Consider the following 72089-nt stretch of genomic DNA (forward strand, 5'->3'; position numbering starts at 1 on the left):
TCACTTGTTTACATAAATTAATTTATTGTTTTACTTTGCTTCTTATAACTTTCAGAAAGACAATTTTATAGAAAAAAAATACAACCTTAAAAATGATTTCAGGATTTTTAAACACATATACCTTTTTACCTTTTAAATTCCTTCCTCTTTTTTCCTGACAATTTAAATCAATGTTCAAGTATTCTTTTTTTTATTGCAAAGGCTAATGAATACATTTTAATTTATTTCTTCATTTTAGCTTCTGTTTTTTCGACAAAGAATATTTGTGAAATATTTCTTCAAACTTATGATTAAAATTAAAAAATATATATTCTGGCAAATCTATAAAAATATGTAGAATGAAATTTAAATCTTATTTCAAAGTCTTTTGAATTTCTTTAAAAAATTTTGTTCTGGAAAATCTAGAAGAAATAATGATTTGTCTTTGTTAGAAATATAGCTTGGTCCAATTTGTTACATATTCTAACAAAGTGCAGATTGGATTTTAACCTATTAAAAACATGTCATCAAAATTCTAAAATTAATCTTAATCAGGAAAAAATACTAATGATGTTCCATAAATTATTATTTTTTATTTTTTCAATAAGATTCGAATTAGCTAGTTTTCTCTACATTTTTTTCGGTTGAATTTTGAATTTTAAAGAGTGGAAATTGAAGATAAACTATTTTTCAAAATTTAATTTTCATTTTTTTCGTGTTTTCTCCTCTTTTAAACCGTTCAATTAAGTGTTTTTTTTCATAATTTATTCTCTACAAAAACCTTCCTTAAAAGGAAAACAAATGTACGACGGACTGACAGACAGAAATACCCATTTTTATATATGTATAGATTTATTTATTAAAGGTAAATTGAGCAAATTGTCTGGCAATTTATTTAAGTGTGTATCAAACTGGTAGCCCTTTGCATTAATCAGTACCCAAGAAGTAGCTCTTGGTTTCAAAAAGGTTGTTGACCCCTGTTATACATTCATTTATGTCAGCATTATATTTTCCGACAGTTTAGAAGTTTGCCTTCAAGTCCCCGCCTCCGAAACCAGAAGCCCCTCCCCTCTCGCAAGATGGCGCCGGGCCGCCACAGACGTCGGTCTGTTGTTTACTTCCGGTCGCCCAGCGGCAACGTCGTGCCGTGATCGCGCGTGCACGGGGGCAGTGCGCGTCCACGGCGGCCCACCTGTAGCGACGAAGGTAGACTTCCCTCCTCTTTTTCCCGTGGACATGAAGCTTCCGGATTTCCTGTGCGCGCGCATGTGGCGCCCAGTCCGCGGCCGGAACGCGGCGACGCGAGACGACTGAAGAGTTTTTTTTTGTTTTTTCCCTCCACTGGGAGAAACGCGGAGGATGGATGGAGAACATTTCGCGGTGGCGAGGGAGAGAGAGAAGCTCCCGCTGATCTCCCACAGCTCTTCTCCGACCGTAAGAACTTCTCTGTGTGTGTGCGCGTGCGCGTGCGCGTAAACGTCTCCAATCTATACAACTTTTTTTCTCTACCTAACTAAACATTATTGACCATTCAATGTGACGTCATCAACCCCTCGCACACAGATTCAGTGACGGCCACGAGCTTTTATTGTGAAAAGCATCTTCCTGCCGCTTTGATTGACACCTGCTGTTCAAGGCAGCAGTGTTTGACAGTCAGGGGGCGTGGCCAGCTGCTGGTTTGGGGTGGGGGGGCAACAACTCTTACATAACACAGGCCTGCCATGATGTCATCGGCGTGCACGCGCCACAGGCCTGCTGAATGATGTCATCATGGCGTGCCACTGCTTGGGAATGTGCGTGGAAGACACTTTGTGTGTGTGTTTGTGTGTGTGTGTGTGTGTGTTCTGGCAATACTGACTTAATGGGGACATCGCTCTGTTTACACCAGGGGTGTCCAAACTTTTTCCACCGAGGGCCGCACACTGAAAAATCAGAGCAAGCGGGGGCCGTTTTCATATTTTTTTTATTGTAAAAACCAATACAATATATGTATAAAAAATGCACATTTAGGCCTCCACTCAGTTATGACCCCGGGGACTCCAAAGGGTTTTGGTCCTAAAAAATGTGTCATTATTCAGTATTATAATTTTTATTATTATGCAAGTTTTAAATCTCTAGATCAACAATAGAAAAAAGAAATGGAAAAAACACAAAATATGCAATATTTTCACCTAATAACTTTTTTAGGTGGAATATTTGAGATTATATAATAATTGTAGCCTTAATTTTGGATTTTGATTCATTATTATTTTTTGAGCAATGACACTTAAAAACAAATCACACTAAAATAATTGGGGATCCAAAAGTGTCCTACTTATTAAAGTGTTAAAAAATAAATTATACATTTTTTTTTACAGTTTACTTTTAGCACAATAATCTCAAGATCATCATCCGTCAACTTTAAGTGTTATTGTTATTCATGTTTTGTTAGTCTGTTTGTTTTAGGCCCTTCTTTAAAAAAAAAAAACAGCTCAGTTTTTTATATGGCAAAACACAAAATATGCAACATTTCCCCCCCAAAATATCTCAAAGTGGAATATTTAATGTGACGTAATCCAAGCCTTGAATAGGTCAATAATTTAAAATGACATTGATTTTGATTCCTTATTATTTTTAAAAAAGAGAAACAGCCTGCACGGCAGCTTTGTGTTATAAGAGTAAGCATTGCAACAATTTCTTGTTACATTTCACCTGTTCGCTCTGTTATACCACTTTTTATGTTTTTAATTTTTTTCAATTGTATTCCTAAAATGTGCTGTGGGGCCGTTAAAAAATGACCCGCGAGCCGCAAATGGTCCCCCGGGCCGCACTATTACACAGTCAGACCATTTGACCATCTGAATCGCTCCCACTGCCCTGTCTTTATTTTTTTTTTTCTAGTCCTTCACTCTCCCGAATCTTTCATTCTCGCTCAAATTAATGGGGAAACCGTCGCTTTCTCGGTCCGAATCGCTCTCGCTGCTGGTGGCCTTGATTGTAAACAATGTGAGGATGTGAGGAGCTCCACAACCCGTGACGTTACACGCACACCGTCTGCTACTACCGGTACAGGCAAGGCTTTTTTATTAGCGACCAAAAGTTGTGAACTTTATCGTCGATGTTCTCTACTAAATCCTTTCAGTAAAAGTATGGCAATATCGCGAAATGATCAAGTATGATACATAGAATGGACCTGCTATCCCCGTTTAAATAAAAAAACCTAATTTCAGTAGGCCTTTAAATTTGGTCCCCAAGAACCATATTAACTCTTTTTCCTCAGGGTCCCCAGTAAGTACGAACAGCACATTACTTCATCAATCCAGAGATTTACTGGGCAGTGGCCATTTTACCTCATTTTTTATGCCTCCACAACCTGTAGAAAAGGTGGTCCCCACAAGTACTGAACAAAAACTTGGTCCCCATTCCATATGATAACCAGCATGTGTGTGTGTGTGTGTCTGGAAATGTCATAAAGTCTACACACCCACTCTTTGTGCAAGAATTTTCCAGAAGTTGTCTTTGTTTTCCTTAGGCTCATGTTTTCCCCAATGTGTCACATAGGGGATGGAGCCTGATCAGACTTGTCATTATGGCGTCTTGTTGTGCTCACGTCAAGTTATGTCAACGTCCTCTCATTTCCTGTCCCCGTCTATGACTCCAGGGACCGACCCGCGGAGCCAAACATCCGTTGCCGTCACTCGGGACCCTCATCGCCACGCTCAACCACAGGAGGGACGTGACGGGGCGAGTGGCGCCCGGCGGCGGCGCGGCGGGCTTCAGGCACGGTCAGTTGTCCTCCGTCTTGGCTCGAGTCTCTGGGAACACCTCACTTCCTGTTTGTTCTGGCTGCTGGCGAAGGGGAAAGGGTGCGTGTTGCCGAGTCAGCACGGCCAGATGCTAATTAGAGGGGAGGGGGAAGGGTGCTGTCGTCATGGCGACAAGCCTTGTCGCCATCAGCTGACGCTCGTCCTGGAGAGGAGGTGAAGACTCCAGAAGGTTCTGATGTTTGTCCTTCCGTTCCTTTTATCTTTCGCCCCGGCGCCCACAATGCACCTGAGCCGTTACCGCGGCAACACACACAACAGCAGGCTAATTATACGCAAGTGTGACCGGGATCAAACACTCTTTTGACAGGTGTGTGTGTGTGTGTCACAGTGCGTGATCTCCCGCCAATATGCGGAAACGTGCGCCATAAGCAGCGAGCGTCCATCGACACGCTGCCCCCGGAGGCCAAGGCTCCCTTCCCCACCGACCCCGTCATCCCACTCCGCACCAAGACCGCCAAGGACTTCCTGTGAGGGACGCACCTTGTCAGGTGAGCGACGCCCACGTCAGAGCGCGCTGACGCGGCGTGCATGTGTGCGTGTGTTGTCAGGGAGGACACGGAGCGCGCCGTGCTGTCAGGTGACTGGCGGGAGGTCCGGGAGTTTTACCTGACCACCTTCGACTCCTTCATCGAGCTCAACGCCGCCTTCAAGGTAACACACCTCCGACCTCCATTGGTTCTTCAACCTGGGTCGTAAACGGAAGAGTTAAAGGCCAACTGAAATAAGATTTTCTTATTTAAACGGGGATAGCAGGTCCATTCTATGTGTCATACTTAATCATTTCGTGATATTGCCATATTTTTGCTGAAAGGATTTAGTAGAGAACATCGACGATAAAGTTCGCAACTTTTGGTCGCTAATAAAAAAGCCTTGCCTGTACCGGAATCAGCAGACAATGTGCGCGGGACGTCACGGGTTGTAGCGCCCCTTACATCCTCACATTGTTTATAATCATAGCCACCAGCAGCAAGAGCGATTCGGACCAAGAAAGCGACGATTTCCCCATTAATTTGAGCGAGGATGAAAGATTCGTGGATGAGGAAAGTTAGAGTGAAGCACTAAAAAAAAAAAAAAAAAGAAGGCGATGGCAGGGGGAGCGATTCAGATGTTATTAGATACATTTACTAGGATAATTCTGGAAAATCCCTTATCTGCTTATTGTGTTAATAGTGTTTTAGTGAGATTATAAAGTCATACCTGAAAGTCAGAGGGCTGCAGTGACCGCCAGTGTCTCTGAGAGAAGCCAATGGAGGAGCCAAGATCACAGCGGCCTTTTTGACAGCTGCAGGAGGAGGTCCAGTAATCCACTCAAGTCTCCGGTAAGAGCGGACTTAATACCACAATGTTCCCATCCAAAAACTTTCTGGTTGACGTAGAGAAACATGTTCGCCTGACCGCTCTGTGTTTAAGCTTCACAACAAACAAAGAAACACCGGCTGTGTTTCGGTTGCTAAAGGCAGCTGCAATCCGCCGCTTTCCACCAACAGCATTCTTCTTTGACGTCTCCATTATTAATTGAACAAATTGCAAAAGATTCAGCAACACAGATGTCCAAAATACTGTGTAATTATGGAATAAAAACAGACTACTTTTAGCCGTGAGTGGTGCTGGGAGAACATGTCTGCTCCAACCAATAACGTCACAAGCACGCGTCAACATAAGTGTCATCATTCCGCGACATTTTCAACAGGATATCTCGCGGGAAATTTAAAATTGCAATTTAGTAAACTAAACCGGCCGTATTGGCATGTGTTGCAATGTTAATATTTCATCATTGATATATAAACTATCAGACTGCGTGGTCGGTAGTAGTGGGTTTCAGTAGGCCTTTAAGAAACAATGTAAAAATGAATAATTGTCTCCGGCCTCCATAAACAAATGCAGACCTAAAAGACTCTAAACTGGTTTTGATTGAGGGCCACATTGCAGTTGTGGCTGCCCTCAGAGGGCCACGTGCAAATATATAATCACCTCAAAAATAATCAGTTTACGCATGTGATTAATCACAAAAAATGATGGCATGAATCATTTCTAAGATACGCTGACTTAAGATGAGTATTAAATATGTGTCACTCAATCATGTTAGGAGGCTCCAACTGTGCCATAACACTCAGATGGGGCTTGAAATACAAGTTTTGAGCAAATAATTGACATTATACAAGCCTGTGATTAATTGTGATGAATCCAAATTCAAAATTGTGATTAACTATGATTAATCCAAATTCAATGTTATTAACCAGGATGGATCCAAATTCAAAATTGTGATTAATGATTTATTCAAATTCAAAATTGTGATTAACCAAGATTAATCCACATTCAAAATTGTGATTAATAATGAATAATCCAAATTCAAAATTGTGATTAACTATGATTAATCCAAAATCAAAGTTATTGACCAGGATTAATCCAAATTTAAAATATCGATTAACCAAGAGTAATCCAAATTAAAAATTGTGATTAACCAATATTAATCCAAATTTGAAATTGTGATTAATGATGATAAATCCAAATTCAAAGTTATTGACCAGGATTTATCCAAATTTAAAATTGTGATTAACCAAGAGTAATCCAAATGAAAAACTGTGATTAACCAAGATTAATCCGAATATAAAGATGTGATTAACATTGATTAATCCAAATATAAAATGGTGATTAACCAAGATTAATCCAAATTCAAAATTGTGATTAAAAATGATTAATCTAAATTAAAAAAAACAATCGATGATTAATCCAAATTAAAAATTGGGCTTAACTATGATAAATCCAAATTCTACGTTATTAACCAAGATTAATCCGACTTTAAAATTGTGATTAACCAAGAGTAATCCAAATTAAAAATTGTGATTAACCGAGATTAATCCAAATTTAAAATTATGATTAACAATGATTGATCAAAATGGAAAATTGTGATTAACTATGATTAATCCAAATTAAAAGTTATTGACCAGGATTAATCCAAATTTAAAATTGTGATAACCAAGATTTATCCAAATTCAGAATTGTTATTATCCATGATTAATCCAAATTCAAAATTGTGATTAACAATGATTAATCCAAATTCAAAATTGTGATTAACAATGATTAATCCAAATACAAAATTGGTATTAACAATGACTAATCCAAATACAAAGTTGTGATTAACAATGATTAATCTAAATTCAAAATTGTGATTAACAATTCGAAGTTATTAACCAAATTCAGAATTGTTATCATCCATGATTAATCCAAGTTGATTAATCCAAATTCAAAATTGTGATTAACTATTATAAATCCTAATTCAAAGTTATTAACCAAGATTAATCCAACTCTAAAATTGTGATTAACCAAGATTAATCCAAATTCAAAATTGTGAATAATAATGATTAATCCAAATTTAAAATTGTGATTAACTAGGATTAATCCAAATTCAAAGTAATTAAACAGGATTAATCCAAATTCAAAATTGTGATTAACCAAGATTCATCTAAATTCCAATTGGTGATAAACGATGATTACTCCAAATTAAAAACTGTGATTAACTAGGATTTATTCAAATTCAAAATTGTGATTAATCGAGATTAATCAAAATTCCAAATTGTGACTAACCATGATTAATCTAAATTCCAAATTGGGATTTATCAAAAACCACGATGCTAGAATGCTAACGTTGATGTTCTAACAATTAGCATGTCTCATGAACAAGGTAATGAGTTTGAGGCGTTTGTCCGCAAAATTGGCTAAAAAAGTCAGCAAGCTAATGTTAGCACGCTACCAGTTAGCAAGTACCAAGTTAAATGACTTGCCTGCAAAATTGGCTGAAAAAGTTACCATGCTAATGTTAGCGTGCTAACAGTTAGCATGTGTCAAGCACGTGGCTCCCGCACACAAAGGCATATTTGGCCCCATCGAAAAGTTGTAAATCGAACGGTCCGCAAATACCGTATTTCCTTGAATTGCCGCAGGGCATGTAGTATGCGCCTGCCTTGAATTACTGTCGGGTCGAACTAGCTTCCCAAAATAATCAGCGCATGCTTAGTATTACTGCCTGGTCAAACTTGTGATACTTCACCTGTCATCATTTTCAAAATGGAAGAGGCTGATTTCAATACCGGTAATTTGAAATCGCATAAAGGGAAGAAGATTAAGAGCTACTCAGTAGTATTTAAGCTCCAATCTTACATCACACTCAAATTTTTACTGCATGCCTTTGGTAAGTGCCGGAGTGAGAAGAGGTTTTAAAATAATTAGCGCATGCTTACTTTTACCGCATGCCTTTGGTAAGTGCAGGAGGGAGAAGAGGTTTTAAATTAATTAGCTCCCCGGCGGCAATTCAAGGTAATACGGGAGACGTGTTCGTAAACCGAGGTTACGTTCTACTTCCTGTTTAATCCCCCCCTACCCCCCCAGCGTGAACCCAACGGGTGCTTCAACACCATCGACGACTCTGGGATCAACGCCAAGTTTGTCAACGTGGTCTTCGACTCTCTGCTTAGCGCCGTAAGTGAGGCGTAGTCCACCTCGCGCTTCCTCTGGCAGGTCACGTGATCACGGCGCTGTAACGTGCGTGTGTGTGTGTGTGTGTGTGTGTGTGTGTGTGTGTGTGTGTGTGTGTGTGTGTGTGTGTGTGTGTGTGTGTGTGTGTGCACGCGTGTGTGTGCATGTGTGTGTGTACACAGCCTCAGGACATCCAGAAGTCGGTGCTGAAGGGCATCATCAACAGTCTGCTGCGGGAGTGGAAGGGGTGATCTCCTTTCATTCCATTAGTCATGTCTAATTGGCCTAAAACAAGCCGTTTCCATGACAACACCATTATTTACTACGCGGTGTACCACACGCTGACGACGCGCATGTGTGTGTTTTTTTTTAGTCCTCGCACCAAAGATGACCTGCGTGCTTACTTCATTCTGGTTCAGGTGAGACTTTGCGACCTCACGGCGACGCCACAAGCCATTGGCTGCACCTGTTCTTGTGGGGGAGGGGCTTGTGTCTATCATGTGACCTGCCGATCTGTCCAATGACGACGTGCTCTGTGTGTGTCTAGAACCCTCAGTACTCCAGCACCAGCACCTACGTCATCTACGCCCACCTGTTGAGGCAGATGGCGGCGCTGTCCGAGGCCGACCATCACTTCCTGGTCCACTGGCTGAAAAAGTACGATCGCTAAGCATGCTAACATTTAACATGTGTCACATACAAAGTTATATGACTCTAAGGCGTGTAAAATTAGCTGGAAAAGTTAGCCTGCTAACGGATAGCATGGGTCATATACCAAGTTATAAGACTCTAAGGTGTATGGCTGCGGAATTAGAGCAAGAAGTGTAAAAACAGCTGAAAAAGTTAGCATTCTAATGTTAGCATGCTAACAGATAGCATGTGTCACATACAAAGTTATATGACTAAGGTGTATAGCTGTGAAATTAAAGAAACGTGTAAAATTAGCTGAAAAAAATAGAATGCTAACCTTAGCATGCTAACAGATAGCATGTGTCACATACCAAGTTATACGACTCTAAGGTGTATGGCTGCGGAATTAGAGCAAGAAGTGTAAAAACAGCTGAAAAAGTTAGCATGCTAATGTTAGCATGCTAACAGATAGCATGTGTCACATACAAAGTTATATGACTAAGGTGCATAGCTGTGGAATTAAAGAAACAAGTGTAAAATTAGCTGAAAAAAATAGCATGCCAACCATAGCATGCTAACAGATAGCATGTGTCACATACAAAGTTATACGACTAAGGTGTATGGCTGCGGAATTAGAGAGATTAAGTGTAAAATTAGCTGTAAAAACAGCATGTGTCATATACAAAGTTATAAGACTAAAGTGTTTGGCTGTGGAATTAGAGCAACAAGTGTAAAACTAGCTGGGAAATTTAGCATGCTAACAGATAGCATGTGTTATATACCAAGTTATACAAGTCTAAGGTGTCTCTAAGAATTAGATAACATTTATTGTCTAAAATTAACTGAAAAAGTTAACATGCTAATGTTAATTCAAAATTCAACCGAGAAAAATTAAGAGAAAAACTAGCTAATTCGAATCTTTTTGAAAAAAATAAAAAAAATAATTTAAGGAACATCATTAGTAATTTTTCCTGATTAAGATTAATTTTAGAATTTTGATGACATGTTTTAAATAGGTTAAAATCCAATCTGCATTTTCTTAGAATATATAACAAATTGGACCAACCTTAGCATGCTAACAGATAGCATGTGTCACATACAAAGTTATATGACAAAGGTGTATGGCTGCAGAATTAGAGAGGTTAAGTGTAAAATTAGCTGATAAAATAGCATGCTAAAAATAGCATGTGTCATATAAAAAGTTATAAGACTAAAGTGTTTGGCTGTGGAATTAGAGCAACAAGTGTAAAATTAGCTGGGAAATTTAGCATGCTAACCGATAGCATGTGTTATATACCAAGTTATACGAGTCTAAGGTGTCTTTAAGAATTAGATAACATTTATCGTCTAAAATTAACTGAAAAAGTTAACATGCTAATGTTAATTCAAAACTCAACCGAAAAAAATAAAGAGAAAAACTGGCTAATTCGAATCTTTTTGAAAAAATTATAAAAATAATTTCTGGAACATCATTAGTAATTTTTCCTGATTAAGATTAATTTGAGAATTTTGATGACATGTTTTAAATAGGTTAAAATCCAATCTGCATTTTCTTAGAATATATAACAAATTGGACCAACCTTAGCATGCTAACAGATAGCATGTGTCACATACAAAGTTATACAACTAAGGTGTATGGCTGCACAATTAGAGGGATTAAGTGTAAAATGAACTGATAAAATAGCATGCTAAAAATAGCATGTGTCCTATACAAAGTTATAAGACTAAAGTGTTTGGCTGCGGAATTAGAGCAACAAGTGTAAAATTAGCTGGGAAATTTAGCATGCTAACAGATAGCATATGTTATATACCAAGTTATACGAGTCTAAGGTGTCTCTAAGAATTAGATAACATTTATTGTCTAAAACTAAATGGAAAAAGTTAACATGCTAATGTTAATTCAAAATTCAACCGAAAAAAATGAAGAGAAAAACTAGCTATTTTGAATCTTTTTGAAAAAAATTACAAAAATAATTTATGGAATATCATTAGTAATTTTTCCTGATTAAGATTAATTTTATAATTTTGATGACATTTTTAAATAGGTTAAAATCCAATCTGCATTTTCTTAGAATATATAACAAATTGGACCAACCTTAGCATACTAACAGATAGCATGTGTCACATACAAAGTTATATGACTAAAGTGTATGGCTGCGGAATTAGAGGGATTAAGTGTAAAATTAGCTGAAAAAATAGCATGCTAAAAATAGCATGTGTCATATACAAAGTTATAAGACTAAAGTGTTTGGCTGCGGAATTGGAGCAACAAGTGTAAAATTAGCTGGGAAATTTAGCATGCTAACAGCTAGCATGTGTTATATAACAAGTTATACGAGTCTAAGGTGTCTCTAAGAATTAGATAACATTTGTTGTCTAAAATTAACTGAAAAAGTTAACATGCTAATGTTAATTAAAAATTCAACCAAAAAAAATGAAGAGAGAAACTAGCTAATTCGAATCTTTTGAAAAAATTTAAAAAAATAATTTATGGAACATCATTAGTCATTTTTCCTCATTAAGATTAATTTAGAATTTTGATGACATGTTTTAAATAGGCTAAAATCCAATCTGCACTTCGTTAGAATATATAACAAATTGGACCAAGCTATATTTCTAACAAAGACAAATAATTATTGTAGATTTTCCAGGACAAACATTTTAAAAGAAATTCAAAAGACTTTGAAATAAAATTTGAATTTGATTCTACAGATTTTTCTAGATTTGCCAGAATATTTTTTTTAAATTTTAATCATAATACGTTTGAAGAAATATTTCACAAATATTCTTCATCGAAAAAACAGAAGCTAAATTGAAAAATTAGATAAAATTTATTTACCGGTTTTATTCTTTACAATAAAAAAAATAAACTTACCTGAACATTGATTTGAATTGTCAGTAAAGAGAGGAAGGTATATGTGTTTAAAAATCCCAAAATCATTTTAAAAGTTGTATTTCTTCTCTAAAATTGTCTTTCTGAAAGTTATAAGAAGCAAAGTAAAAAAAATAAATGAATTTATTTGAACGAGTGAAGACCAAGTGTTTAAAATATTTTCTTGGATTTTCAAATTCTATTTGAGTTTGGTCTCTCTTAGAATTAAAAATGTCGAGCAAAGCGAGACCAGCTTGCTAGTAAATAAATAAAATTTGAAAAATATAGGCAGCTCACTGGTAAGTGCTGCTATTTGAGATATTTTTAGAACAGGCCAGCGGGCGACTCATCTGGTCCTTACGGGCTACCTGGTGCCTGAGTTGGTGACCCCTGCTAAAAAGTTATATCCAACAATTGCGACAACGACTTTTTACTGTCAATTAAGTTTCGTTTTTTTACTGATTTCTGCTGATGGTGTGCCTCCGCATTTTTTCAACGCAAAAAATATGCCTTGGCTCAAAAAAGGTTGAAAAACACTGTGCTAACATAATTGAGTCGTCCCTCTGCTGGCATCCGAAAGGAAGGTTTTTCCATCAGTAGTGTTTGTTTCCCGTTAGGTTGTCGGCGCGGCGTTTCCGTCAGCTGGTAGAGCGCCTCCTGCAGTTCATCTCCACCCGGCTGTTTCCTGCCGAGCCCGACGAGCTCCCGCCGGCGTCCAAGTGCTCGTGGTGGATCCCGTCGGCCACCAAAGTGCTGGCCCTCTTCAGTGAGTGCAACCTGCAACCTCGGCGCCGTGCCACCGGGGGGCGCAGTGTCACCCCGTTATTAAAGGCCTACTGAAACCCACTACTACCGATCATGCAGTCTGATAGTTTATATATCAATGATGAAATATTAACATTGCAACACATGCCAATACGGCCTTTTAGTTTACTAAAATACAATTTTAAATTTCCCGCGAAGTGTCATGTTGAAAACGTCGGTATGAGACGTGCGTGCGTTCGACGTCTCGGGTTGTAGCGGACATTATTTTCCTCCCCAATCCAAGCTATAAGTAGTCCTCTTTGATTGCATAGTTACACAGTATTCTGGACATCTGTGTTGCTGAATCTTTTGCAATTTGTTCAATTAATAATGGAGAAGTCAAAGTAGAAAGGTGGAGGTGGGAATATTTTAGCCTTTAGCCACACAAACACAGCCGGTGTTTCCTTGTTTAAAATTCCCGAATGTGAAGCTTTACTATGGATCAGAGCGGTCAAGCGAACATGGATCCCAACACATGTCGATTGGCAGTTTTTGGTGAGAAAATTGTGGTCTTTGTCCTGCTGCAGCGCGTGACTTAAGTCTCTCAGAGACTCTGGCGTCTACACACCCTTGGCCACACCCTTCCGACTTAGGTACTGTATAATCTCACTAAAACAATAAGCAGATAAGGGATTTCCAGAATTATCCTAGGAATGTGTCTAATAACATCTGAATCGCTTTCACTGCAATCGCCTTTTTTTTTTTTTTTTCTAGTCCTTCACTCTAAATTTCCTCAACCACGAATCTTTCATCCTCGCTCAAATTAATGAAGAAATTTTCACTTTCTCGGTCCGAATAGCTCTTGCTGCTGGAGGTTCACATTATAAACAATGTTAGGATGTACGGAGCCCTCCAACCTATGACGTCACGCGCACATCGTCTGCTACTTCAGTACAGGCAAGGCTTTTTTATTAGCGACCAAAAGTTGCGAACTTTATCGTGGATGTTCTCTACTAAATCCTTTCAGCAAAAATATGGCAATATCGCGAAATGATCAATTATGACACATAGAACGGACCTGCTATCCCCGTTTAAATAAGAAAATCTCATTTCAGTAGGCCTTTAAACTGGGAAGGGGGTTAACCGGCCCGGCCGCCGTTTCTCTGTGTCCGTTTAGACGCGGCCAACAGCGTGGCGTCTCCTCCCATCATGCCGTTCACCGACTTCTACAACATCACCCTGGAGCACATCGACTTCATGAGGAGTATCGGACCTGGCAGAGCTACGGAAACTCCAACAGGTCAGGACAACAGCGGGTGCCAAGTCATGTGACTACGAAGCGAATGAATGTAGAATTAGGTCAAAAGGTTAGCGCGCTAATGTTAGCATGCTAACGGTTAGCATGTATCAGGTATCAAGTTATATGAGTGTGAGGCATTTGTCTGGAAGATTGGCTTAAAAGGATAGCATGCTAATGTTGGTATGATAAAATCAATCAATCAATCAATCATGTTTACTTATATAGCCCTAAATCACTAGTGTCTCCAAAGGGCTGCACAGACCACCACGACATCCTCGGTAGGCCCACATAAGGGCAAGGAAAGGAAAACTCACACCCAGTGGGACATCGGTGACAATAATGACCAGTGGGACGTCTGTGACAATGATGACTATGAGAACCTTAGAGAGGAGGAAAGCAATGGATGTCGAGCGGGTCTAACATGATACTGTGAAAGTTCAATCCATAATGGAACCAACACAGTCGCAAGAGTCCAGTCCAAAGCGGATCCAACACAGCAGCGAGAGTCCCGTTCACAGCGGAGCCAGCAGGAAACCATCCCAAGCGGAGGCGGATCAGCAGCGCAGAGATGTCCCCAGCCGATACACAGGCGAGCAGTACATGGCCACCGGATCGGACCGGACCCCCTCCACAAAGGAGAGTGGGACATAGAAGAAAAAGAAAAGAAACGGCAGATCAACTGGTCTAAAAAGGGAGTCTATTTAAAGGCTAGAGTATACAAATGAGTTTTAAGGTGAGACTTAAATGCTTCTACTGAGGTGGCATCGCGAACTGTTACCGGGAGGGTATTCCAGAGTACTGGAGCCCGAACGGAAAACGCTCTATAGCCCGCAGACTTTTTTTGGGCTTTGGGAATCACTAACAAGCCGGAGTCCTTTGAACGCAAATTCTTGCCGGGACATATGGTACAATACAATCGGCAAGATAGGATGGAGCTAGACCGTGTAGTATTTTATACGTAAGTAGTAAAACCTTAAAGTCACATCTTAAGTGCACAGGAAGCCAGTGCAGGTGAGTCAGTACAGGCGTAATGTGATCAAACGTTCTTGTTCTTGTCAAAAGTCTAGCAGCCGCATTTTGTACCAACTGTAATCTTTTAATGCTAGACATGGGGAGACCCGAAAATAATACGTTACAGTAGTCGAGGCGAGACGTAACAAACGCATGGATAATGATCTCAGCGTCTTTAGTGGACAGAATGGAGCGAATTTTAGCGATATTACGGAGATGAAAGAAGGCCGTTTTAGTAACGCTTTTAATGTGTGCCTCAAAGGAGAGAGTTGGGTGGAAGATAATACCCAGATTCTTTACCGTGTCGCCTTGTTTAATTGTTTGGTTGTCAAATGTTAGAGTTGTATTATTAAATAGAGTTCGGTGTCTAGCAGGACCGATAATCAGCATTTCCGTTTTTTTTGCGTTGAGTTGCAAAAAGTTAGCGGACATCCATTGTTTAATTTCATTAAAACACGCCTCCAGCTGACTACAATCCGGCGTGTTGGTCAGCTTTAGAGGCATGTAGAGTTGGGTGTCATCAGCATAACAGTGAAAGCTAATACCGTATTTGCGTATGATGTCACCTAGCGCAGCATGTAGATGCTGAAGAGTGCAGGGCCAAGGACCGAACCCTGGGGAACTCCACACGTTACCTTAACGTAGTCCGAGGTCAGATTGTTATGGGAGACACACTGCATCCTATCAGTAAGATAAGAGTTAAACCAAGACAGGGCTAAGTCTGACATACCAATTTGTGTTTTGATACGTTCTAATGCTAACATTAGCCTGCTAACAGTTAGCATGTGTCAAGTACAAAGTTGTATGAGTGTGAGGCCTTTGGCTGCAAAATTGGCTTATTAAGTTAGCATGCTAATGTTGATATTTTAGAATGTTAACATTAGCTTGCTAACAGTTAGCACGCTGACAACACATGTCAAGTACCAAGTTATGAGTCTGGGGTGTTTGGCGGCAAAGTTGGCTCAAAAAAGTTAGCATATTAACATTGACATGGTGGCATGCTAACAGTTAGAACTTATCAAGTACAAAGTTAAATGTGTATGAGGCCTTCGGCTGCAAAATTGGCTTAATAAGATAGCATGCTAATGATATGTTAGAATGTTAATGTCAGCATGCTAACAGTTAGCATGTGTCAAGTACAAAGTTATGAGTGTGAGGCCTTTGGCTGCAAAATTGGCTTATTAAATTAGCATGCTAATGTTGATATTTTAGAATGTTAATGTTAGCATGCTAACAGTTAGCACGCTGACAGCACGTGTCAAGTACCAAGCTATGAGTGTGGGGTGTTTGGCTGCAAAATATTTTTGCTAAAAAAAGTTAGCGTATTAATGTTGACATAGTAGCATGCTAACAGTTAGAATGTATCAAGTACAAAGTTAAATGTGTATAAGGCCTTTGGCTGCAAAATTTGCTTAATAAGTTAGCATGATAATGTTGATATTTTAAAATGTTAACGTTGGCATGCTAACAGTTAGCACGCTGACAGTACATGTCATGTACCAAGTTATGAGTCTAGGGTGTTACTGCAAAAAAATTTGCTCAAAAAAGTTAGCATATTAATGTTGACATGGTACCATTTTAACAGTTAGAATGTATCGAGTACAAAGTGAATTATGTATGAGGCCTTCGGCTGCAAAATTGGCTTAATAAGTTAGCATGCTAATGATATGTTAGAATGTTAACGTTAGCATGGTAACAGTTAGCATGTGTCAAGTACAAAGTTATATGAGTGTGAGGCCTTTGGCTGCAAAATTGGCTTATTAAGTAAGCATGCTATTGTTGATATTTTAGAATGTTAACATTAGCATGCTAACAGTTAGCATGTGTCAAGTACAAAGTTATATGAGTGTGAGGCCTTTGGCTGCAAAATTGGCTATTTAAGTTAGCATGCTAACAGTTAACACGCTGACAGTACGTGTCAAGTACCAAGTTATGAGTCTGGGGTGTTACTGCAAAAAAATTTGCTCAAAAAAGTTAGCATATTAATGTTGACATGGTACCATTTTAACAGTTAGAATGTATCAAGTACAAAGTGAATTATGTATGAGGCCTTCGGCTGCAAAATTGGCTTAATAAGTTAGCATGCTAATGATATGTTAGAATGTTAACTGTTAGCATGTGTCGAGTACAAAGTTATATGAGTGTGAGGCCTTTGGCTGCAAAATTGGCTTATTAAGTTAGCATGCTAATGTTGATATTTTAGAATGTTAACGTTAGCATGCAAACAGTTAGCACGCTGACAGCACATGTCAAGTACCAAGTTATGAGTCTGGGGTGTTATTGCAAAAATGTTTGCTCAAAAAAGCTAGCATATTAATGTTGACATGGTACCATTTTAATAGTTAGAATGTATTAAGTACAAAGTTAATTATGTATGAGGCCTTCGGCTGAAAAATTGGCTTAATAAGTTAGCATGCTAATGATATGTTAGAATGTTAATATTAGCATGCTGACAGTTAGCATGTGTCAAGTACAAAGTTATATGAGTGTGAGGCCTTTGGCTGCAAAATTGGCTATTTAAGTTAGCATGCTAACAGTTAGCACGCTGACAGTACGTGTCAAGTACCAAGATATGAGCCCGGGGTGTTACTGCTAAGATTTTTGCTCAAAAAAGTTAGCATATTAATGTTGACATCGTAGCATGCTAACAGTTAGATTGTATCAAGTACAAAGTTAAATGTGTATGAGGCCTTCAGCTGCAAAATTGGCTTAATAAGTTAGCATGCTAATGATATGTTAGAATGTTAATATTAGCATACTGACAGTTAGCATGTGTCAAGTACAAAGTTATATGAGTGTGAGGCCTTTGGCTGCAAAATTGGCTTATTAAGTAAGCATGCTAATGTTGATATTTTAGAATGTTAATGTTAGCATGTGTCAAGTACAAAGTTATATGAGTGTGAGGCAGAGGTGTGGACTCGAGTCACATGACTTGGACTCGAGTCAGACTCGAGTCATGAATTTGATGACTTTAGACTCGACTTGACAAAATGTAAAAAGACTTGCCACTCGACTTAGACTTTAACATCAATGACTTGTGACTTGACTTGGACTTGAGCCTTTTGACTTGACATGACTTGCTACTTTCCCCAAAACCCTACGATTAAAAAGTTATTCAGGAGCGCTCCGTATCTTCCATTGTGTACGCGTGTTTGTCAGCGGGTGTGCGATGACAGCCTGTGCGCTACCTGTCAGTACAACAGCCAATCAAATTACAGCCAATCAAATTACATCCACGTTGTTTTCGTCACGCAGCATTCACCCAATCAAATTGCAGGAAAACCAACGAAGAAGAGCTTTAAAACAACAGAAGAATAAGTGAAGAAAATTATGCCTTGAAGTGTTTCGTTCGGGTATTAAAACTACGACTTGGTCAACAAAACAGGAATTGCCGTATGCAAAACATGCGGTTGTGCAATAAAAAGACAAACATAGTCAAATAAAGGTCAGTTAAAATGTATACTATATTAAGAATATGTGTACATATTCCATAGAGCCCTGACATCTAACAAGTACAGCACTGTTCATTGTTATGTTCATGTATTTGTTGTTTTTCATGTGTTCGCACACATAAACACATACAGTATGAGATGAGATCAATGAGATAAGGTAACAGCATGACATAAACTGCTGATGAACTAGTTACAATGCAATATTCCATGGAAATACAATGTTAACACTTTTGTGCAAGTAAGTACAGTTGCACTTGTTTTTTCAAATGTGTTTATACTGTAAAGGAACGAGTTAAATATTTAGAATAACTTGTTAATAGTGCTATTATGAAGTGCAATGTCAGCACTGTTTTTTTAAATAATAAATACATACAGCGTTTTAAAAGCATATACAATCTGTGTACATACATTAGTCTGTGGTTGAAAAGACTTGAAATGACTCGAAACCCAAAATGCAGGACTTGGGACTTGACTTGAGACTTTCCAGTATTGACTTTGGACTTGACTCGGACTTGCCTGTCTTGACTCGGGACTTGACTCGAGACTTGAGGGCAAAGACTCGCGACTTACTTGTGACTTGCAAAACAATGACTTGGTCCCACCTCTGGTGTGAGGCCTTTGGTTGCAAAATTTACTTATTAAGTTAGCATGCTAATGTTGATATTTTAGAATGTTAACATTAGCATGCTAACAGTTAGCACGCTGACAGCATGTGTCAAGTACCAAGTTATGAGTCTGTGGTGTTTGGCGGCAAAATTTGCTCAAAAAAGTTAGCACATTGACATGGTAGCATGCTAACAGTTAGAATGTATCAAGTACAAAGTTAAATGTGTATGAGGCCTTCAGCTGCAAAATTGGCTTAATAAGTTAGCATGCTAATGTTGATATGTTAGAATGTTAACTTTATCATGCTAACAGTAATCATCTGTTAAGTACAAAGTTATGAGTGAGGCCTTTGGCTGCAAAATTGGCTATTTAAGTTAGCATGTTAACAGTTAGCACGCTGACAGTACTTGTCAAGTTCCAAGTTATGAGCCCGGGGTGTTACTGCTAAAATTTTTGCTCCAAAAAGTTAGCATATTAATGTTGACATGGTAGCATGCTAACAGTTAGAATGTATCAAGTACAAAGTTATCAAGTACAAAGTTAAATGTGTATGAGGCCTTCAGCAGCAAAATTGGCTTGATAAGTTAGCATGCTAATGTTGATATGTTAGAATGTTAACTTTAGCATGCTAACAGTAAGCATCTGTTAAGTACAAAGTTATGAGTGTGAGGCCTTTGGCTGCAAAATTGGCTATTTATGTTGGCATGCTAACAGTTAGCACGCTGACAGTACGTGTCAAGTACCAAGTTATGAGCCCGGGGTGTTACTGCTAAAATTTTTGCTCCAAAAAGTTAGCATATTAATGTTGACATGGTAGCATGCTAACAGTTAGAATGTATCAATTACAAAGTTATCAAGTACAAAGTTACAAACCTAATGATATGTAGAATGTTAACGTTAGCATGCTCACACTTAGCACGTGTCAAGTATCAAGTTACGTGTCTGAAGAGTTCCGCTGGAAAATTGCCCCCCCCAAAAATTTAGCATGCTAATGTTAGTGTGCTAACAGTTGGAATGTGCCAAGTATAAAGTTATTTGAGTCTGAAAAGTTCGGCTGTAAACCGGCTCAAAAAAGTTAGCGCATTAATATTGGCATGATAGCATGCTAACAGTTAGAATGTGTCAAGTATAAAGTTAAATGGGTATGAGGTGTTAGACTGCAAAATTGGCGAAAATTTTTTGTATGCTAGAACGCTAACAGTGAGCATGCTTATACTTAGCATGTGTCAAGTATCAAATTATGAGTCTGAGGTGTTCGGCTGCAAAATGTCTGAACAAAGATCGCATGTTATTATGTTAGAATTCCAACGTTAGCATGCTAACAGTTCGCACCTGTCAAATACCAAGTTCTATTACGTTGAGGTGTTCGGCTGTAAATTTTAAAAAAGTTAGCATGCTAGAATGCTGACGTTTTTTGACTCTGTGGTGTTCAGCTGCTAATTAGGCTATAAATGTTAGCTGGCTAACGTTAGCAATGCTGCCTGAGTCTGAGCCAATCAGTGGGCAGGATACTGAGCAGCGTGGTCTTGTTTCTGTGGCCAATACTTCTGTAGTTTTCATGTTTTCACTGCATTTAGCCCATGATGCTGCTTCTCCTTCAGGTTCTCCTTCTGCCAGTTCCCCTTCATCCTGTCCACGGCGGTGAAGAAGGCCATCATCCAGAAGGACTCGGAGCAGCAGATGATCAGCCAGGCCAGGGTCAGTTGGAACTGTTCTCTTCGCCGTCCTCGCCTGGTGCTGATCTCAGTGCTGTTGAAAACGCCGGTATGACGACGCGTGCGCGTGACGTCTCGGATTGTAGCGGACGTTTTGTTCCAGCCCGATCCCAGCTATAAGTCTTCTGCTTTAATCGCATAATTACACAGCATTCTGGACATCTGTGTTGCTGAATCTTTTGCAATTTGTTCAATTAATAATGGAGACGTCAAAGAAGAAAGATGTAGGTAGGAACCGGTGTATTGCAGCTGCCTTTAGCAACACAAACACAGCCGGTGTTTCCTTGTTTACATTCCCGAAGGTGAAGCTTTGCTATGGAACAGAGCAGTCAAGCGAACATGGTTCCCTACCACATGTCAACCGGCAGGTTTCGGTGAGAAAATTGTAATAATAAGTCGGCTCTTACCGTAGACATGAGCGGAGCTTGCGTCGTTCCTCATGCACCTGTCAAAGAGGCAGCTGCGACTCTCTTGCCTCCTCCGACCGGCCGCCCCCGAACGTGGAATGCTTCCACCGTCGAGGAGGGGGGAAAAAAGCTCAGCCTGGCCCCAACGGCTGCCTTCGCTTCGCCTCGTCGAGAAACGTTGCTTCCCTCAGAGACACTGGCGGTCACCACACCCGTGGCCACACCCCTCCGACTTTCAGGTACAACTATATAATCTCATTAAAACAATAGTAACACAATAAGCAGATAAGGGATTTTCCAGAATTATCCTAGTAAATTTGTCTAATAACATCTGAATCGCTCCCAAATTTCACCCGGACGACAATATTGAGGGCGTGCCTTGATGGCACCACCTTTAGCTTCTTCTACAACCTGTTGTCGAGTCCGCTTTTTCTCAATACAAACAGCGTGCCAGCCCAGTTATACGTTGTAGGCGGCTTCTACAGACACACGTAAGTGACTGCAAGATGTACTTGAACAACAGCCATACAGGTCACTCTGAGGGGGGCCGTATAAACAACTTGAACACTGTTACAGATATGCGCCACACTGTGAACCCACACCAAACAAGAATGACAAACACATTTCGGGAGAACATCTGCACCGTAACACAACATAACAAATACCCAGAGACCCTTGCAGCACTAACTCTTCCTGGACGCTACAATATACACCCCGCCCCCATCTCCTGAATTCGGAGGTCTCAAGGTTAGCAAGTATGATGGGGACAAAAAAAACAGGTCCCCTAAAGGGGAACCTTTTTAAATGATAGTCAGATCCCTTCTGAAGATGCCTTAGTGATTTTTTTAAGCTTTGGCCCAAAAAACATGTTTACTGGTTAGTTTGAGTGTGAGACATTGGGGCTGTAGCTGGTACTGCACTCGCTGCTCTGCTCAAACTTCTTCCGTGTACAGTTAATCAGTTCCCCCTGGTCCCCATAACGAAGGTAGTTTGTTGTTTTGTTTTGTTGTGTTTTAAAAAAAAAAAAAATGGTCCTCTGTAGTCACGTACGAATGTGTGTGAATTATGCGAAATGATTAAAATTTGGTCCCCATGAACCATATGAACTCTTTTTCCCCAGGGTCCCCAGTAAGTATGATTAGCACATTACTTCATCAATCCAGAGATTCAAAGACGTGTATGAGCTAACTGGGCAGTGGCCATTTTACCCTAATTTTTTTATGCCTCCACAACCTGTAGAAAGGGTGGTCCCCACAAGTACTGAACAACAACTTGGTCCCCATTCCAAATGATAACCTGTGTGTGTGTGTGTGTGTGTGTGTGTGTGTGTGTGTGTGTGTGTGTGTGTGTGTGTGTGTGTGTGTGTGTGTGTGTGTGTGTGTGTGTGTGTGTGTGTGTGTCACAGCAAAGTCTGGTGAGCAAAGTGTCGCGGCGTCAGCGCGTGGACATGAACCTCCTCTTCCTCAACATCAAAGTACGACGGGCACAGCTCCTCGCCGACTCGCTGGACGAGGTCAGTTTGCACGCCGGTGGGCGGGGCAAATGGTCAGCTGGTCTGACGGGCACAAGGCAATCGCAAAGGCTCAGTGTAGGAAGGGCTGGACGATAAAACGATATCAGTATATATCGCGATGCACACTTGATCCATATCAATAGGAAATCAACCAAAAATTGGATGAAGGAGTGGGCTATGAAACGATATCAATTCATTATCACGATAGACACAATTGATGGCAATACAAAAAATATTAATAATTTTAAAAACACTATAGTGTTCGGCCATGAAACAATAGCAATATAAATCGCAATAGACGTGTGATCGCAGCAATAAAATGTTTTGGAAAAAAACCCCTATAGGGCTGGACGATAAAATGATATCAGTATATATCGTTATACACACTTAATCCATATCAATAGGAAATACACCAAAAATTGGGTGAAGGAGTGGGCTATCAGATGATATCAATTCATTATCGCGATAGACACAATTGATATCAATACAAAAAAAATAATGATAATTTTAAAAGCGCTACAGGGTTTAGCCATGAAACAGTATCAATATATATCGCAATAGACGTGTGATCGACATCAATAAAAAGTTTTGGAAAAAAAACCTATAGGGCTGGACGATAAAACGATATCAGTATATATCGCGATGCACACCTAATCCTTATCAATAGGAAATCCACCAAAAATTGGATGAAGGAGTGGGCTATCAAACGATATCAATTCATTATCATGGTGGACACAATTGATGTCAATACATACATCCATCCATCCATCCATTTTCTAGCGCTTATTCCCTTTTGGGGTCGCGGGGGGCGCTGGCGCCTATTTCAGCTACAATTGGGCGGAAGGCGGGGTACACCCTGATGTCAATACAAAAAATATTAAGAATTTTAAAAACGCTATAGTGTTTGGCCATGAAACAATATCAATACATATCGCAATAGACGCGTGATCGCAGCAATAAAATGTTTTGGAAAAAAAACCCTATAAGGCAGGACGATAAAATGATATCAGTATATATCGTTATACACACTTAATCCATATCAATAGGTAATCCACCAAAAATTGGATGATGGAGTGGGCTATCAGATGATATCAATTCATTATCGCGATAGACACAATTGATATCAATATAAATAATTGTAATCATTTCAAAAGCGTTATAGGGTTTAGCCATGAAACAGTATCAATATATATCGCAGTAGACATGTGATCGACATCAATAAAATGTTTTGGAAAAAAAAACCTATAGGGATGGATGATAAAACGATATCAGTATATATCGCGATGCACACTTAATCCATATCAATAGGAAATAAACCACAAATTGGATTGAGTAGGCTATGAAACGATATCAATTCATTATCATGATAGGTACAATTGATATCAATACAAAAAATAATAATCATTTTAAAGCGCTATAGGGTTTGGCCATGAAACAGTATCAATATATATCGCAGTAGACATGTGATCGTCATCAATAAAATGTTTTGGAAAAAAAACCCTATTGAGCTGGACGATAAAACGATATCAGTATATATTGCAATGCACACTTGATTGATTGATACTTTTATTAGTAGATTGCACAGTACAGTACATATTCCGTACAATTGACCACTAAATGGTAACTTGTTTAAGTCGGGGTCCACGTTAATCAATTCATGGTAAATCCATCCATATCAGATGATATCAATTCATTATCGCGATAGACACAATTGATATCAATATAAATAATTGTAATCATTTCAAAAGCGTTATAGGGTTTAGCCATGAAACAGTATCAATATATATCGCAGTAGACATGTGATCGACATCAATAAAATGTTTTGGAAAAAAAAAAACCTATAGGGATGGATGATAAAACGATATCAGTATATATCGCGACGCACACTTAATCCATATCAATAGGAAATAAACTAAAAATTGGATGGAGTGGGCTATGAAACGATATCAATTCATTATCACGATAGGTACAATTGATATCAATATAAAAAATAATAATCATTTTAAAAGCGCTATTGGGTTTGTCCATGAAACTGTATCAATATATATCACAGTAGACATGTGATCGACATCAATAAAATGTTTTGGAAAAAAAAACCTATAGGGATGGATGATAAAACGATATCAGTATGTATCGCGATGCACACTTAATCCATATCAATAGGAAATCAACCAAAAATTGAATGAAAGAGTGGGCTATCAGATGATATCAATTCATTATCGCGATAGACACAATTGATATCAATATAGAAAATAATAATCATTTTAAAAGCGCTATATGGTTTGGCCATGAAACAGTATCAATATATATCGCAGTAGACATGTGATCGACACCGATAAATTGTTTTGGAAAAAAAAACCTATAGGGTTGGGTGATTAAACAATATCTATATACAGTCGTGGTCAAAAGTTTACTACATACATTTGTAAATAACATAATGTCATGGCTGTCTTGAGTTTCCAATCATTTTCACAACTCTTATTGTTTTGTGACATAGTGATTGGAGCACATACTTGTTGGTCACAAAAAAATCATTTATAAAGTTTGGTTCTTTTGTGAATTTATTATGGATCTACTGAACATGTGATCAAATCTGCCGGGTCAAAAGTATACATACAGCAATGTTGATGTTTGGTTACATGTCCATTGGCAAGTTTCACTGCAATAAGGCGCTTTTGGTAGCCATCTACAAGCTTCTGGTTGAATTTTTGACCACTCTTTTTAAAAAATTGGTGCGGTTCAGCTAAATGTGTTGGTGTTCTGACATGGACTTGATTCTTCAGCATTGTCCACACGTTTAAGTCAGGACTTTGGGAAGGCCATTCTAAAACATTAATTCTAGCCTGATTTAGCCATTCCTTTACCACTTTTGATGCGTGTTTGGGGTCATTGTCCTGTTGGAACACCCACCTGCGCCCAAGACCCAACCTCTGGGCTGATGATTTGAGTTTGTCCTGAGGAATTTGGAGGTAATCCTCCTTTTACATTATCCCATTTACTCCCTGGAAAGCACCAGTTCCATTGGCAGCAAAACAGGCCCAGAGCATATTACTACCACCACCATGCTTGACGGTAGGCATAGTGCTCTTGGGATTAAACGCCTCACTTTTTCTCCTCCAAACATATGGCTGGGTATTGTGGGCAAACATCTCAATTTTTGTTTCATCTGACCACAGAACTTTTCTCCGGAAGGTTTTACCTTTGTCAATGTGATGTTGGTCGCGTTTGTTCTGATTGGTGCACCCCCCACACCCCCACACCATAGTTGACCAGGAAGCGGTGCGACCTGAAGAAGAAGCTGCGAGTGACGTTTGTAGGAGAGGCGGGACTTGACATGGGCGGTCTGACCAAGGAGTGGTTCCTGCTGCTCGTCAGGCAGATCTTCCACGCCGACTACGGTAAGCGCTCCCCGGTGGAGGTTCCTAGGAAGTACACTCGGGGAAAGACCAGATGGAAAGTCCGATTTCCAAGTTCCAAGAGGACTTCTGGAACATCGTGTGATGTTGATGATGATGATGTTATGCCTCTCTCTGATTGGCTGCCCAGGAATGTTCACCTTCATGAAGGACTCACGCTGTCATTGGTTCAGCAGCTGGAAGTGTGACAACTACTCCGAGTTTCAGCTCATTGGGACTGTATCCTTGTGAAATATGTAGCACACACACACACACACACACACACACACACACACACACACACACACACACACACACACACACACACACACACAAAATATCTGCTCGCCATCTGGTAGCCGTCAAAAGGTTATGTAACCTAATGGCTGCATCTTCCCTGCCAGTGTTTGTGTGTGTGCGTGTGCGTGCGCGCGTGCGTGCGTGCGTGCGTGTGTGTGTGTGTGTGTGTGTGTGTGTGTGTGTGTGTGTGTGTGTGTGTACGTGGAAGGACAAAGCAGTATTGGAGAAGGAATGCTGGAAAAAGTGTGTATGTTCCCCTCATTCATCATTGTCACCGCAGTCTGGTCGCCGTGGCTGCTCTGTCACCATGGCGACGTGTAATTAAGGCGTAGCGGGAATGGGGGCGTGGCCAATCATTACATAATTTAGCATTTGCACTGTCTGTCCTTAACATGTCAGCTGATGGGCTTGGCGGTTTACAACAGCATCGCACTGGACATCCACTTCCCTCTTTACTGTTACAGGTGTGTGTGTGTCTGTGTGTGTGTGTGTGTGTTATCTAAAGCAGTGTTCTTTAACCTTAGGGCCGGGACACATTGTTAGATTTCTCAGCCGTGGTCCCTAAGGGCCAGAGTGGTACTCAGTTGTAATACACCTTTCCACCACTTGTGGCAGTAATGACGATATCAAACAAACAAAAGCGGTTTCTCCAAGTATCAGTAGAGTGTAAAAACAAGTTGACTTTATATCTTAATTGTGTTTCATTGCGTCCATTAAACATATAAAATTGTAGTTACAATCCACAAAGTATGTGAAAATAACGTCTAAACATCACAAAATGTCACATATCCGTAGATTCTACGTCACTGTAGGAACACTTCTGCACTCTGACCATATTATTAGGGCAGTCATACTGGAAATACGCAAACATTGTAAAGCGATGTGCTGTTTATTATTCACAGTCATTATGTAAGACAGGAACACATATGCTTTTATTTTGTTATGCATTCAAAATGGTAAATAAAATATCTAACAATTGAATCAACAGATGGAGGGTCCTCTCATTATACTCCCTAAAAAGTGCCAACAATACTCCATTTACTTGCCGTGACCTGAAAATTAACCAAATATGAGTTATTTTGTTATCATAAGTGCTAACGCAGACAGACTATTTTAGCGGCACATTGATAACAGTGCGCTAATGCTATCTTACGCGGCTATTGTTGACACACTGAGCCGGTGGCTGATTCTACTTGGTCTCAAACTTGCTAAAAGTAAATTCTACATAATTCATGAATCTCTCACCTGCTAGTAGACAAATGTGGCCATAGTCCACTTTCACGTCCCCCAAGATGGCCAAAAAGACGCTAGTTTTTTTAACGCTTCATGAGAATTGCGATTAAATCTTCATCCAAACGGAATTATGTGAGCCTCCCGTCAGTTGGCATCCCAGCGAGAGTGGAAATATTACATTAAGTGTTGATGTTATTTTGGTTAGTTTGTATGTATAGTATCTAGCAATGATGCTAATGCTATAATGTCAAAATAAATTTACACTCGGATTCTAAAACTTATTGCTCATCCTCTTTGTGTTCGGGCTCAAAAATAATGTGATTGCTCTCACAAAGTCTGCTTGATTAGCGTTGTAGTGGATAGGGAAGGGATCTGTGGTTCCTCCTCTTTGTCATGTCAAAATGTCTCAGGAATCTCTGAGATTGATACGATTTCGATGATATCTATCTACTCGCAAGCTTTGTAAGTCTTTAGTTGTCATAAATCAGATATATATGATAATAGCTTCAATATAGAGGCAACTTGTTTTTCCACTCTACTGCTACTTTAAGTGCAAAAATTATGTCTACAGTGGTGAAGCTTTAGTTGTTTTATTTTAGCACAACACAATTGCATGTAAATGTATTTTTTCGTCAGTAATCCATCTAAGTTTTATGTGTAAAATTAATAATAATATTTGTGATTAACGCATGCTTTCATGTCATTTGACAAGGTTGTAAAGCAGGGGTGTCCAAAATGTTTCCACTCAGAAATGAAAGCATGATATTTTCTATTTTTAAAACCAGTACTATATATATATGTGTATTTATATATATATATATATATATATATATATATATATATATGTATGTATGTATGTATGTATGTATGTGTGTGTGTGTGTGAGGTGGCGACTTGTCCAGGGTGTACACCACCTTCCGCCCGATTGTATCTGAGATAGGCACCAGTGCCCCCCACTACCCCAAAGGAATAAGCTGGAGAAAATGGATGGATGGACATATATGTGTATATATATATATGTATATATATTGTATTGATATATATATGTATGTATATATATATGTATATATATATATATATATATATCTATATATATATATATATATATATATTTATATATATATATATATATAAATATATTGTATTGTATTGGTGTATATATATATATCCATCCATTTTCTAACGCTTATTCCCTTTGGGATCGTGGGGGGCGCTGGTGCCTATCTCAACTACAATCGGGCGGAAGGCGGGGTACACCCTGGACAAGTCGCCACCTCATCACATCATGTATATATATATATATATATATATATATATAACATTTATTTTTGCCTTTAGGGCTCCTCTCATGTTTGGTTTCGGGGACCTGGAAAGTTTCTTACTCATAAAAATGCTAAAATTAAGTCATATTGATTTAAAAAAAAAAAATAATAGCTCAACATCAGATATTTCTGTCAATTATAAATAAATAAAAATATGTTTTGTGTCCTTTTTGTCAAAAAATGCTTTTTTATGGCAAACACAAAATATGCAATAGTTTTCCCTTAAAATGTAAAAATGGAAAATTTTATGTAAATAATTGAAGACTCAAATATGTAAATAATTCACAACATTGATGTTTATTCCTTATTATTTTTTAGCAATGACAGCTTCGTGCTAGTAGAGAACATTCCAACTTTTTCACCTGTTTGCTTTTTTTATTCCACTTTTTTATCTTTATTTTTTTCATAGTTTTTTTTTAATGCAACACTTTGGACACTTTTTTTTCAAACTTGATTAAACTCAAGCGTAAGAAGACCAATGCAGTGTTGGTATCTGAGTGGGCCCCTGATCTAAGGAGAGACTACTTGTCTTCCCGTACAGGAAGCTGCTCACTCCGCCCACCATACCATGTGACCAGAATGCCCTTGTTGGCATGGCGACCGCCACCTTGGAGGACCTGCAGCAGATCATGCCGGTAAGCTCCAGGCCGGGGTGGGTCAAAGGTCACTACTCAGTATGAAATACATCGCTGCACACACTTTCAGTGTTTTGACTACAATGTCAGTGTACTGCATTTCGCTGTACTTTGTACTCAAAACACAACATTCAAGGACAAAAGTACACCAATTGATTTTTTTTTTCTTTTAAACCTTGGTGGTCAAAGATCGTTGTGCCAATCAATAATTCTGTGTCGCAATTCACGCACTTTTGTTTACCATGCACGGTGGAAGTAATGGACTTTAAATATCCTTTATTGTCGTTTTTTTCCACATACAACGTCAGCAGGAAGCATACGTACTTGTGTTGTTTAGTGCTGTGGAATGTTAGAAAAGGTTTAAGAGAAATGAGTCAATCAGAAAACAAAAGGTAGCTATATAAAACACTAACCTATTTATTATTACCCGTCTGGAATGAATTTATGTTTAAGTTGAAGTGGAGTGGTAATTGTTTTTAATTGTTGCTCATGACGCAACAAGTAAATGATGCGGACACGTTTGTTACTGGATACATCCTAATACACTTCTGCCTTGGACACTTTGTATATGTAATTAATATGCAACTATAAATATTTGATACTTGTTTAAATTGACTAATTACACTGGAATATTGTGCAATTATTATTATGTCTAGCTTGTGTGCTATTGTGTGCTTAGCTGCTGTGTAGCTGCGAGTAGCCCATAGCCAAGCATGTCTACCGTTTGTAAATAATTTTAAGTAAAATAGAAGAAATTGTGCGGGGTTTTTTTGGAGGACGTTTAGATGTTAACTGGCTGTCCAGCTTTGCAAAAGAAAACGCGATACGAGCACATGATATCACACACAGGTAAACATTCTGCAAGACCGCTTGTATATCACATGATATTAAGTTAAAGGCGTGGCGAAATTATTCTCTGCATTTGATCACACACAAGTAAACATTCTGAATGACTGCTTGTATCGCGCATGATATCACACACAAGTAAACAGCCCGCAGGACTGCTTGTATTGCACATGATGTCGCACACAAGTAAACACGATGCAGGACTGCTTGTATTGCACATGATGCCGCACACAAGTAAACACTGCATGGCTGCTCGTATCGCACATGATATCACACACAAGTAAACATTCTGCAAGACTGCTTGTATCGCACATGATATCACACACAAGTAAACATTCTGAATGACTCGTTGTATCGCACATGATATTGTAAACAGGTTCCAGGACTGCTTGTATCGCACATGATATCACACACAAGTAAAAATTCTGCAGGACTGCTTGCATTGCACATGATATCACACACAAATAAACATGCTGCAGGACTTTTTGTATCACACAACACATCACGCTCAAGTAAACACACTACAGGACTGCTTGTATCACATGTGATATCACGCACAATAGACATTCTGCAAGACTGCTTGTATCGCACATGATATCACACACAAGTAAACATTCTGCAAGACTTCTTGTATTACATGATGTATCACACAAGTAAACAGGCTGCAGGACTGCTTGTATCACACATGATATTACACTCAAGTAAACAAGCTGCAGGACTGCTTGTATTGCACATGATATCACACACAAGTAAACATTCTGCAAGACTTCCTGTATCACATGATATATCACACAAGTAAACAGGCTGCAGGACTGCTTGTATCACACTTGATATCACACGCAAGTAAACAGGCTGCAGGACTGCTTGTATCGCATGTAATATCACACACAAGTAAACATTCTGCAAGACTTCTTGTATCGCACATGAGCTTTCACACAAGTTAACAGGCTGCAGGACTGCTTGTATCGCACATGATATCACACACAAGTAAACACGCTGCAGGACTGCTTGTATCGCACATGATATCACACATTTTACAAATAACATTTGACTTGTGTTTTTGATGATACTGGAGCGATGCGCAATATCAGCATTGGATCAGGGCACACCCAGTAAGCGTGGAGGTGTGTGTTTCTGGGTTGCAGTTGTCTTTGTCCACACTAGAGGGAGCCATAACTAAACTCATGACTTGACCCCAGTGCACTTGGGGGAAAGTTGAAGTGCGCACTTTTTATTTCCTTTATCTGCACTCGCTTATCTATTGATGTATCTGTCTGTCCATTGATTTATCTGTAGATGTACTGTGCAGCTATCTGTAATATGTGATATTTAAACCACCACACACACACACACACACACACACACACACACACACACACACACACACAGACACACACGTAGGCAGAAAGAGGGGGTGTGTGTCATGCTAAAAACAGGGCAGTTGTGTAAGAGTTGGGGAAGCTGACTGAGGACGTGCTTGTGCTTCTACTGACCCAGTGTTCAAACAAACGTGTATAATAAATATGTACACACTGCATGTACCGTAAGAACTGTATATGTGTGTGTTTTGTCAGGAGCTGGCTCACGGCTTAGAGGAGCTGCTGAACTACGACGGGAACGTGGAGGAAGACTTTTATCTCACATTTCAGGTTGTCACCCTAGGACGCACGTTAAGTAACGCAAGGACTCGTGCAACTTGCTAACCTTCACTGAAGACTGGATGTCAAACTTTGCGTGCGTGTATGTGCGTGTGTGTGTGCGTGTATGTGCATGTGTGTGTGCACAGCAGCAAATGGCTGCCTCCAGTCCAGTCACACCACACTTGAACCCAGCAACCTCATTTGACTTGTTCTTTGGTCGATTTTCATGTTGACGGTTCTGCAGAAGTCGTTTACACCAATAGCAGTACTTTAACGACCACATGCAATTCACACGTACAGTACTCGCACACCTGCCTTTATGCACGTGTGAACTTTAGTAAAATGTAGGAATTCGGCGATCAGTATTGGTATCGGACAATTTTCGTTAAAGAGTATGCGATCAGCCATTGCCGATTAATGCCTTTGATGCCGATAAAAAAAAGCTGAGTATCAGCCCTTCTGGCTAATACTTTGTTGGTCCCCATAAGTTAATTATTAATATCAACACATATTTATTATAAGTAGTATAATCACTGGAGGATTAGGCTAAACATGTTTCACACGAGACAGTAGCAGACATGCTAATCACTAAGCTAGCTTGAAAAATAGAGAAGAAATAAATAGATGGAATTGCGTTACATCAAAACGTAAGCAGGCATCAACAGGAAGTGAACAAGTAGATGACTGTCAGCAGGAAGTGAACAAGTAGATGAATATCAACAGGAAGTGAAAAAGTGTTGAATAACAACAGGAAGTGAACACGTAGATAAAAATCAACAGGAAGGGAACAAGGAGACAAATATCAACAGGAAATGAACAAGTAGATGACTATCAACTGGAATTGAACAAGTAGATGAATATCAACAGGAAGTGAACAAGTAGATTAATATCAACAGGAAGTGAACAAGTATATGAATGTCAACTGGAAGTGAACAAGTAGATGAATGTCAACAGGAAGTCAACAAGTAGATGAATATCAACAGGAAGTCAACAAGCAGTTGACTATCAACAGGAAGTGAGAAAGTAGATGAATATCAATAGGAAGTGAACAAGTAAGTGAATAACAACAGGAAGTGAACACATATATAAAATCAACAGGAAGGGAACAAGGAGATGAATATCAACATGAAATGAACAAGTAGATGACTATCAACTGGAATTGAACAAGTAGATGAATATCAACAGGAAGTGAACAAGTAGATGAATATCAACAGGAAGTAAACAAGTATATGAATGTTAACAGGAAGTGAACAAGTAGATGAATGTCAACAGGAAGTGAACAAGTAGATTAATATCAACAGGAAGTGAACAAGTATATGAATGTCAACTGGAAGTGAACAAGTAGATGAATGTCAACAGGAAGTCAATAAGTAGATGAAGTCAACAAGCAGTTGACTATCAACAGGAAGTGAGAAAGTAGATGAATATCAATAGGAAGTGAACAAGTAAGTGAATAACAACAGGAAGTGAACACATAGATAAAATCAACAGGAAGGGAACAAGGAGATGAATATCAACATGAAATGAACAAGTAGATGACTATCAACTGGAATTGAACAAGTAGATGAATATCAACAGGAAGTGAACAAGTAGATGAATATCAACAGGAAGTAAACAAGTATATGAATGTTAACAGGAAGTGAACAAGTGGATGAATGTCAACAGGAAGTCAACAAGTGATGAATGTCAACAGGAAGTCAACAAGTAGATTAATATCAACAGGAAGTGATCATGTAGATGAATGTCAACAGGAAGTGAAGAAGTAGATGAATATCAACAGGAAGTGAACAAGCAGTTGACTATCACCAGGAAGTGATAAAGTAGATGAATATCAATAGGAAGTGAACAAGTAAGTGAATAACAACAGGAAGTGAACATGTAGATAAAATCAACAGGAAGGGAACAAGGTGAGTAATATCAACAAGAAATGAACAAGTAGATGACTATCAACTGGAATTGAACAAGTAGATGAATATCAACAGGAAGTGAAGAAGTAGATGAATATCAACAGTAAGTAAACAAGTATATGAATGTCAACTGGACGTGAACAAGTAGATGAATGTCAACAGAAAGTCAACAAGTGGATGAATGTCAACAGGAAGTCAACAAGTAGATTAATATCAGCAGGAAGTGAACATGTAGACGAATGTCAACAGGAAGTGAACAAGTAGATGAATATCAAGAGGAAGTGAACAAGTGATGAATATTAAAAGGAAGTGAACAAATAGATAAATATCAACAGGAAGCGAACAAGCAGTTGACTATCAACAGGAAGTGAAAAAGTAGATGAATATCAATAGGAAGTGAACAAGTAAGTGACTATCAACAGGAAGTAAACACGTAGATGACTATCAACAGGAAGTGAACAAGTAGATGACTATCAACAGGAAGTGAACAAGTAGATGAATATCAACAGGAAGTGAACAAGAATATGAATATCAACAAGAAGTGAACAAGTAAATGACTATCAATAGGAAGTGAACAAGTAAGTGACTATCAACAGGAAGTGAACAAGTTGATGACTATCAATTGGAAGTAAACAAGTAGATGAATATCAACAGGAAGTGAACAAGTAGATGAATATCAACAAGTGAACACGTATATGAATATTAACAGGAAGTGAACACGTAGATAAATATCAACAAGAAGCGAACAAGCAGTTGACTATCAACAGGAAGTTAGAAAGTAAATGAATATTAACAGGAAGTGAACAAGTAGATGAATATCAACAGGAAGTGAACAAGATTTGAATATCAACAGGAAGTGAACAAATTACTATAAATAGGAAGTGAACAAGTAAGTGAGTATCAACAGGAAGTGAACGAGTAGATGACATTTTAACTTGAAGTGAACAAGTAGATGAATATCAACAGGAAGTGAACAAGTAGATGATTACCAGCAGGAAGTGAAGAAGTAAATGACTATCAATAGGAAGTGAAGAAGTAGATGAATATCAACAAGAAGTAAACAGTAGATAAAAATGAACAGAAAGTGAACAAATAGATGAATATCAACAGGAAGTGAACAAGTAGATGAAAAAGAGTCTCGAGCAGGGCTATACATGTGTGTGTGCATTCCTGGGGGCCAAACCTGGCGCCTGGGAATGACACCTGACCGGCCCCCTGAGTTCAGGTCAAAGGTGGGACGTCAACATTTCTGCAGCAAATTCCTCCAAACAGGAAAGTGCTGGTGTGGAGAAGAAGTTCAAGTTGACAATTTCAACTGCTAAAGCTCAGCATCCACACTCACTTGCATTTTGAACAACGTGGCTATTTTTACTGGGAATGAAGTTTTTCTTTTTCAAAATAAAACATTGAATATGTATACGTAGCATAGGTTTTTACATTTAAAAACGACAACTGGCTGAGAAATTAGAAAGTTAGGATTTCTTTTAAGTACACAACTTGTCGTGATGCATTGGCCAAAATTGGAAGGTTAAGATGGCGGCCACATATGTCCATTAGCACGCTGATGAATCTACTTACTGACCTGTGGCGACAGATCATGTCTTATTGGGGTACTGTTTCCTGTTTGCTATGCTCTTATTTGGGTTTTACTTCCTGTTCTAACTTTGTCTGAATGACTTCAGTTTTCTGAGCGCGGTTCTCACCCCCGCCCTCAAGTGTCAACATCTTTTAACAACAACAACAACAATGCTAAGCTAAAATTAGTGATGTTGTGTTCAGGTGTGTCAGGAGGAAATGGGCGTGGTCAAATGGTACAACCTGAAGCCAGGAGGCGACAAGATACCTGTCAACAAACACAACAGGAAGGGTAAAGTACCTCAAACATATACTTATGTGTACCTCAAATATATACTTCCATGTACCTCACACAAATACTTTCATGTACCTCAAACATATATTGTACATACGTGTACCTCAAACATATACTTCCATGTACCTCACACAAATACTGTCATGTACCTCAAACATATACTGTCATGTACCTCAAACATATACTTTCATGTACCTCTAATATATACTTTCATATATACTTTCATGTACCTCAAACATATACTTCCATGTACCTCACACAAATACTTTCATGTACCTCAAACATATACTGTCATGTACCTCAAACATATACTTTCATGTACCTCAAACATATACTGTCATGTACCTCAAACATATACTTTCATGTACCTCAAACATATATTTACATGTACCTCAAACATATACTTTCATGTACCTCAAACATATACTTTTATGTATCTCAAACATATACTTTCATGTACCTCAAACATATATTTACATGTACCTCAAACATATACTGTCATGTACCTCAAACATATACTTTCATGTACCTCAAACATTTACTTTCATGTACGTTATACATCTACTTTCATGTACCTCAAACATACACTTTCATGTACCTCAAACATATACTTTCATGTACCTCAAACATATACTTTCATGTATATCAAACATATACTTTCATATATACTTTCATGTACTTCAAACGTACTTTCATGTACCTCAAACATATACTTTTATGTACCTCAAACATATACTTTCATATATACTTTCATGTACCTCAAACATACTTTCATGTACTGCAAACATACTTTCATGTACCTTTCCTGTACTGCAAACATACTTTCATGTACTTTTCATGTACTGCAAACATACTTTCATGTACCTCAAACATAGACTTTAATGTACCTCAAACATATACTTACATGTACCTCAAACATATACTTTCATATATACTTTCATGTACCTCAAACATACTTTCATGTTCTGCAAACATACTTTCATGTACCTCAAACATATACTTTCATGCATCTCAAATATATACTTTCATGTATCTCAAACATATACTTTTATGTACCTCAAACATATACTTTCATGTATCTCAAACATATACTTTCATGTATCTCAAACATATACTTTCATGTACCTCAAACATATACTTTCATGTATCTCAAACATATACTTTCATGTACCTCAAACATATACTTTTATGTACCTCAAACATATACTTTCATATATACTTTCATGTACCTCAAACATACTTTCATGTACTGCAAACATACTTTCATGTACCTCAAACATATACTTTCATATATACTTTCATGTACCTCAAACATACTTTCATGTACTGCAAACATACTTTCATGTACCTCAAACATAGACTTTAATGTACCTCAAACATATACTTACATGTACCTCAAACATATACTTTCATATATACTTTCATGTACCTCAAACATACTTTCATGTACTGCAAACATACTTTCATGTACCTCAAACATATACTTTCATAAATACTTTCATGTACCTCAAACATACTTTCATGTACTGCAAACATACTTTCATGTACCTCAAACATATACTTTAATGTACCTCAAACATATACTTTAATGTACCTCAAACATATACTTACATGTACCTCAAACAGACGGCGTGGCGCAGTGGGAGAGTTGCCGTGCGCAACCCGAGGGTCCCTGGTTCAAATCCCACCTAGTACCAACCTCGTCACGTCCGTTGTGTCCTGAGCAAGACACTTCACCCTTGCTCCTGATGGGTGCTGGTTGGCGCCTTGCATGGCAGCTCCCTCCATCAGTGTGTGAATGTGTGTGTGAATGGGTAAATGTGGAAGTAGTGTCAAAGCGCTTTGAGTACCTTGAAGGTAGAAAAGCGCTATACAAGTACAACCCATTTATCATTTATATATACTTTCATGTACCTCAAATATACTTTCATGTACTGCAAACAGACTTTCATGTACCTCAAACTTATACTTTCATATATACTATCATGTACCTCAAACATATACTTTCAAGCACTATCTAGAGTACAGCAGTTGTATTAATATACAGTATAGTTGTGGTATTAAATATACAGTACAGTAGTAGTATTAACTTTACAGTACATTAGTAGTATTAAAGTATTGATTACAGTAGTATATTTGTAGTCAGTGTGTAACAAAGTACAAGTAAACATTTCTTCTACTACTTCCTGCACAAAGTAGCCAAACAGTAAACGCTGGGACTTTCTCTCCCGTCCTGCTTTTGTCTTTGTGTGTCATGTGACCTATTTGTGTGTCATGTGACCTGTTTGTGTGTCATGTGACCTGTGCAGAGTACGTCCATCTTTACGTGGACTTCCTGCTCAACAAGTCTATCTGCAAGCAGTTTGCTGCCTTCTACCACGGCTTCCACAGTGTGTGTGCCTCTGACGCACTCATGGTGAGCGCACACACACACACACAGCTGATTAGTGTGAGCGATGACATCACGTATGACATCACTTCCTGATTGCTCGACTCACTCCACTGTTCCGACATCCTCCACTTCCTGTTGCGTCTTATTTTGAAATGACTATTGTTTTTTTTGTCGCTGACCGCATCTGACAGTGGAAGGTCAGAGGTCAAGGGGCTTGACTGATTGAATGCTACGTGTGCTCCTGCCAGCTGCTGCGTCCGGAGGAGGTGGAGATGTTGGTGTGTGGAAGTCCTCAGCTGGACATGAGCGCCCTGCAGCGGGCCGCCATCTACGACGGATACAGCAAGAACGACGCCACCGTCAGGTGACCCACGCCACTTCCTGTTGCCGGGCTACAGAGATGCATCCACTCTGGGAGAGGTGGCACATACGTGACGTCACTGTTTGTTTGTGTGTGTGTGTGTGTGTGTGTGTGTGTGTGTGTGTGTGTGTGTGTGTGTGTGTGTGTGTGTGTGTGTGTGTGTGTGTGTGTGTGTGTGTGTGTGTGTGTGTGTGTGTGTGTGTGTGTGTGTGTGTGTGTGTGTGTGTGTGTGTGTGTGTGTGTGTGTGTGTGTAGGAGTTTCTGGGAGGTGGTGCTTGCCTTCCCGCTGGAGCTGCAGAAGAAGTTGCTGCACTTCGCCACAGGAAGTGATCGCATTCCCGTGGGAGGAATGGCCGACCTAAACTTCAAAATCTCCAAGCTGGATGCCCCCACCGACTGGTAGATACACACGCACACACATACACACAGACGCACACCACACCACAAATAGATTCCACTTCTGTGGGAAAGGACTAAATGTCTTAGCCACATGCTAATGCACTTTAGCCATGCAATTTTATTTATTAATATATATATATATATATATATATATATATATATATATATATATATATATATATATATATATTTGTATATTTATATATTTGTATATATATATATGTATACAGTGTGTGTGAATATGTATGTACGTGTGTAAAATAAAAAGGTAAATTAGCTAGAAAGAAGGTAAATAAAAGGTAATAGAAAGTAAATAAAAGAAATAGAAGGAATAGTAAGTAAAACAAGATATTAAAGGGTAAATAGTAGGCAATATAAGGTCAATAGAAAGTAAAATAAATTTAAAAAGTTAAATAAAAGATAATAGAAGGTAAATAAAAGTCAAATAGAAGGCAATATAAGGTAAAATAACTTAGAAAGAAGGTAAATAAAAGGTAATAGAAGGTCAATAAAAGATAAATAGAAGGCAACAGAAAGTAAAATAAGTTAATAGAAGGTAAATAGAAGGCAATATAAAGTAAATAGAAGATAAAATAAGTTAGAAAGAAGGTAAGTACAAGATAAATAGAAGGTAAAATAATTTAGAAAGAAGGTAAAGAAAAGGTAACAGAAGGTAAATAAAAGATAAATAGAAGGTAAAATAAGTTAGAAAGAATGTAAAGAAAAGGTAATAGAAGGTAAATAAAAGATAAATAGAACGTAAAATAAGTAAGAAAGAAGGTAAATAGAAGGGAATAGAAGGTCAGTAAAAGATAATTATAAAGCAATAGAAAGTAAAAGAAGTTATTAGAAGGTAATATAAAGTAAATAGAAGGTAAAATAAGTTAGAAAGAAGGTAATAGAAGGTGAATAAAAGATAAATAGAAGGTAAAATAAGTTAGAAAGAAGGTAAATAAAAGGTAATAGAAGGTAAATAAAAGATACATAATTTAAATAGATGGTAAATAAAATGTGAAGTAAGTTAAATAGGTCAATTGAAGTTAAGTAGAAGGTAATAAAAATTCTGACAAATATATATATATATATATATATATATATATATATATATATATATATATCCATCCATCCATCCATTTTCTACCGCTTATTCCCTTTTGGGGTCGCGGGGGGCGCTGGCGCCTATCTCAGCTACAATCGGATATATATATATATTTTTATTTTTTATTTTTTTTTTCTTCCCTAAAATAAGCACTGAGGATATAACGTTTTTTTAATCTGATTACTCCAACAAACTAACTGATAGATGACTTGTGGTTAGAGTGTCCGCCCTGAGATCGGTAGGTCGTGCGTTCCAACCCCGGTCAAGTCATACTAAAGACTATAAAACAACGGGACCCATTACCTCCCTGCTTGGGTTGAATTTGGGGCTTAATCTTACCAAAATGATTCCCAGGCGTGGTCACTGCTGCTGCTTACTGCTCCCCTCACCTCCCAGGGGGTGGAACAAGAGGATGGGTCAAATGCAGAGGACAAATTTCACCACACCTAGTGTGTGTGTGACGATCATTGGTACTTTAACTTAACTTTTAACTCAAATAATGGATAGCTGCATGCCTAATACACAACACACACACACACACACACACACACACACACACACACACACACACAGATGCTGTTTTCATGTAACACACACGTGACGACAGGTGAATGTGTGTGTGTGTTATCGTCAGGCTGCCCGTATCGCACACGTGCTTCAATCAGATCTGCTTGCCGCCGTATCGCAGCCGGAAGGAGCTGAAGCACAAACTGACCATCGCCATCTCCAACGCCGAGGGCTTTGGCCTCCAGTGACATGCCGCCATCTCCCTTTGTTTTGCTCCCCTCGACGCCGTCGCCTTTCTTAAAGGCACAGTACACGTGTATTTAAAGGAACCCCTACGTAACACGAGCGCCTCAACAAGTTAGCGGCGCAGCTAGCGCGCCCTACTAGTACGCATGTAAACGCAGCCCCGCTACGTGCTAAGGAAGTTAGCACATTGTGACGCCGGCTTAGGAGGAAGCCTTGATTGTTCGACGTTGTCGTGTCGTTTGTAGACGAAGAAGAAATTGTTTGGTGTAGTCTTTGATTGACAGCAGCCTTTCAGCCAAGCGTTAGCTTAGCATTAGCTTAGCGGGACGGGTGGAGAAATGACGAGAGCGTGAGAAAAGTTTAGTGCCAAGTGTGTTTCCATGGTAACACCTGGTGCCAGAGCGCCGTCAGGCAATGTGGGTCAACACACACAAACACACTCACATACTGGTTATCATTGGGAATGGGCACCAAGTTGTTGTTCAGGACTTGTGGGGACCACACTTTCTACAGGTTGTGGAGGCATTAAAAAATGAGGTAAAATGGCCACTGCCCAGTTAGCTCATACACGTCTTTAAATCTCTGGATTGATGAAGTAATGCGCTGATCATACTTACTGGGGACCCTGGGTAAAAAGACCATTCTTGGGGACCAAATTTAAATAACTTTGCATCATTCACACAAATTTGTAAGTGACTACTGAGAACCATTTGAAGAAAAACAACAAACCACAACAAAACAAAACAACAAACCACCTTCGTTATGGGGATCAGGTGGAAGTGATTAACTATACACGGAAGAAGTGTGAGCAGAGCAGCGAGTGCAGTACCAGCGACAGCCCTATGAGGGGGCTGCTGTGCAAATGTCTCACTCTCAAACTAACCAGTAAACATGTGTTTTTGGAACAAAAGTTTAAAGATCACTTAGGCATCTTCAGAATGGATCTGACTATCATTTATAAAGGTTTCCCTTGAGGGGACCTGTTTTTATGTCCCTGTACCGTCAGAGGTCCCCTAAAGGTCTGACTGTGTAAACAGAGCAATGTCCCCATTAAGTCAGCATTGCCAGAACACACACACACACATAATGGTTATCAAACGGAATGGGGACCAAGTTTTTGATCAGTACTTGTGGGGACCACCCTTTCTACAGGTTGTGGAGGCATAAAAAAATGAGGTAAAATGGCCACTGCCCAGTTAGCTCATACACGTCTTTAAATGTCTGGGTTGATGAAGTAATGTGCTGATCATACTTACTGGGGACCCTGGGGAAAAAGACTTAATATGGTTCATGGGAACCAAAATTATATGATTCTGCATAATTCACACAAATTTGTACGTGACTACTAAGAACCATTTAAAAAAAACAACAAACCACAACAAAACAAAACAACAAACCACCTTCGTTATGGGGATCAGGTGGAAGTGATTAACTATACACGGAAGAATTGTGAGCAGAGCAGCGATTGCAGTACCAGCTACAGCCCGATGAGGGGGCTGCTGTGCAAATGTCTCACATTCAAACTAACCAGTAAACATGTTTTTTGGGCCAAAAGCTTAAAGATCACTTAGGCATCTTCAGAATGGATCTGACTATCATTTAAAAAGGTTTTTCCTTTAGGGGACCTGTTTATATGTCCCCGTACTGTCAGAGGTCCCCTAAAGGTCTGACTGTGTAAACAGAGCATTGTCCCCATTAAGTCAGCATTGCCAGAACAAACACACACACACACATTCTGGTTATCAAACGGAATGGGGACCAAGTTTTTGATCCATACTTGTGGGGACCACCCTTTCTACAGATTGTGGAGGCATAAAATGAGGTAAAATGGCCACTGACTAGTTAGCTCATACACGTCTTTAAATGTCTGGATTGATAAAGTAATGTGCTGATCATAATTTAATGGGGACCCTAGGGAAAAGTTTTAATATGGTTCATGGGGACCAAATTTTAATCATTTTGCATAATTCACACAAATTTGTACGTGACTACTGAGGACCATTTAAAAAAAACAACAAATCCCAACAAAACAAAACAACAAACCACCTTCGTTACGGGGATCAGGTGGAAGTAATTAACTATACCCGGAAGAAGTGTGAGCAGAGCAGCGAGTGCAGTCCAGCTACAGCCCGATGAGGGGGCTGGTGTGCCAATGTCTCACACGCAAACTAACCAGTAAACATGTTTTTTGGGCCAAAAGCTTAAAGATCACTTAGGCATCTTCAGAATGGATCTGACTATCGTTTAAAAAGGTTTCCCTTTAGGGGACCTGTTTTTATGTGCCCGTACCGTCAGAGGTCCCCTAAAGGTCTGACTGTGTAAACAGAGCAATGTCCCCATTAAGTCAGCATTGCCAGAACACACACACACACACACACACACACACGCACACACACGCACGCACACACACGCACGCACACACACACAGCGAGAGAGGCCAGTGGCTCTCAAAGCTTCTTTTGTCTCACTCAGTCAGTCGCCATCCCAGTCCTGATGACACAAGTGCATAAACAGGAAGTAGTTGTGTTGTAAGCACACTTAATTCCTGTTTGAGCTCGGCAGTCTTCGTCGATTCTCCGCTTAAATTGTACTTTTTTGTCTTGTCCTTGTTCTGTATTATTACCATTCAAACTTGCTCTCTTTCACTCTTTATTTATTAAAAGAGACATGAACAAATATTCCTTTTTTGTTTCATCAAATATTATTATTGACATGCTTCCCATGTGGAATACTGTGTACCAAAAAATATTAGTCATGCTAGTCAACATGCTAATACACACAGATACTAATAAACATATTAGCCGCACGAGTCAACATACTAATGAACACATTAGCAATGCTAGTCAACATGCTAATACACACAGATGCTAATAAACATATAAGCCACACGAGTCAACATGCTAATGAACATTAGCATGTTGACTTTACATTAGCCATTAGCCATGCTAGAAAACATGCTAATAAAAACAGTTAGCACACTAGTAAGCATGCTAATGAACACACGAGTGGACATGCTAATGAACACATCAGCCATGCTAATAAACATGCCAATTAACACATTAGCCATGCTAATCAAGACGCTAATAAATACATTGGCTGAGCTAATCCACACAATATACACACGTTAGCCTCGCTAGTAAAGATGATAATAAATATGTTAGTGACGCTAGTCGACATGCTAATAAAGACATTAGCCATGCTAGTCAACATGCTAATAAACATTCTAGCCATGCTAGTCAACATGTTAATACACACATTAGCTATGCAAGTCAACATGCTAGTAAACATATTAGCTATTCTAGTCAAGATGCTAATACACACATTAATCACACTATGCAAAATAAAAATTCTAGCCATGCTAGTCAACATGCTAACAAACACATTAGCCATGCTAGTCAACATGCTAATCAATAACTGGCCACACTAGTCAACACATTAGCCACGCTAGTCAAAATGCTAATGAAGACATTAGCCATGCTAATCACCAGGCTAATAAGTATATTAGCCATGCTAATCACCACGCCAATAAATACATTGGCCACATTAGTCAACATGCTAATAATACTATTAGCAATGCTAGTCAACATGCTAATAAACATTCTACCTATGCTAGTGAACATTTTAATACACAAATTAGCCATGCTAGTCAACATGCTAACAAACATTAGCCATGCTAGTCAACATGCTAATAAACATTCTAGCTATGCTAGTCAACATGTTATACACACATTAGCCACGCTAGTCAACATGCTAAAAAAACAAATTAGCCATGCTAGTGAACATGCTAATAAACATGATAGCCATGCTAATGAACATATTAGCCATGCTAGTCAACATGTTAATACACAAATTAGCCATGCTAGTCAACATGCTAATAAACATACTAGCCATGCTAGTGAACATGCTAAAAAAATACATTAGCCATGCTAGTGAACATGCTAATAAAAATAATAGCCATGCTAATAAATGTATTAGCCATGCTAATCTACATGCTAATACACACATTAGCCACGCTATTCAACATTTAAAAAAAAAACATGTTACTAAACATATTAGCCATGCTAGTCAACATGCTAATGAGCATTCTACCTATGCTAGTCAACATGTTAATACACACATTAGCCATGCTAGTCAACATGCCAATAAATATTATAGCTATGCTACTCAACAAGCTAATAAACATTAACCATGCTAGTCAACATGCTAATAAACATTGTAGCTATGCTAGTCAACAAGCTAATAAACATATTAGCCATGCTAGTCAACATGCTGATAAACATATTAGCCTTGCTAGCCAACATTCTAATAAACATATTAGCATGCTAGTCAACATGCCAATAAACATTGTAGTTAGGCTAGTCAACATGTTAATACACACATTAGCCACGCTAGTCAACATACTAAAAAAAAACACAATAGCCTTAGTAGTAAAGACATCATGCTAATAAACACAACAATGATGCTAGTCATCATGCTAATAAAGGTATTGGACTAAACGTGTGTGCGCGTGTGTTATTATCAATAAAGAATGAGGTAAAGAAAAGTGTGTAAGAGTAGAAGTGCAGAAGGTTGAGTAAGAATAATAAGCGTTGAGTGAAAAAAGGACGTTGTTGTCCTAGTTAGAAGAGCAAACATGCAATTATGTAGGCCATGTTGTCACTCAGTAACTCTCGTTTTATCCCTTATCTTTTGTATCGCTTTTAATAGGAGGACACACACGCACACACACATACACGCACGCGCACACACACACACACACACACACACACACACACACACACACACACACACACACAGTGCCAAGTGCAAAGTCAAAGCCCTAAAAGTGACCTTTTTCCTCAACTTCAGCTTTGTGTGTCGTCCATCAGGGAAACAAAATATCAACAAAGACATCCAACAAAATGTTCTCATCTTGTCTTCGCCTGTATCCTGTTTCCTTAATCTCATCTTCCTCCCAGGAACCTTCTAGAAGCACAACACACATGGCTGCCATCTCTTCATAAACATTTGTGTCGTCTGCATGTTAGCCACGACAGCTAGCCTACACAAACAAACCGAAGAGTTATGACCATGATATAGCATATGATAATCGAGAGTTAGAATTTTTTTTTTCCTATAAAAAGTGTGTAAGAAAGTAGGTGTTTATACCTTTAAATGCTAACTCATTTACTATCAGCATTCTTTGTTCAATTACTCCGTTGTTGTAACTGTTGCGTTTATTAGCACAATCAATATTTATGTCAATTATTATACTTAGTGTTATGTTTACTCAAATGTTTTATTCAGGTAGAATGTGGTCTATATTCACATGTTTTATTAGCGTAGTCAGTGTTTACACATATTAGCATGTATTATTAGCATAGTCAGTGTTTACATTTATTAGCAAGTTTTATTAGCATAGTCAGTGTTTACATGTAATAGCCATATTAGCATAGTCAGTGTTGACATGTATTAGCATGTATTATTAGCATAGTCTGTGTTTGCATTTATTAGCAAGTTTTATTAGCATAGTCAGTGTTTACATGTATTAGCCATATTAGCATAGTCTGTGTTTGCATTTATTAGCATGTTTTATTAGCATAGTCAGTGTTTAAATGTATTAGCATAGTGTTGACATTAGCATAATTTTATGTGCATGTTGTTGACATGTATTACCATTATTTTTTAGGATAGTCAGTGTTTATATTTATGTTTTGTGAGGCGGTTTAGCTCGGTTGGTAGAGCGGCCGTGCCAGCAACTTGAGGGTTGCAGGTTCGATTCCCGCTTCCGCCATCCTAGTCATTGCCGTTGTGTTCTTGGGCAAGAGACTTTACCCACTTGCTCCCAGTGCCACCCACACTGGTTTGAATGTAACTTAGATATTGGGTTTCACTATGTAAAGCGCTTTGAGTCACTAGAGGAAAAGCGCTATATAAATATAATTCACACTTCACTTAAAATGATTTATTAGCATTGTCAGTGTTTACATTTATTAGCATGTATTATTAGCATAGTCGGTGTTTACATTTATTACCATGTTTTATTAGCATAGTGAGTATTTACATTTATTAGCATGTTTTATTGCATTGTGTTGACATGTATTAGCATGTTTTTTTAGCATAGTGTTGACATGTATTAGCATGATTTATTAGTAGTCAGTGTTTACTTGTATTAGCATGTTTTATTGGCATAGTCAGCGTTTTCACGTATTAGCATGTATTATTAGCATAGCCACTGTTTACATTTATTAGCATGTTTTATTAGCATAGTCAGTGTTTACATTTAAAAGCATGTTTTATTGGCATAGTCGGTGTTGACATTTATTAGCATTTTTTATTAGGATAGTCAGTGTTTACATTTATTAGCCTTTTTTATTAGCATAGTGTTGACATTTATTACCATGATTTATTAGCATAGTCAGTGTATACAGTTATTAGGATGATTTATTTGCATTGTCAGTGGTTACATGTTTTAGCATGTATTATTAGTATAGTCAATGTTTACATTTATTAGCCTGTTTTATTAGCATGGTCAGTGTTTACATGTATTATTAGCATAGTCATTGTTGACATTTGTTAGCATGTTATATTAGCATAGTCAGTGTTTACATTTATTAGCATGATTTATCGGTATAGTGTTGATATTTATTAGCGTGTTTTATTAGCATAGTCAGTGTTTACATTTATTAGCATGATTTATCAGTATAGTGTTGATATTTATTAGCATCTTTTATTAGCATAGTCAGTGTTTACATTTATTAGCATGATTTATCAGTATAGTGTTGATATTTATTAGCATGTACTACTAGGGTAGTAAGTGTTTACTTGTATTAGCATGTGTACTTAGCATAGTCGGTAATTACATTTATTAGCATGTTTCATTAGCATAGTATTTACATTTATTAGCATGTTTTATTAGCATTGTGTTGACATTTATTAGCATGTTTTTTAGCATAGAGTTGACATGTATTAGCATGATTTATTAGTATAGTCAGTGTTTACTTGTATTAGCATGTATAATTAGCATAGTCGGTGTTTACATAAGCATGTTTTAGTAAGAGAGTCAGTGTTGACATTTATTAGCATGTTTTGTTAGCATAGTGTTGACATGTTTTAGCATTATTAACTTAGTCAGTGTTTACATTTATAAGCATGTTTTATCAGCATAGTTAGTGTTTACATGTATTAGCATGTATTATTATCATAGTCAGTGTTTACATTAGCCTGTTTTATTAGCATAGTCAGTGTTTACATGTATTAGTATGTATTATTAGCATAGACAGTGTTTACACGTATTAGCATGTATTATTAGCGTAGTCAGTGTTTACATTTATAAGCATGTTTTATTAGTATAGTCAGTGTTTACATTTATTAGCATGTTTTATTAGCATAGTCAGTGTTGACATTTATAAGCATGTTTTATTAGCATAGTCAGTGTTTATTTTTATTAGCATGTCTTTATTAGCAAAGTGTTGACATGTATTAGCATGTCTTATTAGCATAGTCAGTGTTTACACGTATTAAATAAATAAATAAATGGGTTGTACTTGTATAGCGCTTTTCTACCTTCAAGGTACTCAAAGCGCTTTGACACTACTTCCACATTTACCCATTCACACACACATTCACACACTGATGGAGGGAGCTGCCATGCAAGGCGCCAACCAGCACCCATCAGGAGCAAGGGTGAAGTGTCTTGCTCAGGACACAACGGACGTGACGAGGTTGGTACTAGGTGGGATTAGAACCCTTGCCCCTCGGGTTGCGCACGGTCACTCTTCCACTGCGCCACGCCGTCCCTAGCATGTATTATTAGCATAGTCAGTGTTTACACCATATTAGCATGTTTTATTAGCATTGTCAGTGTTTACATTTATAAGCATTTTTTATTAGCATAGTCAGTGTTTACATTTATTAGCATGTTTTATTAGCATAGTCAGTGTTTACATTTATTAGCATGTTTTGTTAGCATAGTCAGTGTTGACATTTATAAGCATGTTTTATTAGCATAGTCAGGGTTGACGTTTATTAGCATGTTTTATAAGCATAGCCAGTGTTGACATTTATTAGTATGTCTTATTAGCAGTGTTGACATGTATTAGTATGATTTATTAGCATAGTCAGTGTTGACATTTATAAGCATGTTTTTATTAGCATAGTCAGGGTTGACGTTTATTAGCATGTTTTATTAGCATAGTCAGGGTTGACGTTTATTAGCATGTCTTATTAGCATAGTGTTGACATGTATTAGTATAATTTATTAGCATAGTGTTTACATTTATTAGCATGTCTTATTAGCATATGGTTGACATGTATTGGCATGATTTATTAGCATAGTCAGTCTTTACACGTATTAGCATGTATTATTAGCATAGTCGGTGTTTGCATTTATTAGCATGTCTTATTAGCATAGTGTTGACATGTATTAGCATTATTTATTAGCATAGTCAGTGTTTACACGTATTAGCATGTAATTATAGCATAGTCAGTGTTTACATTTATTAGCATGTTTTATTAGCATTGTCAGTGTTTTTATTTATAAGCATGTTTTATTAGCATATTCAGTGTTTACATTTATTAGCAGGTTTTATTAGCATAGTCAGTGTTGACGTTTATAAGCATGTTTTATTAGCATAGTCAGTGTTTACATTTATTTGCATGTCTTATTAGCATAGTGTTGACACATATTAGCATGATTTATTAGCATAGTCAGTGTTTACATTTATTTGCATGATTTATTAGCATAGTCAGTGTTTACACGTATTCGCATGTGCTATTAGCATAGTCAGTGTTTAGATGTTTTAGCATGTTTTATTAGCATTGTCAGTGTTTACATTTATAAGCATGTTTTATTAGCATAGTCAGTGTTTACATTTATTAGCATGTTTTATTAGCATAGTCAGTGTTGACATTTATAAGCATGTTTTATTAGCATAGTCAGGGTTGACGTTTATTAGCATGTTTTATTAGCATAGCCAGTGTTGACATTTATTAGCATGTCTTAGCATAGTGTTGACATGTATTAGCATGATTTATTAGCATAGTCAGTGTTTACACGTATTAGCATGATTTATTAGCATGGTCAGTGTTTACATGTATTAGCATTTTCAGTGTTTTTATTTATAAGCATGTTTTATTAGCATTGTCAGTGTTTTCATTTATAAGCATGTTTTATTAGCATAGTCAGTGTAGACATTTATAAGCATGTTTTATCAGCATAGTTAGTGTTTACATGTATTAGCATGTATTATTATCATAGTCAGTGTTTACATTAGCCTGTTTTATTAGCATAGTCAGTGTTTATATGTATTAGCATGTTTAATTAGCATAGTCAGGGTTTACATTTGTTAGCATGTCGTATTAGCATAGTGTTGACACGTATTAGCATGATTTATTAGCATAGTCAGTGTTTACATTTATAAGCATGTTTTATTAGCATACTCAGTGTTTACATTTATTAGCATGTTTTATTAGCATAGTCAGTGTTTACATTTATTAGCTTGCTTTATTAGAGTAGTCAGTGTTGACATTTATTAGCATGTTTTATTAGCATAGTGTTGACATGTATTAGCATGATTTATTAGCATAGTCAGTGTTTACATTTATTAGAATGATTTATTAGTATAGTGTTGGTATTCATTAGCATCTTTTATTCGGGTAGCAAGTGTTGACATTCATCAGCATGTTTCGTTAGCCCTTTTTTTGGCAGGTTTTATTAGCACGGTGTCGACATTTATCAGCATGTTTTATTAGCAGAGTGTTGACATTTTATTAGCAGCGTCTGTGACTCCTGTTTACTGGCGGTGAATATTTAGAAAGCTGGTTCAGTGTGGTCGTGGTCGCTGTCGTGAGTTAGCACGTTAGTTTAGCGTCAGAAGTTTGTGTTTGTTAGCGCGGGGGTCTGCGGACGAGGCGTGCGTCCACGTGTCGCTGCTCGCGGTGTCAGCGCTGCTAAGTAATAAATATATTTGAGGGAGCGCACGCCCAACTCAGCGTTGCATAACAAGTTTAGTCGGCGTCTCAAATATGGTCTGCGGTCAACGGCGTGTTGGTAGACGCTCGGTGGTGAGAAACAATACCCTCAGACTGGCAGGCATGGTAATGATGCACCAGGGGGGGCGGAGCCTAACCTGAGCGATGGCGCCCAGTTTTCCCCTTACATAAGTCAATTATTTAGTGTTCCTTCGACTGACATACTAACGTCGTTATTCCGTCCATCTGACTTAAGCCCCGCCCACTCACTCTGACCCCAGGGGCCTTGAGCAGCTGATCATGCCGAAGACCCCCCTCCCCCTCCGCGCCACAAGGTGTCGCATCACAGCAGCTGTTCGTCCCGAGCATCACCTTGATGACAGCGAGGACATGAAAGGCCGCCACGGGGACTCCGGAGCTCCGCCCCCGTTTGACGGCGGCGAGAAGGAGCACCAAGGCTGACCTCCTTGAGCAACTTTATCGTTATCTTCGCCGCTCCGCTCGCTTTATGAGAACTTATCAGCGCACGAGGGCCGGAAAGTCCCGAGAACTTTGTAGTGCCGCCTTAGCCCGCTGGCCTCTTTCGACACACGCTCAGTTCCGACCCTGGACCTGGTTCTGGCCCCTATCTTTACGCCGACTCGTCAACGCCCAGGTGAACATTTACCCGCAACAGGACGTGTTCCATTTTTGACCTCCGAGGCTGCGAGAGGTGACCAGAACTGGCGTTTAGCAACTCATCCTACAAAACTGGAGCGGTCCCCTGGAATGGTCGCTCATCTTCTCATGCTTTTGTCCACCGAGATCGAAACTGAAAGTTAACCTGACGTGTGTTCCGAGCGCACACATTCTCCTCCTACACTCTCTCTGTGGGCTGGTACCTTGTGGCCCCAATGATAATAACAATAATAATAAAAACCACATTAATAATAATAACAATAATAATAATAATGATTATGAAAACAATCATACAAGCAAAAATAATAATAATAATAATAACAATAAACAACAACGATGTTAATAATGGTAATAACATTAATGATAACAACATAAGAAAAACAAGAACAATTATAATAACAATAATGATAATAATAATGCTGATAATAAAAACAATACCAATAATAATATTAACAATAATAGTAAGAACAATAATTATAATAACCACAGTAATAATAAAAATAATGAAAACAATAATAATAATAATTCTAATAATAATAACAATAATAATAACAATAACAATAATAAAACAACAACAATAATAATGATAACAATAACAATAATACAAATATCAATAACAATAATAATAATAATTATAATAATAAAAACAAAAACATAATAATAACAATGATGATAACAATAATAATAATAATAATAATAACATCAATAATAATAATAAAAACTGTAATAAAAACAATAACAATATAAAAACAATAATGATAATAACAATATTAATAATCATCATAATGAAAACAATATTATTAATAATAATAATAACAATAATAGTAATAATAATAATAATAATAACCACAGTAATAATAACAAAAATAATAACAATAATAATAATAATAATAACAATTAAAACAACAATAATAACAATTATAAAACAACAACAATAATAAAAAGAACAATAATAATACAAATAGCAATTAATTTTTTAATCATTATTAATAATAATAATAACCATAATAGAACAATAATAATAATAATAATAATAATAAGTGGCTGGGGAGAGGAAAGTGTAGGCTTCCCTGCTTCGGCTGCTGCCCCCGCGACCCGACCTCGGATAAGCGGCAAAAGATGGATGGATAATAACAATGATAATGACAATAATAATGATAATAATAATAATAATAATAATAATAATAATAATAATAATAACAATAATAATTTGGGTTCACCCCAGAACCAGTGAAATTGCACGTTGTGTAATTCGTAAATAAAAACACAATACAATGATTTTTAACAACATTCAGTAAACGTTTGGGAAGCTTTTCAGGTGGAATTCTTTCCCATTCTTGCTTGATGTACAGTTTAAGTTGTTCAACAGTCTCCGTTGTGGTATTTTAGGCTTTATAATGTGCCACACATCTTCAATGGGAGACAGGTCTGGACTACAGGCAGGCCAGTCTGGTACCTACACTCTTACTATGAAGCCATGCTGTTTTATCACGTGGCTTGGCATTGTCTGTCCGAAATAAGCAGGGGCGTCCATGATAACGTGGCTTTGATGGCAACACATGTTGCTCCAAAACCTGGATGTACCTTTCAGCATTAATGGTGCCTTCACATATGTGTAAGTTACCCATGCCTTGAGCACTAATGCACCCCCATACCATCACAGATGCTGGCTTTTCAACTTTGCGCCTAGAACAATCCGAATGGTTATTTTCCATACGACGTCCAGTTTCCAAAAATAATTTGAAACGTGGACTCGTCAGACCGCAGAACACTCTTTTCTACTTTGCATCAGTCCATCTTAAATGAGCTTGGGCCCAGCGAAGCCGGCAGTGTTTCTGGGTGTTGTTGATAAACGGCTTTGGCTTTGCATAGTAGTAGAGTTTTAACTTGCACTTACAGATGTAGTGACGAACGGTAGTTACTGACAGTGGTTTTCTGAAGTTTTCCTGAGCCCATGTGGTGATATCCTCTACACACTGATATCGCTTTTTGATGCTGTACCGCCTGAGGGATCGATGGCCCGTAAATTAATCGCTTACGTGCAGTGATTTCTCCAGATTCTCTGAACCTTTTGTTGATATTACGGATTGAGGTGGTGAAATCCTTAAATTCCTTGCAATAGCTGGTTAAGAATGTTGTTCTTACACAATTTGCTCAAGCATTTGTTCACAAAGCGGTGACCCTCGGCCCGTCCTTGTTTGTGAATGACTGAGCATTTCCCGGAAGTTGCTTTTATACCCAATCATGGCACCCACCTGTTTCCAATTAGCCTGTTCACCTGTGGGATGTTTCAAATAAGTATTGGATGAGCATACCTCAACTTTCTCAGTCTTTTTTGCCACTTGTGCCAGCTTTTTTGAAACATGTTGCAGGCATCGAATTCCAAATGAGCCAATATTTGCAAAAAAAGACAAAACGTTTTCCAGCTCAAACGTTTTAATATCTTGTCTTTGCAATCTGTTCAGTTGAAAAGTATTAGCAAATCATTGTATTGTTTTTATTTACACACATATATATATACAAAAATGTGGTCCTTTTTCCTAACATGTGTACTGTTGTGTGTTATTATTTGAAAATACACAACTTCTGGAATGTTAGCTGACACAAAGTATCGGAACGAGCCTGAATCACACTCGGTATCCAATCAGAAAAAAAAAATCTGTGGTACCGCACTTCCCTACAACGGAGGTCAGAGTGCACGATAAGGAACGTGAACGTCTTCTTCTGCGATCACCTGCGTCCAATCAGCATCACGAGAAAGTGACCTCTGACCTCCAAGGTGAAGCGCTGCATCTAATCTCCCCCACGACCTTCAGGGTCTTTCCACATCCCCCGAGTGACCTCTGCTGTTAATGTTTGAGCGTCCGCACGTGTCTGCTGGAGCACATTTGAACCCCCGGCCGCTTATTTCCCCGCTGCAGCGGCGGCGCCTCGAAGAAAAACAGGAAGTGGACACGGCACGCCCGCCAGGCGTGTCTGTCCACTCCTGAGTTCCAGCTGTGATCGGGCAGGAATGTCCGGGCCCCGGGCTTCTTCCTCTCCGTGATGCATCCAAGATGGAGACTTGGTGCTGAGCGTGCGAGTTCCTGAGGTGTCTCGTAATACCGGGTAAGACATATCTCCGTGGCAACCAACCGTCATCTCGGATATGTAAAAAAGGAACGAGGTGTAGAACAAACAAACTTTTATTTCGGACAATATCACTTTTTTGCCAGAAAGGGAAACGGAAACATTTGACACACACACACACACGCACGCACGCACACACACACACACGCACACACACACACACACACAGAGAAGGTGCAAATTGAGAAAGACATTCGGGCGCTGCTGATGCATCGGGACCATCGAAGCAATCAGGGGCGGTCGTCATCTGATGACATCATCAAGGAGGTTTAAGGTGCGATTCAAGTCCAAAATACCGGTGCGTGCGTTCGGACCAGCGCTCGGCTCCCCTTCAATATGAAGGACGAAGAATTCCGTCGCCGCACGATGACTTCCGACCACACCTGGTTGGAGGACCTCACCAGTACGGTACGGCAGTGTTGGCCTGGCTCCAGTTCTGCCAGCCCGGGAAGAAGCCGCTGCACATACGCGGGCTGCCGAGCTGCTCCAAGTCCATCTCCAGAACCTTCACCCCACCGCCTCTGGACTCTGCCGCCGCCTTGTGCTCGACGGAGTCCGAGGAGGTGCCGCCGGCCCAACCCAGGTGCTTGATCACGTAGTTCTTGCCGTCGTTATTGTCCCAAAATACCTGGTCCTGGACCCTGAAGCAGATGCAGAACTCCACCAGGTGCTGCGGGGGTATGTTTTCGGGCAGGTCCAGCACAAAGGCGAAGGTGTCGGTGTCGGGGCAGCCGTACACGTTGTTCAGGAAGGTGCAGTCCACGTCGCTGAAGGTGGTCCACGAGTCGAAGGTGGTGCGTACCTGCACGGACTTCTCAAAGCCCACATTGCGGACCTTGACGGTGCCGGAGAGCGAGCGCTCCTGCAGGGAGCAGTTCTCCAGGCAGACGGCATTCCGGATCAGGCGGGTACGGAAGTCCAGGTAGTCAGCTGAAGGCTGCTTGAAGTCCAAAGCTAGGGTTCTCACCGGGCTGATCTTCAACTCCATGGCGGCGCTCTCCAGGTCGCTCAAGTCGAACTGCAGCTCCTCGACGGCTCCCGCACCGCGCTCGTCGTCGTTCTTGGAGAAGACGTGGATGGCGGTGAGCGACATACCCTTGGTGTCGGCGAACACCACCTTCTTCTTCAAGCCTTTGCCGCCCCAGCCGTCGCAGCCGGCCGCCCTCTGCTGGCTGCTCAGACAGGGCCGCAGCGCCGCCGCCTGGTCCCGCTGAGCCCGGCCCTTTTTACGATGCCTCTGGGCCTCGTAGGAGCTGAGGAAGCCTCTGAGCGGAGGAGAGTGGCTGATGTAGAACCTCATGGCCATGTCTATGGGCATTACTGGACCTGGCATCGCTGACGGACTCAACGACCTGAGGAGGCTGGGGGAGGTGACGGGGGAGCAGAGGCAAAGGGGACGGGGGAGGGGCACATGACACGCAGTTAGAAACTTCTCCACTAACTTCAGGTGACTTTCTACATAGTTTGAGCAGACCAAAAAAGGATTGGGGTTCTGCACCAGATGCGAGGGTATAGGTAATCTTAGGTACTTGTCAGTAGGACCTACCTGGCAGCGCTCATGGAAACACGCAGCAGATCCAGCAGTTCTCCGTAGAACTTTCCCACGCCGCTGCTGGTCTTCTTCCACGTCCGCTGTGCTCCGTCAGTGCCCTCCGCAGCTTCTGCTCCCAAGCCTTTCTACTGACACTCACACCATTTGCATACTCTTGTCAGCTGGTGTCCTCAGCGGCCAATCGGGAGGCGGCAGACCTCCCGCCGGCCCAATCGGGGACGAGTCTGGACCGCCTGCCGGGAGGTGTGTCCTGCGTGGGGCCGGCCTCTGTTAGCTCAGCTGCTATTTGAGCTGCGTGACGCCTGCGAGCCGTCGGCGCCCTCTGCTGGAAACCTCAGGGTGGACTCATGTGACCTGGCATGGGACCGGACTGCACACTCTTGGCTGCGTCCAAGTTTGTCCTCAAAGTCGCCAGACACGCCGGACTAGTTCGGTTTGTTGTGTCGGTCAACACCAATTTAAATCCTTTGGGTGGAAACCGGAACGTTAGAAAAACAAAGTCTACAAACAATCTCTTGTCACGGACTGGTCCAGTTTTGAATCTTTACAGACCAACGGGTCGGTCTCTGCAGGTCATGGTCACGTGACAAGAGTGTTGCTGGTCAGAGAGGTTCCACGCGGACCAATAGGAGCGCTCTTTGCTGACAGTGATAGGAATGACATAATAAAGGCTTCAGACAACTAAGAACGAGCTATTATTTGGACCTTGATTTCCCCTTCATGTCTTCGTGCAGCTTTTGAATGTCCTTCTTCGGACAGGATAGGGTGGACTTTATTGATCCCGCTTTGGTGAAATGATGCAGATACACAAAGTCCAGAAAAATAGGGGGCAAAAAACCTGAAACAGCAAGTGACAAATCATGAAAAATTATATAATCGCGACTAATTTTGATTCAACTGCGAACAAACCGCGATGAAGCATTTCATGCCTTTGTCAATCCATCAATGTCAATCAATCAATGTTTTTTCATGTAGCCCTAAATCACAAGTGTCTCACAGGGCTGCACAAGCCACAACGACATCCTTGGTTCAGATCCCACATAAGGGCAAGGAAAAACTCACAACCCAATGGGATGTCATTGAGAATGACTATGAGAAACCTTGGACAGGACCGCAGACGTGGGTTGAACCCGAGACCGGATGCAAGGGATGTCGAGTGGGTCTAGCATAACATTTTGAAAGTCCAGTCCATAGTGGATCTAACAGAATAGTGAGAGTCCAGGTCACGAGAGCGCCACCCCCTCATTGCGCAGTCCCCGTCGAGTTACTTAATTAATACGCGAGTCCAGCTGTACTTTGTAACGTGGATACATTTATTAGCCCAGTCACACGTGTCACCTCTCTAGCTCACTCCCACTGTGTCTCCCGCTCCGTCGCACACTCGTGATGTCATAGACTGTCGACTCTGTAGTTCTCTCATAATACAATCACACCACATCTCCCCTTTCTAGAATTAATGGGTAGACTGCCATTGATTCAACAGACCTTGAGGATTATTCTGCATCGTGGTTGGAAGGTCTGCTCCTATATGGGCCTGTACCAAACAATCAAACACACACACATATTTTACCCTTAGAACAATACACTTCAATATCAATACTCAGTCATCCATCCTATACTAATCCTGTACTGTCCTCAACCTAAGCCCTGCAACTGACTTGAACATTTACAATACAATAAAACATATCCAAAACGCTCCAATTACACTTTTTTTTTTTTTTCACATACAGTAACATTCTTTTTTTTCATTAGAGTCTCTGTAATGTCTCTAGGAAACAAAATTATAGGTCCAACCTAGTTGGTCTTACCACAGCCCTCCCAGACCTGGTTCTAGGAGTAGGAGTAGATGGATGTTCTGGAACACTCTGCTGCGATGTTTCTGCTGAAGGTTGTTCCGGAACACCCCCTAGGAACGGCTCTGCTGTACCACGGCCACTCTGCTCCGGCGAGGATCCCATAGGGATGAGATGACGACGGTTCCGTCTGATGGTCCCCTTGGGTCCTTCCACCAGATACGATCGTGGAGTAGTGTGATGTCCAATGATAGCTCCTGCGTTCTTTTGGTCCTTGATCCACACGTCCTGTCCCGGATTCAGTCTGTCAAGGTTCATTGCACGATGCCGCAGGTTGTAGCGTTGTGCATCTTTTGTCCTCTTCTCCCCTTCTTTCAACCTAACAGCTTTGCTATCTGGAAGGGCAGGATTTAGATTAGATAGTACTTCATTTATTCCGTCAGGAGAGTTCCTTCAGGAAAATTAAAATTTTCAGCACAATCCCATTCAAGATCAGACAAACATTACAGGGAGACAGAACAGGATCGCTGACGGGTCTGCCGGCTTCCAGCGCCCCTTACAAAAAAGATGACATACAGGTAAACATGGGGGGGGGGGAGAATAGAAGATTAAAATAAAATTTAAAAAATCGGTCTTTGCCTGGGCCCTGGAGAGGAGGTGCAGACTGGGGCCAAGGGGAAAAAAAACAAATAAATAAAAATAAATAAATAAAAAAATAAAAAAAACAACTCATAGCCATAGTACACATCCCTCTTCCATGTGTGTAAGAGGGAAACATCAAACATCAAAGAACACAGAGGACATTAAAGACATTAAAGCAGCAGATACAACCAGACACTTCTACATACAGCTATGAATAAAAAGTTAAAGAAACATATGCACTGTGGTGGCCTCTGCGGTGTTCCACGCCATCGTCTGCTGGGGAGGAGGGAGCATGGTCAAAGACAGGAGCAGACCCAACAAAGCAATCAAGACAGCCGACTCCACTCTCGGCCAGTGTCCAGTCCGCATGGATGAGCGAGGATACGTCCAAGGTGACTGAGGTGTCCGACACCTGCTCACCCAGTCAAGACACCGCGAAGCCTCTCCGTCCCAGCGCTCAGTGCTCAGTGAGTTAGTAAAGCAGGAAGGATAGGCACTGTTGTGCGGAGTCTCCTCCCCATGAGAAGCTGCGCTGCACTATACCCATTGTCGAGAGGGGTAGCCCTGTAAGCGAGCAAAGCAAGATAGGGGTCGTCTGCTTTCTTTAGGAGACCTTTCACAGTCTGTACTGCACGTTCACCTTCAGCGTTACCTTGAGGATATCTTGGGCTACTGGTAACGTGACGGAATCCATAAGACTCTGCGAACTCGGCGAAGCCCGCTCCAGAGAACTGGGGCCCTCCATCCGAAACGAGAAGATCCGGGATTCCATGACGTGCATAAATGGATTTTAGGTGTTGGATTACATCGTTTGACTTTGTGGAGGTCAGCAAAGCAATCTCCACGTACCTTGACATGTAGTCCACTACCAGCAGGTAGGTCTTGGTACCGAGCATGAATAGATCAGCTCCTAATTTCTCCCATGGTCGCCCCGGGTATGGTGACGGCATCAGAGGCTCCCTGGGGTTCTGTCTCTCCTTACAGCATGTTCGGCAGTTGAGAACCAATTCATTTAGCTGCTGGCTCAGCCCGGACCACCATACTGACTGTCGTACCCGCTGTCTACACTTCACCACGCCTTGGTGTCCTTCATGCAATTTGGCGAGTACACCATTCCTCATTGTAGAAGGGATGACAAGCCTGTGTCCCTTCAGCAAGACACCATCTTGAACTGTGAGGAACGCCTGCTCTGCCCTGTACAGCCTGAGTGCCGGTTCTTTGGAACCGTGTGCTGGCCAGCCTTCGGCACACAGCTGCATCACCTGTGCACACACACGGTCTCTCTGCAGCTGCTCTCTCAGCTCCTCTAGGTAGTCAGCACTTGCAGGTAAGTTTTCCAGTACCATGTCCACATTTATGTTGGTTTCTTCAAACAGCTCTTTGTCCGCTGCTGTCTCCTCTCTCTTAACAGCAGCTCGTGACAATGTATCAGCTGTCCACCGACACTTCCCTGGCACATGAGAGATAGAGTACGAATAGCGCATCAGACGCATTCTGAAGCGTTGGATCCGTGGAGGTAGAGCATCCAGTGCTTGAGACCCCAGAAGACTCAGGAGAGGCTTGTGGTCCGTCTCCATCTGGAAATGTTCCCCGATGAGAAAGTTGCGAAACCTCTCACAGGCCCAGGTCAGTCCCAAAGCTTCTTTCTCTACTTGCGCGTATTTCTGCTCTGTTGGTGTGAGAGACCGCGACATGTAGGCCACTGGCCTCCACTCTTCGTCCCATTTTTGTAGCAGGACGCCTCCCAACCCGTATGACGACGCGTCTGCTGATACTTTGCACTCTCTGTTGGGATCATACATGGCTAGCACTGGTGTAGACGTCAGTGCATCCTTTAGATCCTGGAAGGCCCTTGCCTGATCGACACCCCACACCCAGCAGTTTTTTTGACAGGAGATCTCGCAGGGGCTTGTCTCTCTCAGCCAGCTGCGGCACAAACTTCCCAAGTTGATTAATCATTCCAAGAAAACTTCTTATCTCAGTCACAGTTGTTGGCTCTTGCATCTTTCTCACAGCTTGTTTTGCTTGGGTCTGGGCTGATGCCACTGGTGGAGAGCATGTGGCCTAGAAAGGTCACCTCTGACTTTGACAGGTCACACTTATCAACATTCAAAGTGATGCCTGCCTTTTGGATCTTTTCTAGTGTGGCATGCAGGCGAGCATCATGCTCTTTTTGTGTTCGGCCCCACACTAGCACGTCATCCATGTGGCAAACAACACCCTCAAGCCCTTCTGTGACTTCCGTCACCATCCGGTTCTGAAAATGTTCGGGGGCGGATGCTATGCCAAACGGTAGCCGCCTGAAGTAATAGCGCCCGAAGGGTGTAATGAATGTTGTCAGTTTTGCTCAATCTGCAGGTAGAGGAATTTCCCAAAACCCCATGTTTGCATCCAGCTTACTAAAAAATTTGGCTCCAGGTAGCATTCCTAGTGTTTCCTCCACTGATGGCAGAATGAACTTTTCCCTACACACTGACTCGTTGAGTTTTGTGAGATCGACACATATGCGTACAGCACCTGTCTTCTTCGGCACCACCACTATGCCAGCGCACCAGTCTGTTGGCTCCTCAATTCTACTTATCACCCCGAGTTGTTCCATGCGGGACAGTTCCTGCTTGACTTTGTCCATTAAAGGCAATGGAATCTGCCTTGGTGTCTTTAGTGAGAATGGTTCCGCCCCTGGACTCAGCTTGATGGCATATGGCTGCCGCACTTCTCCGAGCCCGGTGCAAAATTTTGGGTAGTGCTCCTTTAATGTTTCCATAGTAGCGCTGTCTAGGCGTGCTACAAGCCCCAGTCGACAGCTCACAGATCTTCCCAGCAGAGCAGTATGCACATGACGAGCAATATACACATCCTCCCTCTCTGTCTTATCTCCTCTCCTCAGTAGCAACCTGGCGACACCCACAACGTCGAGGGGATTTCTTCCTGGTCCCAGGAGTGGCTTTGTTGGCTTTCTGAGGCTAGGCGGATCATTTCTGTATGTGTTTTGGAACACTGAGTGAGGCAGGACTGTCACATCGGCACCTGTGTCGATTTTGAATGTCACACTGCTCTCATGGATGCCAATTTTGACCATCCAAGGATCCCCATCCTTCGTGACACTGCCGAGGAAGATTTCCTCCTCATCTTCTTCAACTTCATGCACTGATTTGGACTTACACACACGCTTGTAATGTCCCCTCCTCCCATATGCATGACATTTCACTTTATTAGCAGGACAGTCACTTTTTTGATGGGATGGAGAGCTGCCACAATTTTGACAAAGTGACTGTGCACCCTTGTCCTTGCTGTACTGAATACTGTGTGGCTTGTACTTTGGGCTATCAACATATTGAGGTTTGTTTTTAGCAGACTTGAAATTGCTCTTGAACACTCTATCAACAGATTTTGCATCACTTGCCTCTGAACTGGTGGTGTCCCCTCGGAGAGTAGACTGCTGCCTTTTCAGCTCCTCGCTCTGTCGTGCCATTCTTATGGCTTTATCCAAGGTTAGATCCGCGTCCAACTGCATGCGTTCAGACAGCCCCTTGTCTTGCAATCCAACGACAAGTCTGTCTCTGATCAGTTCATTGTGTAGCATCCCGTAGCTCCAATGCTCTGCCAGCGCATATAGTGCAGTTACAAACGAATCCACACTCTCCCCTTCTTTCTGCTTGCGCATGTTAAACTTAGCACGCTCGTAGATAACATTTTTCTTCACAACAAAAAAACCTTGTAATCCATCGCGCACTCCCTGGTATGTACGTCTTTGAGCAGCCGTCGGAGAATATCATCCGCCTCGTCCCCCATGCAATAAATCAATGTGTTTACTTGATTGTCCTCGGAGCTTGCATTTAGGTTACTTGCCAGGCGAAATCGTTCAAATCTCCGGATCCATTTGTCCCACTCTTGCGGATTTGAAAAGTCAAAGGACTCCGGTGGCTGGATGTTGAACATAGCGTACGGTCCCACGGCAACCACCGGCGCGTCGGGTTGCCGTGCAGGTGCTGCTGCGGCTCCGTCTCCCTCGCTTATGTTGTCCTTCACTTCTTTCCCCACAGACGCGTACAAACTATCTTTACACTTGGCTCACACTCCACATTAACTACAGGACTTCTGACACCATGTCGAGTTACTTAATTAATACGCGAGTCCAGCTGTACTTTGTAACGTGGATACATTTATTAGCCCAGTCACACATGTGTCACCTCTCTAGCTCACTCCCACTGTGTCTCCCGCTCCGTCGCACACTAGTGACGTCATAGCCTGTCGACTCTGTAGTTCTCTCATAACACAATCACACCACAGTCCCCAAAGCAGAAGCTAAAAAACTTGCAAACAAGGAAAGATCGAGAATGCAAAGAGCTCCTGCAACCAACCGTTAGCATTCTAATATTAGCATGCTAGCTTTTTTGCTGATTTTGCAGGTATACATTGTCACTTAAATGATACACGTTAGCCTGCTAATGTTAGAATGCTAGCATTTGTTTTGCTAATTTTGAAGGTATACACTTCAGAGTCAAACATTTTGTTACTTAAATGATACAAGTTAGCATGCTAATGTTAATATGCTAGCATTTGTTTTGCTCATTTTGAATGTATACACCTCAGCGTCAAACATTTTGTTATTTAAATGATACACGTTAGCATGCAATTGCTAGTATGCTAGCATTTGTTTAGCTAATTTTGCAGATATACACCTAAGCATCAAACATTTTGTTACTTAAATGATACATACTAGCATGCTAATGTTAGTATGCTCGCTTTTTTTTCACTAGTTTTGAAGATATACACCTCAGCATCAAACATTTTGTTACTTAAGCAGCTCAGCACACATTAGCATGCTAATGTTAGTATGCTCGCATTTGTTTGGCTAATTTTGCAGGTATACACCTCGGCGTCAAACATTTTGTCACTCAAATGATACACGTTAGCATGCTAATGTTAGAATGCTCGCATTTGTTCAGCTAACTTTGCAGGTGTACACCTCAGCGTCAAACATTTTGTCACTCAAATGATACACGTTAGCATACTAACGTTAGTATGCTAGCATTTGTTTTGCTAATTTTGTAGGTATACAGCTCAGCACACATTAGCATGCTAATATTAGTATGCTCGCATTTGTTTGGCTAATTTTGCAGGTATACACCTCGGCGTCAAACATTTTGTCACTCAAATGATACACGTTAGCATGCTAATGTTAGTATGCCTGCATTTGTTCGGCTATTTTTGCAGGTATACACTTGAGCGTCAAACATTTTGTCACTCAAATGATGCACGTTAGGGGCGTGGTCTGCAGGCCTGCTGCGGAGCGGGCTCTGTAAGGACCAGCCTCGAAGCAGAGCTGGCAGGTGATTGGATGATCTGTCCCATGCTTATTAGCAGCAATCCCAGCTGGGTAATCCATGCTTATTAGCAGCAGTCCCAGCTGGGTAATCCATGCTTATTAGCAGCAGCCGGAGCCGAGACACATTGGTTGGAGTTGGAGTTGCTGAGCGGACCCGCACTGGACATTAAGAGACTGAAAAGTCACAGAGCGGAAAACTGGAAAGTGGGGTGTGTTTTCCTAGCGTGTGTGCGCTGCCAAAATAAAGACATTGCCAACACCAGACATCCGGGCTATCGTGGAGGTTTGTCGGCATCAGGTGAACCCACGGGAGGAAGACCTCCGCAATATATTTTATTACAAGGAAGCAGTCTTTTGAACGGCCTTTTAAAAGGAACAGTTCCCTGAGATGAAGAGCCATTAATCCAATTTGGGGTGTGATTGTCTTCTTGCTGAAGTTGTCAGTGTGCCATTGCGGAATGAAAAGAATGAAATGATGTCATTAATCAGCAACACAATGCTTGTCATGTTAAAACCATCAGGATGCAAATTAAAGGCCTACTGAAACCCACTACTACCGACCACGCAGTCTGATAGTTTATATATCAATGATGAAATATTAACATTGCAACACATGCCAACACAGCCGGTTTAGTTAACTAAATTGTAATTTTAAATTTTGCGCGGAAGTATCATGCTAAAACGTCGCGGTATGATGACGCGTGTGCGTCACGTCACGCATTGTAGAGGACATTTTGTTCCAGCACCGTTTACAGCTGTAAGTCGTCTCTTTTCATCGCATTATTCCACATTATTATGGACATCTGTGTTGCTTAATCTTTTGCAATTTGTTCAATTAATAATGGAGACGTCAAAGAAGAAAGATGTAGGTGGGAAGCAGTGTATTGCGGCCGTCTTTAGCAACACAAACACAGCCGGTGTTTCATTGTTTCCTTGTATACATTCCCGAAAAATGCAATGAAGCTTTACTATGGAACAGAGCGGTCGAGCGAACATGGGTCCCTACCACATGTCAACCGGCAGGTTTCAGTGAGAAAATGGTGGTAATAAGTCGGCTCTTACCGTAGACATGAGCGGAGAGCTTGCGTCGTTCCTCCTGCACCTGTTAAAGAGGCAGCTGCGGACTCTCTTGCCTCCTCCCACCGGCCGCCCCCGACGGTCGGATGCTTACACCGTGGAGGAGGGAGAAATAAAAAAAATCTCAGCCCGGCGAGAAACGGGCTTCCCTCTGAGACAATGGTGGTCACCACACCCGTGGCCACACCCCTCCGACTTTTAGGTTGTACAGGTACGACCATATAATCTCACTAAAACAGTAGTAACACAATAAGCAGATAAGGGATTTTCCAGAATGTGTAAATGTGTCTAATAACATCTGAATCGCTCCCACTGCCCTCGTCTAATGTTTTTTTCTTCTAGTCCTTCACTCTCACTTTCCTCATCCACAAATCGTTCATCCTCGCTCAAATTAATGGGGAAATTGTCGTTTTCTCGGTCCGAATCGCTCTAGCTGCAAGTGGCCATGATTGTAAACAATGTGAGGATGTGAGGAGCTCCACAACCCGTGACGTCACGCGCACATCGTCTGCTACTTCCGGTACAGGCAAGGCTTTTTTATTAGCGACCAAAAATTGCGGAATTTATCGTCGATGTTCTCTACTAAATCATTCCAGCAAAAATATGGCATATCGCGAAATAATCAAGTATGACACATAGAATGGACCTGCTATCCCCGTTTAAATAAGAAAATCTCATTTCAGTAGGCCTTTAACAAGCCAAATAAAGCTGACAGAGTGGATGTCTCGCCCACTTATCATTATTTTTATTGCCCTATTTGGAGGACTTGCAAATGGTCATGTTGTCCTGCCAGCTGTAGACTCCTGAGGTGAACCACCAAAATAAATAATGGCGCTGGTCCAGTCAGGCGCAGGTCATGAGAGCGCGAGCGAAAGCTTCGCTTCATTTGGGGGTAATCGTCGATAATGTTGACGGACACACACAACCACGGCAACAGGCTTTATCAGTTTCTCGGTTGCTTAGCGACAAAGGTTACCGCCCGAACGGGGTAAGCACCGTGGTTGACTCGCACGTCTGTCGACGGAGTGTAAATGTTCAGTGCTTGATAAAAGAGGAACGCTCGGTAGCCTTCACAGGGATGAGGCCCACTTGAACTCTAAAAAGACAAAGGCCAAACGACTATTATGGAGCATTGAATTTGTTATGGTGGGTATCCATCCATCCATCCATCTTCCTCCGCTTATCCGAAGTCGGGTCATGGGGGCAGCAGCCTAAGCAGGGAAGCCCAGACTTCCCTCTCCCCAGCCACTTCGTCCAGCTCCTCCCGGGGGATCCCGAGGTGTTCCCAGGCCAGCCAGGAGACATAGTCTTCCAAACGTGTCCTGGGTTTTACCCATGGCCTCCTACCGGTCGGACGTGCCCGAAACAGCTCCCTAGGAAAGTGTTCGGGTGGCATCCTGACCAGATGCCCGAACCACCTCATCTGGCTCCTTTCCATGTGGAGGAGCAGCGGCTTTACTTTGAGCTCCTCCCTGATGACAGAGCTTCTCACCCTATCTCTAAGGGAGAGCCCCGCCACACGGCGGAGGAAACTCATTTGGGCCGCTTGTACCCGTGATCTTGTCCTTTCGGTCATAACCCAAAGCTCATGACCCTAGGTGAGGATGGGAACATAAATCGACCGGTAGATTGAGAGCTTTGCCTTCCGGCTCAGCTCCTTCACCACAACGGATCGATACAGCGTCCGTATTACTGAAGACGACACACCGATCCGCCTGTCGATCTCACCATCCACTCGTGAACAAGACTCCGAGGTACTTGAACTCCTACACTTGGGGCAGGGTCTCCTCCCCAACCCGGAGATGGCACTCCATCCTTTTCCGGGTGGAGTGCCATAGTCCACCATAGTGGCGGACTATTGTCTGCCTACCTTGCTCGTTTCGCAGAGCAAGTCTTGTTTCCGAGCCGCTACATCTGTGACATGGGAGCGCAGTTCAAACGGCGCCGTGATGTTGGGCTCCGAGCGCCCCCTTAAAGGGGAACATTATCACCAAACCTATGCAAGCGTCAATATATACCTTGATGTTGCAGAAAAAAGACCATGTATTTTTTTAACCGATTTCCGAACTCTAAACAGGTGAATTTTGGCAAATTAAACGCCTTTCTGTTTATCGGTCTTTTAGTGATGACGTCAGAACGTGACGTCACCGAGGTAACACTCCCCCGCCATATTCATTTTCACATTACAAACACCGGGTCTCAGCTCTGTTATTTTCCGTTTTTTCGACTATTTTTTGGAACCTTGCAGACATTATGCCTAGTCAGTGTGTTGTCGGTGGGTGTAACAACACTAACAGGGACGGATTCAAGTTGCATCACTGGCCCGATGATGAGAAAGTGTCTGCCGCCAGACCCCCATTGAATGTACCAAAGTGTCTTCACATTTGACCGGCGATGCTAAGACAGACATGGCGCAGAGATGTATGGATAACCTGCAGATGCATTTGCAACGTTAAGTCAACGAAATCACAAAGGTGAGTTTTGTTGATGTTGTTGACTTATGTGCTAATCAGACATATTTGGTCACGGCATGACTGCCAGCTAATCGATGCTAACATGCTACGCTAATCGATGCTAACATGCTATTTACGCTAGCTGCATGTACATTTGAAACTAGATACCTACATTTAATGCAAAACAAACACTTACCAATCGACGGATTTAAGTTGTTCCAGTGTCACAAGATGCGAAAGTCCTGATCGTTTGGTCTGCACATTTTACCGGCGATGCTAATAAGGCAGCCATGCTATGGGACACTTCATTAGGTACACCCAAGCTATGGCCGAATAGCGTCAATAGCTATTCGCTCAATAGCTTCAATTTCTTCTTCAATTTCGTTTTCGCTGCCTGCCTCCATACTCCGACCATCTGTTTCAATACATGCGTAATCTGTTGAATTGCTTTAGCCGCTGAAATCCGAGTCTGAATCCGAGCTAATGTCGCTATATCTTGCTGTGGTAACCGCCATGTTGTTTGTATTGGCAGCCCTGTATGACGTCACAGGGAAATGGATAGTGGTTTCGAAGACAGCGAAAATAAGGCACTTTAAAGCTTTATTTAGAGATATTCTGGAAGGTGTACAATTTTGAAAAAAACTTCAAAAAATACAACAATCCACTGGGAACTGATTTTTATTGGTTTTAACCCTTTTGAAATTGTGATAATGTTCCCCTTTAAGGGCCGCCGAATAGAATCTCTTTCTCAGCTGTGGGTACGCAGTTGTAATACACTTTTTTGACCACTTGTGGCAGTAATGACAATCTCAAACAAACAAAAGATGTCTGGCGACGATACGTTTGTTTAAGCGGAAAAATTATGACTTAAGTGGCAAAGCCGTATTTTCATTTGCATTTTAATTTTATTGACAGTTTATTTTGAAAAAAATGTTTTTTATTATTAATTTTGTTAGAATTAAAAAATGTTAGCACTGCATATGTGTGTAAAACCTATTTTTCAGTCCTTTCTTTTGCAGTATATATGATCAGTATTTTTACATTTAAACTTTTTAGGTTTATACTTTTAAGTTGCAAGTAGGTGTTTTTGAATACTATTAAAATCAAGAGTAAGGTTTCTAATTCTGTCTCAATGTAATACACTTTTTCACCTCTTGTGGCAGTAATGACACTCTCAATCAAACAGAAGAAGTCTGGAGTTTTAAAATCATAGAGTTTATTAATGTAAAAATTATGACTAAGTTGGTGAAATTATATTTTAATTTCAAATTTAATTTTATTGACAGTTTATTTAGGTAACATGTACATTGTTACTATTTATTATTTAGTTAGAAATTGCATGTAAATTTATTTGTCATTGATTTTTATGACTCCCTTCTTTTGCTGTATTTATTTTTAGGTTTTTATTTTTTCGGTTTATTTGGGCCACCAAATACTGTCTACTCAGTTGTAATACACTTTCCCACCACTTGTGGCAGTCATGACAATATCAAACAAACAGAAAAGTCTAGAGCTAACGTCACAGAGAAGTTTTTAAGCGCAAAAATTAGGACTAAAGTGGTGAAGTTGCATTTTATTTATTGACAGTTTATGTAAGTAAAAAATAAATTGTTACTATTTATTATTTAGTTAGAAATTACATGTAAAGGTATTTGTCATCGTTTTTTATGAGTCTTTTCTTTGCAATATTTACTCTTAAACTGTACGTAGATGTTGTTATTGAATACGATTAAAATCAAAAATAAGATTTTCTAATTATGTCCTTATATTTGACTGTAGCTGAAAAGTTGGGCCCCGAAATCAAAAAGGTTAACAACCCCTGATCTAGAGGATGCAATCTCAACTCAGTAAGATAGTTAGTTTGCTTCTTTGCTAGCAAGCTTGCTAAGTGATAGACAGAGTAGTCCACCGGTTAGACGTTGTCTAAATCAGTGTTTCTTAACCATAGGGCCAGGGCCCGTTGTTGGGCCGCCGAACAAAATGTCTTTCTCAGCTGTGGTCAGTATAGGTACACAGTTGTAATACATTTTTCCACCACTTGTGGCAGTCATGACAATATCAACCAAACAGAAGAAGTCTGGAGCTAATGTCATGGAGAAGTTTTTTAAGCGCAAAAAATATGACTAAAGTGATAAAGTTGTATTTTATTTAACACTTTAATTGTATTGACAGTTTATTCAATTAACATATTAATTATTACTAGTTCTAATTTTGTTAGAATTTGCATGGAAATTTATTTTTCATCGGTTTTTAGGACTCCCGTCTTTTGCAGGGATAGGGTTAGGTTTGGATATGGGGTTGGGGTTAGGGTTAAGGTTAGAGTTAGGGTTAGGTGTTGTTATTGAAGATGATTAAAATCAAGAGTAAGATTTTGTAATTCCGATTTAATATTTGACTGGGCCCCGGGCCCCTCTGTAGCGGAAAAGTTGGGCCCCGAAGTCAAAAAGGTTAACAACCCCTGATATAGAGGATGCAATCTAAACTCGGTAAGATAGTTAGCTTGCTCCTTTGCTAGCAAGTTAGCTAAGTGATAGACAAAGTAGACCACCGGTTAGACGTTGTCTAAATCAGTGTTTCTTAACCATAGGGCCAGGGCCAGGGCCCGTTGTTGGGCCGCCGAACAAAATGTCTTTCTCAGCTGTGGTCAGTATAGGTACACAGTTGTAATACATTTTTCCACCACTTGTGGCAGTCATGACAATATCAACCAAACAGAAGAAGTCTGGCGCTAAAGTCATGGAGAAGTTTTTTAAGCACAAAATTATGACTAAAGTGATAAAGTTGTATTTTATTTAACACTTTAATTGTATTGACAGTTTATTCAATTAACATATTAATTATTACTAGTTCTAATTTTGTTAGAATTTGCATGGAAATTTATTTTTCATCGGTTTTTAGGACTCCCGTCTTTTGCAGGGATAGGGTTAGGTTTGGATATGGGGTTGGGGTTAGGGTTAAGGTTAGAGTTAGGGTTAGGTGTTGTTATTGAAGATGATTAAAATCAAGAGTAAGATTTTGTAATTCCGATTTAATATTTGACTTGGCCCCGGGCCCCTCTGTAGCGGAAAAGTTGGGCCCCGAAGTCAAAAAGGTTAACAACTCCTGATCTAGAGGATGCAATCTAAACTCGGTAAGATAGTTAGCTTGCTCCTTTGCTAGCAAGCTAGCTAAGTGATAGACAAAGTAGTCCCCCGGTTGGACATTGTCTAAATCAGTGTTTCTTAACCATAGGGCCGCCGGACAAAATGTCTTTCTCAGCTGTGGTCAGTATAGGTACACTGTTGTAATACATTATTCCACCACTTGTGGCAGTCATGACAATATAAAAAAAACAGAAGTCTGGCGCTTAGGTCATGGATAACTTTTTAAGCGCAAAAATTATGACTAAAGTGGTAAAGTTGTATTTTATTTAACACTTTAATTTATTAGTTTATTAAAGTAGCATATATATCATTACTATTTATTATTTAGTTGAAATTTGCATGGAAATATATTTGTCATCGGTTTTTATGTCTCCCTTCTTTTGCCGTATTTATTTTTAGGTTTTTTATTTTTTCGGTTTATACTCTTAAACTGTAAGTAGATGTTGTTATTGAATATAAATATAAAAGCTGTCTAAACCAGTGTTCCTAAAGTCACGGAAAAGTTTTTTAAAGCGCAAAAGTGATGACTAAAGTGGTGATGTTGTACTCTTTTTAACACCTTAACTTTAAGTCAGGTCCTTTTTTTTCCAATTGGGTTTTCAGGTGTGTCCACTTGCAGTGTAGACAAGAAAGCCAATCATTTCCAAATGTACATGAAAAACTCAAGAATAGCGTCTTCCATGGAAGTTTACACACTGTGCTCACCACCGTGCTGGCCCGCACATCATGTGGTGTGGTGTCCAAGTCCACACTGAGGTGGGAACATCCAAGTCAAATATAGATCCGGCCAGAAACTTCCAGACTCAAAGGGAACCTGACTGAACTGAGCAGACAAAGGCACCACCTGCTGGGCTGACTGCATATTGCACCGACTAAGGGCTGAGAAAGTAAACACATTTTTCTCAATGCACCATCAAAATATTCTGAAGATCGGAGAATGTGGAAGAAAGTTGTGACTGTTACAATTTTCCACCACAAGGGGGCGACATTGATATCACCCATACATGATCACTTCCTGACCTTAGGGCCTCAGATCAGTCCAGAAGGAGATCTGAACATTTAAAGTCGAGTAATGACCCTTTGATTGGGGATTCCCAGGACATACTTGCAGACCCTCCCAGATTTTCCGAGACTCCCAAAATTCAGCGCCTCACCCGAAAACCTCCCGAGACAAATTTTCTCCCGAAAATCTCCCGAAATTCAGGCGGAGCTGGAGGCCACGCCCCCTCCAGCTCCACGTGGACCTGAGTGAGGACAGCCTGTTTCTACCTCCACTTTCCCACAATATAAACAGTGTGTCTGCCCAATGACGTTATTACTGTAGAATGATCGAGGGCGAGTTCTTGGTTTCTTATGTGGGTTTATTGTTAGGCAGTTTCGTCCTCCCAGCCCGGTAACACACAAAAACAGCAGTCCCGTTTTCGTCTACCGTAAAGCCGTTTGTCTGCCGTAAACAGCAATGTTGTGACACTCTTAAACAGTACAATATTGCCATCTACTGCACATGCATATGGTTAGAAAAATAGTGAGAGAATAGAATAAGGGTGGACAATTCAACCGTTAACTCAACAATGAGTAGATGAGTTATGTTTGGGTATATGTGTAAATAAATGAACACTGTATATATATATATATATATATATATATATATATATATATATGAAATACTTGACTTGGTGAAT

At 40.2% G+C, this 72089-nt stretch overlaps 2 protein-coding genes across 2 annotated transcripts; one reads left to right on the forward strand and one right to left on the reverse strand.

The window, feature by feature from the left end:
* The first annotated feature begins 1033 nt into the window (after positions 1 to 1033).
* Positions 1034 to 43336, forward strand: hectd2 (HECT domain containing 2). Its single transcript, XM_061911484.1, is given in 23 exon segments — positions 1034 to 1413; positions 3620 to 3743; positions 4114 to 4252; positions 4334 to 4436; positions 8172 to 8261; positions 8441 to 8505; positions 8632 to 8677; positions 8806 to 8915; positions 12378 to 12526; positions 13682 to 13759; positions 13762 to 13804; positions 20475 to 20571; positions 22401 to 22508; positions 25774 to 25906; positions 26055 to 26143; positions 26603 to 26667; positions 29300 to 29393; positions 31814 to 31888; positions 35566 to 35653; positions 37966 to 38072; positions 38297 to 38412; positions 38665 to 38808; positions 40542 to 43336. Coding segments are annotated over 23 exon segments (2259 nt in total). The 5' UTR covers positions 1034 to 1338; the 3' UTR covers positions 40663 to 43336.
* An 11122-nt stretch (positions 43337 to 54458) lies between these two features.
* Positions 54459 to 56231, reverse strand: LOC133559590 (protein phosphatase 1 regulatory subunit 3C-B-like). Its single transcript, XM_061911485.1, has 2 exons — positions 55965 to 56231; positions 54459 to 55779 (listed from the first exon to the last, which is right to left on the reverse strand). The coding sequence occupies exons 1-2, from the start codon at positions 55976 to 55978 to the stop codon at positions 54816 to 54818; spliced, it is 978 nt and encodes a 325-aa protein (XP_061767469.1). The 5' UTR covers positions 55979 to 56231; the 3' UTR covers positions 54459 to 54815.
* Between the last annotated feature and the right edge of the window lie 15858 nt (positions 56232 to 72089).

Source organism: Nerophis ophidion, linkage group LG09, assembly GCF_033978795.1.
Source record: "Nerophis ophidion isolate RoL-2023_Sa linkage group LG09, RoL_Noph_v1.0, whole genome shotgun sequence".
In the NCBI taxonomy this organism is placed as follows: Eukaryota; Metazoa; Chordata; class Actinopteri; order Syngnathiformes; family Syngnathidae; genus Nerophis; species Nerophis ophidion.